This window comes from Papaver somniferum, chromosome 9 (assembly GCF_003573695.1).
Source record: "Papaver somniferum cultivar HN1 chromosome 9, ASM357369v1, whole genome shotgun sequence".
Classification (NCBI taxonomy): Eukaryota; Viridiplantae; Streptophyta; class Magnoliopsida; order Ranunculales; family Papaveraceae; genus Papaver; species Papaver somniferum.
This window is the reverse complement of record NC_039366.1, coordinates 21,617,991-21,690,079: the sequence shown is the minus strand read 5'-3', so window position 1 is coordinate 21,690,079 and position 72,089 is coordinate 21,617,991. Positions and strand designations below refer to the sequence as shown.

General features: G+C 37.5%; 3 protein-coding genes and 1 long non-coding RNA gene across 4 annotated transcripts; 1 reads left to right on the top strand and 3 right to left on the bottom strand.

Moving 5' to 3' along the window:
- The first annotated feature begins 39,374 nt into the window (after positions 1-39,374).
- LOC113309819 (homeobox-leucine zipper protein REVOLUTA-like) lies at positions 39,375-44,970 on the top strand. Its single transcript, XM_026558333.1, has 17 exons — positions 39,375-40,476; positions 40,592-40,751; positions 40,866-40,951; positions 41,071-41,161; positions 41,262-41,357; positions 41,464-41,661; positions 41,791-41,946; positions 42,027-42,101; positions 42,338-42,444; positions 42,569-42,752; positions 42,948-43,136; positions 43,302-43,382; positions 43,475-43,609; positions 43,700-44,037; positions 44,158-44,263; positions 44,440-44,589; positions 44,677-44,970. Exons 1-17 carry the CDS (start codon positions 40,190-40,192, stop codon positions 44,821-44,823), a joined length of 2,586 nt encoding a protein of 861 aa, XP_026414118.1. The 5' UTR covers positions 39,375-40,189; the 3' UTR covers positions 44,824-44,970.
- A 72-nt stretch (positions 44,971-45,042) lies between these two features.
- LOC113309820 lies at positions 45,043-46,263 on the bottom strand. The gene has a single exon (XM_026558334.1). It carries the CDS (start codon positions 45,950-45,952, stop codon positions 45,125-45,127), a length of 828 nt encoding a protein of 275 aa, XP_026414119.1. The 5' UTR covers positions 45,953-46,263; the 3' UTR covers positions 45,043-45,124.
- Positions 46,264-49,188: 2,925 nt separating this feature from the next.
- On the bottom strand, positions 49,189-49,712 carry LOC113310293. Its single transcript, XR_003341050.1, has 3 exons — positions 49,668-49,712; positions 49,469-49,564; positions 49,189-49,306 (listed from the first exon to the last, which is right to left on the bottom strand). It is a non-coding gene; the product is annotated as an uncharacterized LOC113310293 (long non-coding RNA).
- Positions 49,713-56,757: 7,045 nt separating this feature from the next.
- On the bottom strand, positions 56,758-59,801 carry LOC113308801 (CASP-like protein 5A2). The gene is made up of 4 exons (XM_026557253.1): positions 59,584-59,801; positions 59,133-59,463; positions 57,285-57,417; positions 56,758-57,138 (listed from the first exon to the last, which is right to left on the bottom strand). Exons 2-4 carry the CDS (start codon positions 59,372-59,374, stop codon positions 56,947-56,949), a joined length of 567 nt encoding a protein of 188 aa, XP_026413038.1. The 5' UTR covers positions 59,375-59,463; positions 59,584-59,801; the 3' UTR covers positions 56,758-56,946.
- Positions 59,802-72,089: the final 12,288 nt, after the last annotated feature.

Genomic DNA, 72,089 nt, shown 5'->3' with positions numbered 1-72,089 from the left:
TGGATCCATCCTTTTTGTATTACCGTGAGGCTCCGTAATGTGTCTTACGTTGAGCACGATACGACTAAGTTGATTAATTTTTTATTAGCTTGGTTGGTTGTTCCGTAAGATACTTTATGTTGAGCATTTGTGAACTAAACTAATCATCTTGTTTGGTTATTTAGTTATTGCTCCGTAAGTTCTCTTATGTCGAGCAAAACAAATTAAAATTAAATTGATTACATTTGTGATTAGTTTGATTGTGTATTTCAATTAGATTAATTATGGGATATCTTGTAATTAGTCTAGTTGAGTTTTCATATATTCCATGAGTTTTTCTTGTGTTGAGTATATGAACGGCTATCTTAATCATTTTCTAATGGTTATGTTAGTCGTTGCTCCGTAAGTTTACTTATGTTGACCACAATGAACTAAATTGATCATCTTTGTGGTTAATTTGATTATGTATTCCAATTAGATTATTCATGGGTTTACTTATGAATAATTTGATTGAGTTTTGGATATAAAAATCATTCTCATGATTTTGGTGTCCAATAAAATCCTTCGTTTCTCTTGAAATTAAGGTCGCTCGTTGTTGTTTCCTTGAGAATGACATCAAATGGGGGAGAGTTCTTTTGAACTTGTGCTTAATGGTCATATCTTGAGGGGTGTGCAGCTGTGGAATGTTATAGGGGTTATCTTGTATCTTTAAACTCTTTGATGAATGATGTTAGCTTCGGCTATATGATTGCATCTAAATAAGATGATGTGTGTTTCTTTCTCTCAGTCATGAAATGTCTCTTATGAAAATTTCATTATGATCTCGTTCTTGTACCTTTGCCAATTTTATTGACAAAAAGGGGGAGAATTAATATGTAGTTCACACTACAAATACATATGGTTTTCGGATCATTGTGTAAGGGGGAGTGGTTTTCATGTGAGATGGAGTATTGACTATGGGGGACTGATACATATCACCATAGTCTTATTGTTGAAGTTGCGATACAATTGGACTTTGACACTGTTTAATAATACTATGACACTGTATAACAATGATCGAGACCGATGCTTTCTCATTGTTATAGCTATGGATCTTCAACAACGGTGATGCTATACTTACAACCTTTGGGATCATTGGAGTACTTGGAAGTGACGAAGATTTCGAGGAATGTTGAAGATTAGACATGTGGAATAGGAGATACTAAAGTTTCATTATCTTTTTTGTATTCCATATGTATTGATAGTTTTGTCACTAAAATTGACAAAGGGGGAGATTGTTAGAGCACTGCTCGGTCAAACTCGCATGTGTTGCTATCTCAAGCATGTTTTTCAATGTTAGTGATCAAAACTATAAGTCTTGATTTCTAGTCTCTTATAGCTAAGTATCAGACTAAGATAGTAAGTGTAGTTGAGCTCAAAGAATTCATGGCGATTCATCATACAAGTAGAAGATCTACTCAAGGAACCGATGGAACTTCTCGAAAAAAAAGTATGTGGAGACTTGAACTTATCTGTCACTCAAAAGTCTATCTATTCTATCTCATATTCTTTGAGACAAAAGTCGTATGCTATATATATAGACTAGATCATACACATTTGGTATTTCGAGCCGAGTATACCTCGCCTATCTATATCTCGAAATATGTGTTGGTAAGCTTTTCGCTTCGACCAAGTTTATCTTTACCTAGTGACGAAAGTCATGAATATAACAATCACTTTGAAAATTGGTTTGACGAGAAATAGTGTAACAACTATATAACGTCCTCTAAGAATGTTTCAATGATTGGAATAAGAGTTTAGATTACATAACCAATGGATTCCTTGAACCGAAGTTTTCGAACTTTGTTGATCAAGAGAACCGGAAGTATGGCAAGTGCCAAGTCCGCGAACTCAGTCCGCGAACTGCCGAAGTTATCAAACCCGAGAATTCTGCTGGAGTTGACAAACTACTTGCGTGAGCCAAGTCCGAGAACCGGCGTAGTTCTCGAACCCGAGAATTTCTGCTGGAGTTTGTAAACTCTATCCAGTGTCTTAAGTCCGCGAACCTAGTCTACGAACTTGAGAAGGTTATATATCAGAAGATGATTTCTGAACTTAATCTTAAAAGACTAAGGAATGCATTTGCAAACTGTGGCTATCAAAGTTCATGAACCGATTCGAGTGAATCAAATCATCTTTGCTCCAATTGTGTCTTGTGTAGTTACATGAGATTTCCTTGCAATTGAACAACTCTCTTAACTAGTTCATTTGAGTCAATTGAACTAGTTATGGTGAAGAAGAACATGGTTGGTATGAAACGCTCATATGGTTAACCTCTTTGGGTAGACTATTGTTGAACCAACAATGTACACGTTTGGGTGCGGTTAACAAACCTAGAAGCGTACAGTCATTTGTGTATGACAAACTAAGTTTTCGATCTAACGGTTGAGAAATATTAGCTTGAATCTAAATCAGTTTTTCATCTAACGGTGAATATTGATTGCTTTGTAACTAAAGTAAAACCCTGATTTGAAAGGCTATATAAAGGAGACATCTAGTATTGTGCAAAACTAATCCCCACACCTTACGTGTGATACTAGTTTGCGTGCTAGAGTCGTTTCTCCTATAACCTTTGGTTTTATTCTTCTAAAACCAGTTTAACGACTTAAAGACTTCATTGGGATTGTGAAGTCAGACTGATACTACTTTTATCGTAGTTGTATGATCTGATGTTGCATCTTCTATCGTAACAGTACAATCATATTGATTGGCTTGAGATCGTGAGAGTTCTCCGATAGGCAAGATATAAAAAGTAATCACAAACACCTTCGTCTCATTGTTTGTGATTCCACGACATCTTGTTTTTCTACCATACGATTAAGATTGTTGTGAGATGATTGATTAATCTAGGATGTTCTTCGGGAATATAAGACCGGATTCTCAATTGGTTCCTGTTCACCTTGATTATTATCAAAAGACGAAACAAAAACTTTTAGGGTTTTTCTGTGGGAGACAGATTGATCCTTTGATAGACTTGTCTGTGTGAGACAGATTTGTTTGTTGTTAAAGCCTGCGATTTTGGGTCGTAGCAACTCTTAGTTTTGGGTGAGATCATCTAAGGGAATCAAGTGCGCAGTATCCTGCTGGGATCAGAGGCGTAGGGAGTACAACTGTACCTTGGATCAGTGGGAGACTGATTGGGGTTCAACTATAGTCCAGTCCGAAGTTACCTTGGAGTAGGCTAGTGTCTGTAGCGGCTTAATACAGTGTGTACTCAATCTGGACTAGGTTGCGGGGTTTTTCTGCATTTGCGGTTTCCTCGTTAACAAAATTCTGATGTCTGTGTTATTTCTATTTTCGCATTATATTTGTTTATATAATTGAAATAATACGGGTTGTGCGTTTGAATCAATCAGCAAATCCGACCTTTGGTTGTTGATTGATATTGATTGATCCTTGGACATTGGTCTTTGGTACCGTCCAAGTTATTCCTTGTGTTTGATTATAGACTCGCTGATTTCTATTAGCTTGAGTGAATCAAAACAAGAGAGAGATATTAACTCCTTGAGATACTTTTACCTAGATTGAGTCTGACTATCTAGTTGATTCTCTAGAAAGTGTTTCGGAGTTAGTCCATACAGATTGCTAAGCGAAATATTGGGTGGTATTGTTAGACCCCGCTTTTTCAATATACTTATAAAACATATACTTATTTAATAAAGTTATAAAACATATACTTATTTAAAAATATTCTTATGCGAAAAACAAAGTTCATATGAGGTGTATTTTATAATAAAATTAATATTAAATGTAGTAATTATATTAAGAATTTTTTTTGCTATAATAAGTTGAGTTATAATAGGAAGTTTGGGTTACAACAAAATTTTACTCTTTCTAATCAAGTTTATGTTAAGTTTAACCTTGAACTTCTCGAGAGATGAAATGACATATAAAATAAATCTCTTCACGAGATTGACACACCGCCTAGCTAGGTCACTTGGTTATTGGACTTCAAATAGACTCACTTATATAATTGTATTTCATATTCCAACAAGTTGTAGAAGTTTCCGTGTAAACTGCTTGCCAAATAGCACAAAAAAATCACCACAGACCAAGGTAGAATGGAATAAGTAAATGGGTCGCGTTACACCACTTGAATTAGCTCAGCATATCTCGCCAAACTTGTCAGTTCCTTGACGGACAAATTTGCTTCGTGGGTTTTCTCAAGGAAGACCAGACCAGTCCAGTCCGCTTTCTCTTTTTTTTTTTATTTTTCCTTTTCTTATACAACTTCTTTCCCTTTTCGTACAAAACCAAACCCTAGATTCTAGAAAAATTTATAAAACCAAAACATCTAGTTTAAGAACAAAATATATCTTGCAATTGTGTCCTAAAAACTCTCTCTTTCATCAATATTTTGAATTTTATATATGCTTAGTATATCTTTGGATTCCCTTAAATCATAATTGTCATGATCTCCTATTCTCACTTTCTGTCTCCGATTAGGTTTTGTGTTGTTTAAACGGAGTAAATTCCGTGTTTATAAGTAAATCAGTGAAATCTACCATTCCGTCGGTTCCGTACAAAATTTCAAATTAACATTATTATATGTGCAAAAAATTAGATTCGTCACACTCTTCACTATTTGTTTCTCCTTTTGACCTTTTAAAACATTACGTAACATATGGTCGTTCCATTGAACGAGAGGGGAGAAAATTCATTCACTAATTATGGTAAAATTTACAAAGTGGTGGAGGAAGATAATTCCACCTACAAGTTACATAGTTACACATAATAGCATGTTAGAGCATTGCTCGGTTGAACCCACCAAGCATTGCTCGGTTGAACCCACCAAGCATTGGTATGTCAAGTTTGGTTGTCATATTTTAGCTCCAAAACTCGAAGCCAGTTGATTAGATTATTAGAGTCAACTTTGTTAAGTTAGACTAGGAACAATAAAAAATTTTAGACTTGCTCATGTTACTCTGAAGAACCTGAAGATGTATCGGCATCAACAAACACATCATCCTTCTGTTCGAGGTTAGTAATACAAAAATGACTTGTTCCATTTTTATCTATATTTTTTTCAAGTAGTTTGGATTTAAAACATAACATACAAAGTATATTAATGAATCTCTAGTATTAGTGACTTGATCATTTCATTATGATTAAAATTTCAAGGAAGTATATACTAGTTATTTTACACAACTTTGATATATTTGTATTACGAAGTATAGATTATTTAATTGGATTTCGTAGATTCGACATAACGCTTATTGATAACTTGTTGTTAATTGGTGTGCTGAACTTTCGGGTTGATTGATGAGTGTGTAACCATGTCATTTTTAATGATTTTGTTTAGTTTTGTAGAATTTAATGAATAAAGCTCAATTGGACCGAAACGCGGACTTCGCCAACAAAATGAAGGAAAAATCAATTATCTCAAGATACCTATGAATGAACGTGGACAACCGGGAAATTGAGTAAAATTCATGCCGTACGAGTTAGTGGGTCGATCCCATTTGGTGCGCAGAAGATGCAAGTAGGCAAATGAGCTGATGTCATTTTGTAGTTAATGACTCAAATTTATAAAAACGCAAGTTTGAGAACTAATTACGTGAAAGATCCAGAGCTGGAAAAAATAAAATTATATTTCCATATTAATATGCATGGACGTGTTTAATGAAGGAATTTTATTTCATTTATGGGCACAAGGTAATAACGCCAGGTTTTTGAAGCAAAAAGGAAAGTCAATATTTTATATGCAAATGAGGAGTTGAAAATTGGGGTGTAGATCGTTTGTGCCAAAAGTTACATGTTCCTCTGTCCCTACCAATTATAGAGCGCCATGTGTACTTTGCTACTTAACCCCGTTAACTATCAAATTTTCCAAAAATAAAAAATAAAACCAAACTTTTTCTTTGTTCCTTATCAATGTACAGTTGTTATGGTTCTGCTGTTGGAACAATTACCGATTTCACACCTGCAAAACAAGGGTTAAACACAAAATCCAAGGTATCGGCTGAGTCACGACCAGGTCGCTCTCTTTAAGACGTTTCGTGGCTCTGCCTTGAGTTTTGTGCAAGCAGTCTCTCTTTGTCACAACGTCCCCAGGATAAAACAACCGAGAAAAAAAAACTCTCGTCGATCTCTCACGCACACAGTGAGAAATCGATCACTTTCACTCTTTTATTCTTGCTCAAAAAAAAACTTGGTCTCTTGATTCACAAAAATAGTATATGGAAAACTCTTCCCACTCTGCCTCTCAAAAATGGCTTATTATAGCCTTCTCAATTAAGAAAAAATTAATGGAAATAAATTTTGGTTTTAATTGTCTCCATAAAATCCTGTGTAACAGTCCAAAAACGGTCAAGTAATTTATGCCAAAATAAATACAATTGAATCTGTAATTAAAACCTATAAAAACATTTTGAATTTTAAAAAAAAAAACAGTAAAAAATAATTTCCAAATTCAAGAGACCTCCCAAGACCCCCAAGGCCCCGCTCCCGGACTATATATATATATAAATATATACCCAATCAGTAGGGGAGGGATTTGATCCTGAGACCTCACCCTCAAGGCCCAAAATACTTAACCACTGGGCCAAGCTTGAATTTTTGATATAAAATAATTCATTTAAAAAACCATATATCCCAACAATCCCCCACTTATATGTTTTTTAAAAAACACTGAGCAAGATCCGTATAGTTATGTACATAAGTAAAGGTATCTTTCGATTTTGAACCTTTACATAGTATTAAATTCTCTGAACTCTGATATAGAGTGAACACATGTCTTTGAACTCTATGGAGAAAACAGGTTACTTAATACACACGCAACTATACTAAGAGTAAATTCCTAAATGCCAGCACATTACAGCCTTGTGCTCATCCCAGTTTCAATGAATGTTCTAGAGAACTGCCCATGTTCTCATAGAAAGCGGCCACACTTTCTCGTTCACATAGGTGAGTCTATCAAAGGTACTCATGTAGCTTGGTACCCCACTCTATACAGAGCTATAGACTTCATTAAGAGTTAAAGAACTCAACCTTAACCCGCTTCAGGATATCATGCCATGGGAAAGATGCATGATTCTATCTCCATATCATTTGTGAATCTTTATTCCCTTTGAACCTATTTCTAGGTGGGTATCCATCACAAAATGACTCAACTTCTAATGGGAAAAAGTCCCAGCCTTTAGAGGTATATAATACCTTTTTCTCTAGCTAATCCTTTCGTCAAAGAATCCGCTAAGTTCTCTTCCGACCTAACATGATCAACACGTACAACACTAGTTGTGAGAAACTCTCTAACTGTCCTGTGCTTTCGACGCATTTGTCAATTCTTACCGTTATAAAAACAGTTATGTACTTTTTCAATAGCCGCGGTACTATCACAATGGATCATAATAGCTGGTATCGGTCTATCCCATACATGAATTTGAGAAAGCAAGTTTCTCAACCATCCTGCTTCTTCACTAGCTGCTGCTAGTGCTATCAATTCAGACTCCATCGTAGATTGAGCCAGAATTGTCTGTTTCTTTGACTTCCAAGACACAGCGCCGCCAACAATATTAAACAAATATCCACCAGTGGCCTTGGAGTCATCTGAAAGAGAGTTCCAATCAGGATCACAATATCCTTCAAGGACTGCAGTAAACCTCTTGTAGTGTAATCCTAGGTTAACGGTCTTTTTAAGATACCGCATAACCATCTGAACTGCATTCCAGTGTTCCAAACCAGGACAACTGGTAAACCTTCATAAAACCCCGACTGCATACGCAGTGTCTGGTCTAGTACAATCAGTTGCATAACGAAGACTACCAATTATACTAGCATATTCAGATTGTCTAATGCTATCACAAGTATTCTTAAACAGTTTAACACTAGCATCAAAAGGAGTACTCACAGGTTTACAATCAAAATAGTTGTACTTCTTTAAAATCTTTTCAATATAATGAGACTGATCCAAAGAAATACCATCATTAGTTCTAGTAATCTTAATTCCCAGAATTACACTAGCTTCACCCAAATCTTTCATTTCAAAGTTAGACTTAAGCATATCCTTAGTTTCTTCAACCACAGACAAGTTTGAACCAAAAATCAGCAAATCATCCACATACAAACAAATCATGGTGCATGCATTGTTTTCAAACTTATAGTATATGCATTTGTCACTTTCATTAATTCTGAAACCATGTGAAATCATCAAGTTATCAAATTTTTCATGCCATTGCTTAGGAGCTTGTTTCAGACCATACAATGACTTATCTAACTTACACACTTTATGCTCTTGACCAGGAACAACAAAACCTTCAGGTTGTTCCATGTAAATTTCTTCTTCTAATTCACCATTCAAAAAAGTTGTTTTAACATCCATTTGATGAACAAAAAGATTATGCACAGCAGCAACAACAATCAAAACACGAATAGAAGTCAATCTTGTAACAGGAGAATAAGTATCAAAGAAATCTACATCTTCTCTTTGCCTATATCCTTTAGCTACCAACCTAGCTTTGTGTTTGTCTATTGTACCATCAGGGTTCAACTTCCTTTTAAGTACCCATTTACAACCTATTGCTTTGCAACCAGGGGGTAAGTCTGCTAGGTGCCAAGTTCCATTAAGATTATGGGAGTCCATTTCATTATCTATGGATTCCTGCCAAAAACCAGATTCAGGAGAGTTAAGTGCCTCTTGAAGACTAGAAGGGTCTTCCTCTAGGGTATAAACTTCAAATCACAAACATAGTCTGTCGCAATCCTAGCCCTTTTTCTACGCCTAGGTTCAATTTCAGCATCTCTAGTTTCTGCAGTTTTAAGTTCTTCTATTCTAAGTTCAGAACTTGTATTAGGTAGAGAACCCCCACTAATTCTATATTTAAAAGGAAATTTATCTTCGAAGAAATCAACATCAATAAATTCAATAATAACTTTATTATTCAAATCAAAAAATTTATAAGCTTTACTGTTTTGAGCATACCCAACAAAAACACATTCATAAGCTTTACTAGCTAGATTTGATCTTTTAGGATCAGGAATACGAACATAAGCCAAACAACCCCATACTCGAAAATATGAAACATTAGGTTTTCTGTTTTTCCAAAGTTCATAAGGTGATATTTTTGTTTTTGAATTTGTAACACGATTCAAAACATAACAAACAGTCATCAAGATTTCTCCCCACCAATGAGGGCAGCACCAGAACTCAACAAACATGCAGTCACAAGAGTAGTAAAAGTACGATTCTTTCTTTCAGCTTTTCCATTCATTTCAGGGTTATAAGGAGCAGTTTTTTCATGTACAATTCCATAAGATTCATAAATTTCAGTGAATGGTTTAAAAACATATTTAGTTCATCTATCACTACGAAATCTCTTAATTTTCCTACCAAATTGATTTTCAACTTCAGCAATAAAAACCTTAAATTTTTCAATAGCTTCATTCTTATGACTTAGCAAGTAAACATAGGTATAATCAGAGTAATCATCAATAAAAGTCATGACATATCTTTTTCCATTTCTAGTTAGTATACCTTCATATTCACACAAATCAGAATGCACTAACTCTAAAGGCTCAGATTCTCTAACAACAGATTTATGGGAACTCTTGGTTATTTTTGCTTGACTACAAGATTCACACTTTTCAAAATCATGTATGGATATTTTTGGAATAAGACCTTGCTTGCTCATGGTATCTACTGATCTAATATTCACATGACAAAGTCTAGCATGCCAAACATTAAAAGTACACACCATATAAGAAGAAGATGCAATTTTATTCATTTCAACATTAAGCTTAAACATTCCATCAGCAGCATAACCTTTTGCTTCAAACACTCAGTTTTTAGTAATTATGTAAACATCAGATCCAATAGTTTAATACAACCCAGCCTTGTTGAGAAGATAGCCGGAAACAAGATTCTTTCTCATTTCTAGAGTGTGGAGGAAATCTTTCGGAATAATTGTCTTCCCAGAAGTAAACTTCAGTTCTACCGTACCAGAACCTTTCACAATAGTGGTATGGGAGTCTCCCAACAACACTTTCTTATCCTTGATTTCTGCATAGGTCTTAAATAGGGACCTATCAAAACAACAATGGCGCGAAGCATCACTGTCTATCCACCACCCATCGGTTCCACCAACCATGTGAATCTCTGGATCAAAAACCATGACAATTATAACGCTTTCAACAACATTAGCTTGAGCATTATTCTTTCCTTTGTTATTCCTGCAATCTCTAGCCATGTGGTTTGGTTTATCGCAGGCATAACAAAGGAACTCAGAATCAGAATTCTGAAATTTCCTTGATGGGTGTGGGTTCTTGTTTTGATTAGGTTTTCCTTTCCATTGGTTCTAGTCAGGTTTCATCGGTTTTTTCTTAGGTTTCAAACTCGGTTGAGTCTGATTCTTATTGTTGGAAACGATAAGAATATCTTCCTTTCTGTCTTATTTCCGTGCTTCCTCTTCAACCCTGAGCTTAGAAATCAAACTTTCAAGAGAAAATTCCTTAGTTTTATGACGCAAAGTATTACGAAAATCTTTCCAAGATGGGGGTAATTTATCAATCAGTACACATAAATTGACTTAAAAAAACTGGAAACAAATACTACGACATAATCGAAATAATTTAGGAGGATAAACGTGAGATAAAGTTACCAGTTAGAAACAGATTTTGGGCATAATTTGATTACAAATCCTTTAGGTTTAACATTTTATTTCTTTTCTAGCACGCACAAAGAAGGGATTTTGATTTTGATTATTTCTTTTTTCTTTTTAGATGCTGTTATCGAAACCCCTATACAAATTTAAAGGAAAAGACAAACAAAAACCCCACCACCACAAGTTTATTTTTACTTACTATAAAAGAGTAGGAAATTCTATAAGGGATTATTATTAAGGAAAACCCTACAAGTATATAATTTCTTAAACTTATGGAAGAGTAGGTGGTTTCTCAATTATAATCTCTCATGAGGTTTTCTGTTGGGAGTACTGGTTTTAATCATATGGATTGGATACATTTTTTGTAATGTTATCACATTAAGCATGAAATTTTCTTTCTTGGTTTGTATGTAATTTGACTATCGTTCTTCAATGCGTTAAATTTGTAGTTTCGAAAGAGAGACTAGTTTTTTTTTTCCAGCGAGTTGTTGTGTGCATAAGAGATGTTATAGAGGCTACTCGTTTCTTCATTAGGACGAATTCCTTGAGTATTTGGGAACCAAACATCGAAACACTTTAAAGAAGGCTACAATATTTATCGCGCTAGAAGCTCGAGATTTTGTTTCATGAACGATCAATAAAAATTTATACATTGCAAAAGAGATATTTAAGGGATACCTAAACTCAATAAACACAACCGCAAAACGAGATAAGGAAATTAAATTGTAGTATAGCTTCCCAGTATAAATTGTTATCTCCACTAAATTCATTCGTCTCATCAAAAATGACAATATCATTCCCTGTCATGTTTTGGGATGTACTCTTATAAATATATCTTGCAAATGTTTTGGTCGAGATCTTAAACCAAGAAACTTGATTCTTAATTCAAACTGTGACATGAAGATTTGTGATTTTGGGCTTGCAAGAATTACTTCGGACTTCGGAGACGGATTTCATTATGGAGTGTGCTATAATACCACACAAGCTTATTTTTCTTTTTTAACCGGAAAAAACTTAAATGTTTCTGCAGGAGTGTACAACTGATCAAGAGCTACAAAAACCCGTGGAAAATTGATACGAGAACATTGAGCAGCTGAAGGAGGAGATAAAGCCTTCGGCGATATGATTGCATTAGCAGGATCAACTGAAAATCAGCTGATAATGGAAATGAAAACTTGCTGAAGCAGCTGTAGGAGGAGATAATTCTGCGAATATGGAGGATAGATGTAAAAAAACTATGATTCGCCGACGTGCAACGCACGTGCACTTTACTTGTTTTCTTTAAAACTACTGTACTATGGACCTCCTGGTAGAGATTCTTAATGGGTGGACCTGACATTAAAGAGGCCCAGACGAATAGGGATAGTACCTGTTGGTGATTCCACAAACTTCAAAATTCAAATTCAAATTCAAAATTAGTTGTTATCCAGCTATCACGAAATAAAGAGTGAAACTCTCACACACAAAAAAAAAAAAAAGAAAAAAAAAACAAGTTTCCCACCGCCTCGAAAAAGAGAGCCCAAATGTATAGGCTTTCGTACCTCGAAATCAGACGCTGAAGTTCTCCTCAAATAAACCCAGGACAATTGAACAAAATCTTTCAATCACCTAGAACAAATTATCTTTTCGTTTCAATTAGTTGAACAAAAATACTAGAAATTATCTTTCAATCAGTTGCGCAAAAACCCTGGATAGATCAAAGCTCTTTCAAGGTAATCTAGGGTTTCTTCTTATTTTTTTTCTTATCTTTTAATTACTTTGATGCAGCAATTTTAACATCGATGATGCATTTTCATTAAATTGAAAAGTATGTTGCTTAGATTTAGTTCCTGATTATGCATTTTAATTGCACATTTTGCTAGTTTATACAGCCGCTTTGCTTGGAACTCCTATCACCAAAACCTCACTTTTGTCAGTGTGATTTTTATTACGAGAATATTTAATAACATGACTTTTACGAGAATTGAGAATGATAACAAAATCTGAATCACCTCTATTTTTTTAAAAAAAATTGGCTTTTCATATACTCCCTCCGTTACTTTTTAATAGGCCAGTATTTTTTTTGAGAAAATTAAGGAAATTAAGAGAACTAATTATTGAAAGTGGTCCTCTAGACACTTGTCAATAAAAGAAGTGAAGTGAAATGGTCCCCATGACACTTGTCAGCCAAAAAAATAAGTGAAATGGTCCACATAACACTTGTCATCAAAAGAAGTTAAAAGAAAAGTGGTCCCAGAAAATTAAAGTAACATTTGACTTTCCCAATTGGGAAACTTGCCTATTTTTTTGAAATATTTATTTATAGAAACTGACCTATTAAAAAATAACGGAGGAAGTATATTGTTTTTTTATTGATTTTGTTTCTGATGTAGTTTGGACTTTGGAGGTCTTCTAACGACTGGAATTTCCAGCTTTCTGAGGGATGTAAGAACGAAATCCTTGCAATCTCTCAATTTTTGATGTGTTCACTTCCAATATAGTTTCCCTGTAAGTTGTGAGTGTGGTACTTTTTGAGGTGGTTCACTAAGTTTTCTATGTTGTGATTCCGATATTAGGCTGCTCATGTCTTTTAATTAGAATTAGATATGCACCATTACCAACTTGTTACATCCACATAATAACCCTTGTAGCTTGCATTTGTTTATCATCTCTCCATATCTTAGTTTTTATATTTAAGGCAACATCATTATGCCACTGCCACAACCAGCACCTACTAATCCTCACTAGTCACTGCCATCACCATCATCAAATCTTGACCACCAGTCTGCCCCATCATTTACAGTAATACGATTTTGTGGATCTGCTAGTTTGATCACCTTAACTACTGCCAAACTGTCGTCTCCACCTAGCTATCACCACCGCAATACCGCAATTAGTATCGACCGTAACTGTTTTCCTTATTGGAATGATTGTTATAGAATACAACAGTTGAAAACTTACTTTGTTATTGTTTGACTTGTAATATACTGTTTTAACTATAACTTCAATCTTCTGCTTGTCCAAGTAGCTAACCTTCAAGTAGAATAATAAGATTGTTATAATCAATAGCCATAACATAGTCCACTACCAAATGAGTATCTAAATTTTTGATCTTCGCGTAGTTTTTTACCAGTTTGAGATGAGCTTAGTGATGGGAAAAGGGATATGAAAATAAGGAGGATTGAGAGAATCAGAGAAATGGAAGAAGACCTTGTAATGGAATTACCTATTAAGAAAGTTTATTTCATTAAATCTGAATCTCATTTGAAGTCTGAACCGGTATTTAAGTATGAAATCTTGCTTGACCCTGAAGTCCTGTTTAAGACTGAATCTATTGTTTAAGTCTGAATTCCTTAATCATAATTCTAACCCAATTTGCTTAAGCACTAATGTATGTACACCTTTCATCATCACCACGTGTACAGAAAGAGACACGTGGAAGGCATGCAAAACAAGATATCAACAAGCATCTCATCAGAAGATGCCACCGGTCAGCAGATCTGACGGTTAGGGACAGAGGATCACAGAGGTATGATGGCTTAGAGGAGCGTCAGATAATATCCCTTGGGTGTTAATACACTCAATCCCGAGGAAGATCCCAGATCAACGGCTGAGAGGAAATTTGACTGACACAGATGTGACCAGACAAAGAGACACTTGTCTGACACGAGCAGACATCCATCTACCCGCATTAAATACCGAAGAGATATACACGTGTCAATCATCTCGTGGAAGAGGCAAGGATAACCCTTCGTTTTCAAGCTCAGGCCGCAGCATATGTCGAAGACCTCTGCGTAATGGCCACAAAGCACAAGAAGATAGGATTACAACGGCACCTCAGAAGTAGGACCCACGTTCCAACCCTATAAATACCCCTCTCCACTAAGAGAGAAGGGGTCGACCAATCGAGAGCAATTATAGGAGAATATAGGAGAGAGAAATAGGAAGAGTAAATAATCCCCCTACTCCCGCAGACCTATGTATACTCTAAAGTCATTCGACTATCTTTGTAATCATTCAATACATAGTGAAACACCAGTCCCGTGGATGTAGGCCTTGGTGCCGAACCACGTAAATCTTTGTCTTATTTACATTTCAGCACTTTACATTCAGCGCTGAACTTCATGTGCTTTACATTTATACTTGATTCTCTGTTTATTCCTTCATACGAACATTATTTATGATAATACTCGACTAGACAATGACAAGATCGAAGGCTTTGAGTAGATGAATCGATATAATCATCCCCTTTACACTTACGACGTACAATTTTAGAATTAGAACGTGTGCGAATATTGTTTGTGAACACGTAGATGGCTTCGTGATTTATGTGTTCACAATCTGGCGCTAGAAACAGAGACTTTGTCCCGGTAAAAGATTTATCTTATCCTGTGATTTCACCTTAAACGCGCATTATGGTTATACCCTATTCTGGGTTCAGCGTGCTTTCCAAACCTTTTTTATTATGGGTTTAGCGTGCTTTCAAAACCTTTTTTATTCTGGGTTCATGGTCTTCATTTTCACAAACACCGTTTCAAAGCAGACAAATCCACGGCTATCTATCACAGATTTGCACGGGAGGCGTTTTTCTTTTAAAACTAAGACTTAATAATCCAGATTCATGAGTTCTCTCTACGGATCTGCCTTTTCAAGAGTTTTCCTTTTCAAAAGTAGTCTGAAAACAAGGTCCATGATTGTTTATTAGAGGATTTTTATTGAGAAAACTAGACCGACAGAGTCTTTATGTTTCTCTTTTATTAAGGCCCTTGGGCAGCTCATTTCCTTTTATTCCACAAATTCTGTGGATACGAATGGCACTAACCCGATCCTCGTGGATATCTTTGGTTCTCTTTATTTATTCCCCTATGCAGAAAAGGACTAAAAATGGAAAAGATACTAGAGGAAGGAAAAACCAAAGCCTCATGAAAAGAGACACCGAGGATTACCTCGGTCATGACCCGAAGAAAGCAGAACGGAGACAAAGCTAAAACAGCTACTCAGAGGCAGGATGCTGCGGAAATCACCTCACCTATGAACACTAACTCCATTGCAGCCGCGGCTCTCAAAGCAGCACAAAGAACAACGCAACTGTTGCGGCCCTCCAGGCTACAGAAGCTAACAAGACTTTGGTTTCAAACCAAATCCATCAACAAAGAGAAGGGGTGGCAGAATCTATGACACATCAGCCCGCACATCCACCAGTCTTCGGAATGCCGTCAACCAACGGTCAGAATCAAACCATACCAGTGGTTTTAGTACCGCGGGTGGAAGCTCAACCGAGGGGACCAAACTTGGAGATACCAACAATTGAAGCTGATCCTCTACCACCCTTAATACACACAGTAGACGAAGGGGGAACTATGGCCGTAGGGGTACAAGCCGGAACTCCCAATCAGGGATCAAACCAGTCCCACCGACTGATGGTAGAGCTCGAAGAATTGAAAAAGAGCCAGCAGGTCTACGCAGATGCCGTAGCTCTTCTGGCCAGGGAGAACCAAGACTTGAAAGATAGGATTGCCCAAAGCACGAAGACTAGCCAACAACTGGACGAAGCAAATTCTAAGCACCAGAGCCTAATCGAGACCGAAGAATCATCCTAGCAAACGCCGCTAGGGGAAGCAGTGCATCCGATCCGGAATATGCCGCCGAAGACTTAGACTATTATGACAGTGAAGTTCGAAGAAAGAAACGCTCAACTGAGCATGAGAACGTGGGATTACCGCGCAATGGAAGCTGCGTGATGAGATGATGGCTGAGATCAGGCAGTTAAAAGCCAGACAAGGCGGAGGAAGGCTTGAAGAGGTGATGAAAGAAGCTAACTCCACGCCCCTAACTCATCGCCTGGAAATACCCCCATTCCGTTAAAGTGCCCTGTCCCAACTTTTGAATGCTATGACGGATCCAGTGATCCCGCGGCACATATCCGGTATTATAATCGTATCTTAGCCCGATGGAGTCAAAACGACGCCGTCCTCTGTAGGTATTTCCCATCAAGTCTGAAGGGATCGGCTTTGTCTTGGTTTGACAACCTGCCACCTGATTCCATCAACTCCTACGATCAACTCGCAGAGAAATTCTTGAGAACCTACATGTACAACAAAGCTGTCAACACCGGAATGGATAAACTTTTTCTCTGGCAATTGGTTACAAGGAGAACACGAGGGAATACACCAACAGATGGCACAAGATCTGCCAAGCCATAGGGAGTGTGGATCCCGTAGTAAGCATCAACTGCTACAAGTGGGGATTAGACCGAATGAGTCCACTATTTGTTGAGATCCACGGAAGCGTACCTAAGACAGAAGGAGATCTTCGAATAATTATTGAGAAGTATGCTCGTCTTGAAGAAATCCAGCGTGAGAACCCGAGGGCACAACGCAGAGGTCTCACCGTACCAATTCCGCAGAACAAACCAGCGGGGCCAAAAGAAATAGCTCAGTGGAACGACCGCACGAAGATAGGAAGGAACGAAGAGATGAACGACGAAAAGACGATCGAAAATTCGAAGATCAGGTTTACACGAAGCTCAATGCTAGCTACGCTCGGATCTTGCGAGAGATCAAAGGAAGGGAAAATTTGGAGTGGCCGTGGTCTAAGGGAAAACACCCCCAAGGACCGAGAAGTCTAAAGATTACTGTGAGTATCATTGCTTCAATGGACACCAGACCGAGAAATGCAAAAACCTCAAAATAATGATCCAAAAATTGATTGATGCTGGCGAACTCAAGCAATACATACGAAAGGAGTCACCGAGGACAGATCCAAACGAACCAAGCAAGTCCAACTTCCAGAGGGAAACCGCACAATCAACACCATCTCGTGTTCCGAAGCCGCAGGGCCCTCACTTACAGCGCAGATAGGAAAGAGGCTACGAAAGCAATTCGAAGACCACTGCGAATTATATAAGATTGATGGCGTAGAGGTGGACGAGCACGAAGAGTGGATGGACGCACCTATCATCTTCGATACTGAAGATATCGAAGAAGATATGGAAGACCATAACGATCCCTTGGTCCTCACACTACCAGTGGCCGGATGTAACCTCAAAAAGATCCTCATCGACGGGGGAAGCTCAGTGAACGTTCTATTCTACGACGCCTTCAAACGGATGAAGCTCCATGATGAACAGCTATGACCTCTTATTACACCATCTACGGGTTCAACGGAGCGCCCACAAAGCCATTGGGAGACATCGTGTTGCAGGTGAACGCCGGGCCCATGAAAGTAGAAACACGATTCAGCGTGGTAGACGCCCCATCCCCCTATAACGCCATTATTGGACGAAAGTGGGTACATAAACTCAAGGGAGTGGCAGCAACTTACTACCAATATCTCAGGTTCCCTACACCCGAGGGAGTAATGGAAATCAAGGGAGATCGGGTCTCTGCAAAAGAGTGCCAGGCCACTCAGGATCGTATCAACAACGAACAGGAAGAGCAGCGAAAAACCCGAAGGATCAAAAATAAAGAAGCTGCGAAAGAAAAGGCCATAGACCTGTTCCTCAAGAAACCAGGGAAGGGCTTGACAAAAGATGATAATGTCCTTAACACAGAGGCAAGTACTTCAGCAGCCAACGAAGGACAGAAACATACCAAATAGCAATTAAAGAACGTCCCAGTCCTTGGGGACCCGAAGCCGGTGTTCACACCAGTGGAGCCCGTAAAAGAAATCAACATAGGAACGGAAGAAAACCCGAAGATGATCAAAGTAGGGACCATAATGGACGAAAAAAGAAAGATTCCTTAACCAAATTACTTAAAGAATACGCGGATGTATTCGCCTGGAAGTTAGGAGACATGCCGGGGATTGATCCAAAAATAATCCAACACGAGCTGCGCATCAAACCAGGCACGCCACCTTTCAGGCAGAAAATAAGAAAAGTTGCACCAGAGTATCATAAGGCAGTAGAAAAAGAACTTCGGAAACTACTAGAAGCAGGCTTCATCAAGGAAGTCAAATACCCTACATGGATCTCCAACATGGTCGTCTTCCTAAGAAAAATGGAGGGGTTAGGATATGCATCGACTTTACTAACCTCAACAAGGCATGTCCAAAAGACAGCTATCCCCTACCGAGCATAGATCAACTGGTTGAAGCAGTGGAAGGGTACGAAGAGCTGTCATTCATGGACGGATATTCTGGTTACAACCAAGTAGCCCTGGCAGAAGATCAACTACACACACATTCTACACCCCCGATGGCCTTTATTGCTACACTAGATGCCCTTTGGACTTCGAAACGCAGGGAAACTTACCAGAGAATGGTCGATGCTATCTTCAGGCCATGGATTGGTAGTACCCTAGAGTCTACGTTGATGACATGCTCGTCAAAAGTAGGCTGCGCAAAGATCACCACCAGGACCTGAGAGATATTTTCGAAGCAATGAGGAAACATCACATGAAAGTAAATCCAGAAAAATGCACCTTCGGTGTCACCTCAGGGAAATTCCTCGGATATCTGGTAACAAAAAGGGGTATTGAGGTAGACCCCGCGAAGATTCAGGCCATAGTGGAAATGCCATCTCCGAAGAATTTAAAAGAAGTGCAAAAGCTCAATGGGTCCTTAGCAGCCTTGGGCAGATTTATTGCCCGATCCTCGGACAAATGCAAACATTTTTTCAATATTCTCAAAAAAGGGAGTAAGTTTGAATGGACCGCAGAATGCGAAGAAGCCTTCCAAAGAATCAAGGAATACCTGGCTTCAATTCCAATCCTGCAGAAGCCTGATCCTGATGAGGTTTTGGCATTGTACATAGCAGCGACAGAAGACGCAGTTAGCGCAGTGTTGGTCAAAACCAATACGAAGATAGAACAACCTATCTATTATGTCAGCAAGACCCTCAATTCTGCGGAAAGGAATTACACGAAGATCGAACAACTCATCCTGGCATTAGTATGGGCTACTCAAAAGCTGAGAACCTATTTCCTAACTCACTTCATCCGCGTCCCATGCAAAGCACCACTGGAAGCAGTCCTCAAAAGCGCGGGAAAAGTAGGTAGAATAGCCAAGTGGAACACCCACCTGGACCAATTCAACATCATTCATGAAATTCAACATTCCCAAAAATCCCAAGTATTGGCGGATTTCTTAGCAGACCTCCCCCTGGACAACGATGAAGAGATTAGGGGAATACCAGAAGCCGACGAGGAAAGCAAGGATCCAGTTGATGTCCTCGAACCCGCGAGTCAAAGACAATGGGAAGTCTTCGTTGATGGTTCCAAAAATAAGGAAGGGGCAAATAGGCATTGTCATCACCACCCCCCACTGGAGAAAGGATCGTACAGGCACTCAGGTTAGAATTCAAAGAGCATACTAACAACATCGTCGAATACGAGGCAGTCGTACATGCCCTCCGCTTGATAATAGAGATGGGGGTAACTGATGTAAGACTGACAAGTGATTCGCAGCTTGTCATACGGCAAATAGGGCTCGAATACAATGTGTACGACGACACCCTCTCAGCTTACATGGCCTTGGTCCAAACATTGGCATCACAAATTCCGAACATCAAGTTCCGGCACTTATGCAGAAGGGATCTCAGGCACGCGCCCTAGCATATATATCATCCATGCTGAAGGACAAGAGTATCGAAGCTATCAAAATAACAAGGGTATACGAGCCTTCGATTGCATCACAATTTTCCTTTGCTACAAATCAAGATACAGTGGAAGAAAATATCGAAGATCAGGTGGGAGAAGACATCCGTACGATTTTGACGAAGAAGATATCCTGTCAAGAGCAAATCAAGACGAAGATTTCAACAACGAAGATGATTGGAGATGATGATCCATGCGTTTCTCAAGGATGGAACCTTACCCGCGGATCATAAACAAACCAGGAAAATACTCTCCAAAGTAGGAAGATATGATCTTCGGGATGGGGTCTGTACAAGAAATCTTTCCTCGGACCGTTACTACGTTGCTTATCCAGGAAAGAGGGGCATCGAATTCTAAACGACATCCATTATGGTGACGCAGGGAATCATAGCGGCATGAGATCACTAGCCGACAAAAAAAATGCAAGGATATTACTGGCCCACAATGATACAAGATGCTGCAAGAATGTCCCGACGATGTGAAGAATGTCAGCGTTTCGCCAAAAAGATACACGCACCAGCAACAACGTTGAATTCTGTGGATAGTCCGTGGCCATTTGCAAAATGGGGCATAGATATCGTTGGGCCTTTCATCGAAGGATCAGGGAAAAGAGATTTTTGATAGTAGCCACGGACTACTTCAGTAAATGGGTGGAAGCCAAAGCCTTAGCCAGGATCAGAGACGTGGACGTGTTTTACTTTCATATTCCAAAACATTATTTGCAGGTTCGGCATACCAGCGGAAATCGTGTCCGATAATGGTAAACAATTACAGGGGAAAAACATAGACATGCTCTTCGACACTTTCAAAATAAGGAAAAACAAGTCCACCCCATATACCCTCAAAGCAACGGACAAGCGGAAGCTACTAACAAACCCTCACCCTTATCCTCAAAAAATTAGACGACACAAGGGCGATGGTGTGAACAGCTACACAATGTATTATGGGCATACAGGACAACACGAAGATCGCCACTGGGAGTCCCTATTTCTCTCCTTACTATGGGCTGAAGCAGTCATCCCAACAGAGATCATGCCAACCACAAAGACCGAAGCATGGGAGAAAAATCTCACAACAGACATGATGTTAGAGAGACTGGACGAACCTGGAAGAAAGGAGGGAAGCAGCATTGCAAAAGATGGAAAATTATCAACGGAGATTAGCGAGAGAACAACAAAAGGTTAAGCTTCGAAATTTTGTAGAAGGGCTATGTGCTAAGAACAATCCCGCAGTATCAACGAGAGAAAATGGGGAAAGTTAGCACCTACATGGGGAGGACCTTTTATAATCACACATTGCGGTAAACGGTTCCTACTATCTTCGCAATGAAAGGCGAGGTCCTCCGGCACCCTTGGAATGCTAAATGGCTCAAACCATACTACCCATAGGAGCAGCGCAGCTTTGCATCCGCGTGAAGAATACCAGAAGAAAAAGGCAGCGTAACCGCTTTACATGTTTCTATCTCTGGACGAGGAGTAGCAGGCCTCAACCTATCAATCAAACAAACTTTTTGGGAAATCTTCAAGCAAACGAAATGGTCAAAAGGCCCGCTGGGTGAACGCATGTACATTACATAATAAATTAACAATATTGGGGAAAGTAGTTAATCTACAATCTCTCAGGGCTCCCCTATCAGTGTCTATGAGTGTAAGACCAGGGGGAAGGCACCCAGCAGAAAGAGATACCCAGCCAATTTTAAGGCAGCGGGTCGACGGAATGGGTGCGTGTAAATATTTCAAATAAGCATCCCATATCCTAGAACGCTGCCTCGGCCCCCACCGTTTGGGAATCCTCTGGCCCAGGATTCGCCAGCGGGGTGACAGGTCTCAAGACGATCACGAAGGTATTTACCTTCGGTGTCGCACCCAAACACTCTCACTTTTTACAAAGCAAGTTATTTCTAGTTTCACATTTCACAATACTTAAAATAAAAATGAATTGATAATGCAGGTATGCCAAAAGGATGATCCATTTCATAAAGAGTTGATTACAAGTTCAGCGAATAAGATAAAGCAGGAAACACATCAAAAAATGATTCGAAATTATAATCAACAAGGATCAAATTTCTATGACTAATAAAAGAAATCTACTTGGACGATACATCTCCATCAACAGGGTTGTCTCTGCGAGATGAAGGTACGCTACCACCTGAAGAAGGCCCAGAAGAACCAGGAAAGGGCGCGGGAAGGGGACGACGCGGATAATTCTTGACAAGACCATGTTCGACTTTAAGATCAAGGTCAATCTTATCTAGGACTTTGTTGGTCTCTTCAGCCAACTGACATCGAGTTTTATAAGTGATAACAGCGGCCCGCTGGTTGGTCTGAGACAACAATACAGATAGGCGTTCCGCCTCTTTGGAGGCAATCTCCGCTTATTCCTCACGAGACGCGGCTAACCCTTTGAAATAGTTGGTTTGTCCTTCCTGCTGCACTAAGGCAGATTGAGTTTTTTTAAGCTCATCATTTGTTGCGTGAAGCTGTCCCTCGTGTGCTGAAAACAAGAAATACCAAGGGGTTAAAACGAAGAAATAACAGAATCACACTCGATAAAACGAGGTTATACCTTCGACATTAGCCGAAGCCTCTTCATACTCATTAACAACTGCGTCCTGAGCCTCATGAAGAAAGTCATATTCGTCAGATAGTTTCTTATAATCCTTTTGAAGGTTCGAAAGATCAAATTGACTCGCGTCTAAGTCTACCTGCTTCATTGAATCCAAGTGACGAAGATGGTTGACTTCGTCATTCATCTCCCCGATCCTTTTATGGAGTCGATACACATCCACTTCAAGATATCTTTCAGATTCCACTTGGCGAGCAACATCAGCTCGAGACGCTGCTAGGGCTTTACTAAGAGCACCAACCTCAGCCCTAGCCTTATCTCTTTCCTCGGAAAGATGCATCATACTATCCCTAACCCCGGGGCCTAAGAAAGAACGAGCCTGTTGTAACTCTCCTTCCAAAAAGCGCACTCTAGCCTCTAAGTCCTTAGCATGTCCTCGAGCATCACGCAGGTTGTCATGCGTCCATAGCAGCGTACCATTAAACAGACAACGGTCATGATTGTACTTATTTTGCATATCAACCATCAGTGTTCGCTTTTAACGCCACTCAGCAGCTAAGGTGTTGTGTTCATCAGCACGAGCATTCCATTTTACGGCTTCGATTTTCAACTTACCCACCATCTCTGTAATGCGGGATTTCTGTCGTTCCCTTTCTTTCCGAAGCCATATGAGCTCGGGGACTCCACCCACTGAATATAGGGTGGGGAGACTGAGACAGAACACCAAAGTACAAATAGGGAATCACGAGGAGTAAAAGACCAATAAAAAATACGAACCTGTGAGGGACGATACATTTCTGCGAGCTTGCTCCAATTCGTTGCGGACTATAGAAAGTTCCGAACGGAGACTCTCCTCGGCATTACCCAGCCGCTCCTTTTCCTTCAGGCGACCCTTCAGTTCACTTATTTCCATCTCGGCCGCAGATAGTTCTTCTTCTCTATGACGAAGCTTAGACTCCAACTTTAAAGACTTTGCTTTAAAGAATTGGTATAGAACATGGTTACAATGTTCGCTCCTCATCATCTATGTCACAAACGACAAACATTATTATACCCAAGGGATCGGATATCGCGAAGAATACAATGTTCGTATATCATGAGGGAATCAGTACAAGGATTTACCTCTAAGACACGCTGCTGGGGAAAACCGTATTGGTACCCATCAGCTATGGCCATCATATCAGCAACAGAGGAAGGAGGGTCAACCACTAGGTTAGCTTCTGAATCTCTCAGATTCTTCTCCCACATCTCAGCAACGCGGACTTCAGAAGACACTTGCATCATCTGACGAGTATAAGCGTCAGAATTCTTCTCACCAGGGACCACTGGGGCAGGGTTGGAGAGAACATCAGATTTTTCTTCTTAAGCCAAGCCAAAATGACATCTCCGCCTTCAGGCATTAGCGACTAAGAGAAATCCTCGGAAGGAGATTCAACCGCAGACTTCCCTTTGGCTGTTCTCCCCTCACTCGCGCAAGTCTCGACATCACCAGCCTCAGTATGACCACCGGCGTTTTCAGCCTGCTGACAAGTGGCATTTTCTTTACCAATATCCCCAAGCACATCCCAATCATCATTTTGGGAAAGCAATGATAAGTCCTCGGCAAGACCCATGGCAGCATTCACATCAAAGGATTCCCCCGCGGAATATATCCTACCAAAAGAAAATTCAGGGGAAATAACGGGCAGAGTACCCACACCAACAATATTATCGCCAACAGGGGCAGATCCACCCCCGCCAGTACCACCAACGGTAATATTACCCTCAGACTCACCATCACCACCCGCGACAATTCCTTCTTCACCATCACCACCCGCGACAACTTCTTCTTCACCATTACCACCTTCTTCATCAGGGTGAGAAGTGTCGGTACGCTCTTCTCCATCGGACATTTCCTCATCCTCAGCATACCCTTCGTTTACAGGGCTCGTAACCTCCTCATAAACCTCAGCCTCACCGGTAACCACAGTAGAAGATTGTTTGGGTCCAAGTTTCTTCTTCTTCGACACCTACAAACCAGTACACATCCCCACAAAGGCTCATTTTTTCCCTCACTTCAAAAATGAAAATTATTTCAAGCGAGGAAAAAGGGGCAAATAGAATAGAGAATATAAGAAGAAACTATACATTGGCAGCAACAGCACTCTTCGGTGGATGGGTAGCACCAGAACCCTCCTCCTCATCTCCATCAACGACATCAAGAGCGTAAGGAAAATTCATGCCCGCGAAATTCGGACGCCAAGGACAGAAATCTCCATAACGAGCAGGAGGAGTTTCATGAGGCTTGCTGTTTTCAGAAAGACGCCAACCGCGCGGACCAGGAATCCAACCATAAGCCCAAGGACTAACTACCTCAATAACAGTAGCATGCCACTCATAATCATGGTCATGCTTAATCCTTTCACGAGTAGGAAAGAGTTTCCGTTTAGCAGATCCCTCAGTACCAGAAACATACTTCAGCTTGGCATCGCTCACCTCACTCAAAAGACGAATTTCACCACGGGGAGCAGCAATATTACGAAGACTAACACTCCACGGCTTACGGTTTCTACTGTTGAAATAATCCCCAAAGGAACTGTTAAAATTTTGAGGAGTGTACCACTCTCTCTCAGCAGGATTTGGAACATAGCAGGTCATCATAGTCTCTCCCTTGCTTCGCAGGTAACATTCCTTCAGTGAACGAAGATAATTCCCAGATAGTTGTGACACAGAACGATTATGAGTGTTTGTGGAAGAGCCTTCGCGACTAGCCAACACGTCATAATAAAAGGAGTCACCCGACTTATACAGGGGCAACATGAGACCCGCCTCGAAGGCTCCAACCGTAGTCGATAGATGAAACTCGTCAAATTGATACTTAACAAGGAGCTCGTAAGTGATATCATCGCCAGGGGCATAGAAGCGAACCTCAAAAGCTTGAAGCTCATGTTTTTCCTTGAACATCTCAAGATCAATATGCTTGAAAGTGACCTTCTTCTTACCAACTGAAATGATGCGTATCACGGGGACAGTTTCTTCTTCGTCTGCGGAATCAGAAGTAGGACTCAATTCCGAAGCTTTCGTTTTAGAAGGAAGATTTTTATACGGATCAGATCTCGACATAGTACCCTTGGAGTACTTCCCTTTGAAAGAAACCTTGGGAGGAGGAGGCAAAGATTTCTGCGGAGGAACTGAAAGAGGAGCCATAGAACGAAAGGGCGGAACATCCAATGCTTTATTACGAGGAGGGGGGGCGTACTACTAGAGTCATCACGAGGGGGAGCCTGCGCACTCCTCGAATCTTCACGAGGACGAGAAGGGGCACGGTTAACAGCATACCTAGACCCAGAAGGACCCTTCGGCACATCCCCTTTCTTAGTAGGAACAACCTTCGCACCAGAGGAAGATGAAACCCTATGACCCCGAGGATCTGATTGCGAAGATTTGTAAGGACCTTCCCCAAGTGAAGATTTGTCAGAATCTCGACGCGGAGGGGATCTTGGCGGACTAGACGACGGGGTTTGGTAAGGAGCCCGCGGACGATCAGACATATCTACAAGGAAACACAAAAACAGTTTAGAGAAGAATACGAGGAGATCACTAAAGATCAAAAAACCCATAATTGATGGTTCATCCGGATAAACATTAAAAACCCTAAGAACTAAAAATAACCAGAAATACTCCATCAAACTCCAGGGATAATACTTAGATACAGACTCACAGACTTTGTAACAAAGAACAAGGGGCAAGCATATATGCTTCGACATGTGTGTTCTTCATCACAAAGCCAAAAACACAGCAGCAGGAAACAAACGGGTAGATACATAGATAAATTAATGATGAGCAGCTAATGAAAAACCCCATACCTGTATAGAAGAGGACGACAAGCACCAACCATAGTCGAAGAAAGGAGGATCGGAGATATCAAAAGCTAGTTGATATCTTCCTCACAAGAATGACGATAATAAATGACTAAAGAACATGAAGAGGATGAAGACTGACAAGAAGAGAATAAAAGTTTTTTTTCACATTCTCTTTCTTATTTATGAAGCTAGAGAAGACAATAACTGTCCCTCGTACCAAGGAGCAGTTATGGGGAAAGTTAATGCAAAGTGGGAAACGTGCCCGTATCTATAGGGGAAGTTATTTCAGGAGAGATAAAACGTGTAGGACGACCTTTCTTCTTCTAAATTGAAAAATGCGCCCAAGTCAGAAGAAGAGGGGCAAATTGTATGTACACCTTCATCATCCACCACGTGTACAGAAAGAGACACGTGGAATGCATGCAAAACAAGATATCAACAAGCATCTCATTAGAAGATGCCACCGGTCAGCAGATCTGACGGTCAGGGACAGAGGATCACAGAGGTATGATGGCTTAGAGGAGCACCAGATAATACCCCTTGGGTGTTAATACACCCAATCCCTAGGAAGATCCCAGATCAACGGCTGAGAGGAAATTTGACTGACACGGATGTGACCAGACAAAGAGACAGTTGTCTGACACGAGCAGACATCCATCTACCCGCATTAAATACCGAAGAGATATACACGTGTCAATCAGCTCGTGGAAGAGGCGAGGATAACCCTTCGTATTCAAGCTCAGGCCGCAGCATATGCCGAAGACCTCTGCGTAATGGGCACAAAGCACAAGAAGATAGGATTACAACGGCACCTCAGAAGTAGGACCCACGTTCCAACCCTATAAATACCCCTCTCCACCAAGAGAGAAGGGGTCGACCAATCGAGAGCAATTATAGGAGAATATAGGAGAGAGAAATAGGAAGAGTAAGTAATCCCCCTACTCCCGCAGACCTATGTATACTCTAAAGTCATTCGACTATCTTTGTAATCATTCAATACATAGTGAAACACCAGTCCCGTGGATGTAGGCCTTGATGCCGAACCACGTAAATCTTTGTCTTATTTACATTTCAGCACTTTACATTCAGCGTTGAACTTCATGTGCTTTACATTTATACTTGATTCTCTGTTTATTCGTTCATACGAATATTATTTATGATAATACTCAACTAGACAATGACAAGCTCGAAGGCTTTGAGTTGATGAATCGATATAATCATCCCCTTTACACTTACGGCGTACAATTTTAGAATTAGAACGTGTGCGAATATTGTTTGTGAACACGTAGATGGCTTCGTGATTTATATGTTCACAACTAATCAGCTATTGATAAACCTCCATGAACATGTGTCGGATTCGCGTGTTTATTAGAATATACCTGTTTTAAGCCTATGTTCAGAATTTTAAATGAGTAAGAATTTGTCTTCTACATTTCCTGAAGATACATGGATAAATTGATGTTTTACTTGCTTGCAGTTTTGAAGACTGGTGCAGTGAATTCTGTATCACGATTTGCATACGTGGAGTTTGGGGATACCAAGTTCATTGTGTCTAGGTGAGTTGTGACTTGTGAGTATAACTTTTGCATCAGGTAGTTTATTTCATATCATGATTGGGTATTTAGCATGAGTTTTTGTTGCGCATAGTCGCATGTTTTCGGCTTATCTGCAATTAGCGATTGTTTTCTTGGGCACATTGAGATTTATCTTCCTCTGTGAAACCAAAATTAGATGTAGAGAGAAGTTGCACATTTTCCCTACTGAATCTGCTAAACACCTTTGTTGTTAGGCGTCTATCCTTTGTGCCATTGAACTGATTAGCATAACGCTGATATTATAGCCCGTAAGTACTTTGTTGTTTCTTTTCAGTTGTATATAAGGTTAGTTGGTTTGCAAGACATAAGAGGGGGTTGGGGTGGTCAGTGTAGGTGGTAGTGCTCTAGCCTTTCCCTTTGCTATGTCTACCAGCTAACCCATTTTGATACTCTGCCATGCACATACCTCGTAATGCAATTGTTTGCTCTACTCTTTCTAAACATTCATCATAAATTATTCCCTGGTTTTTGTTTGTGTGATCTAAATATGTGAATGCCTAGTCAGAGAATTTAAGTGGGATGAGAAGATGACGAAATCCTGTGGAAGAAAGAGGAAGAGAGCGGATAGTCATGCTGTAGGGGAAGTTTCATGTGGAAGAAAGAGGAAGAGAGAGGATAGTCACGTCAGAGTCAGAGGGGAAGTTAACAGAAGGATAGTCATATGGGAGGAAACTGAGGATGATTGGGAGCTGGATGAGATCGTGACCGAGGATGAGATCGAGGCAAAGAAATTGGCTGAAAGCTTTAAGGGTTTATGCGAAATTATCAAGGAAGTGCTCGGGGATAGGGTTACGGAAGTTATTGCTAACCCATATCCTGAATTCTTCGAGAAACAACATTTTATCTATTAATAGTAAGCTTCAGGTACTCAATTCCTTTTTTCTTTTCTATTTCTCTGATTCATTTACTTTGATATACTTTTGACTAATTATTATGCTTGAGTTTAATATACTTTGAGTGTTTTGATTGGCAGGTGATGCTTTTGATCGTGTATAAACCTCAAACAGTAGGCTTCTGGACATGGAGAATGACTCAAAACGTAATAGCTGAGTAGCTTGTCTTTGCTATAAAGTCTTCCGTATACTTTCTAACAATTACAAAGTAGTAATAGTTTTCACTCTTTGTTTTCCTGAATACTGGACTTGCAATTTAGCAAAAACTGCATCAGTGGGACAGAATGCATCACATAGCTTCAGTTGCATGCTTTTGTCTGTTCTTCCCTCTTGTTATGTGTTAGTATATATTTCTTTTAGAACACTTTGTTTTGCTTATTTTTGGTTGCGTTGAGATGTCTCAAGAGAGTGCCTTCAGAAGCTGCATTGAAGTATTAATCAAGTAAAGGCATAATGCATGTTGTGGGATCTAACAATATAAACCAAAGGCTGAACTCTACAAGCCATGATTTCTGGGATCAGGAGATATATAATGTGAACTCTCCTTGTTCTTGTAGAAAGTCCTGATAGGGTTAGTCGTAGATTGTGTACCTATGGGCTTTCTGTGTTCTTTTCCTTCTGTTTTTGTTTAGCCGTAGGATTGCACTCTTTAGTCTTTACCCTTTGTAACCAAAAAAAAGAAAGAATGGGTCCTCTTTTCTCTTAGGATTGCACTCTTTACCCTTTGTAACCAAAAATTGTCGATAATTTTTTGTTGATTCAGCAAGTTTTTTCTCTCCGTGTTTCACAGTTTGGTTTCAGTTCATTTTCATTGTCCTCTTTACATAGAACAAGAATAATTCCATACCCAACCACCAAACTGATGAGGGGTTCAGAAACTATTCTGGCAAAGCAACCATCCTGCAACCTAATATCCCATATGATTTCGAAATTTGCTCCGAAAGGCGAATGCTGTATATCATTTTAGAAAGTTGTTTCAATACAAGAAGAAAATTTTAGGCCCCTTAGTATGCTAGAGCCTAGAAAACATGGCCGTTTCTTGTTGAAACCAAAACTAAATAAATTGGTCTTTCGTTATTGTATTTGAGATCAAAATATTTGTGTGTTCTTTGGCTTGTTTTCCATGAAACCAATGAATCTGCATCGTAAGTTGATATACTGATATTCTTATTTAGTTTTTGCATTTTCGTTAGCGTGGAGTTTGCGGTGGTAACTAAGGCTTTGAATCTTGCGTTCTTCAGAGTCTTGGATCTTGGTGCTGCTGCCTCTTCGTGTTTTTGGGCTTGTTTTGCGTGTTACCATTTTTTTTCCGAACGAATTGTCGCTTCTTTTCTTGTGCATATCTTATGCATATCAATGTGACCACCCCTTAATTAAAAAATAAATCTCCCACAATTATAGATCAAAAAATGATATTTTAACAAGATCCACCACTAACTTATTCTTTATCTTATTCTATGATCAGCACTAATTCATTCTTTTTGTATAATTCTTTGTTGGCTTTTGCTTTTATATAATAAAATGTCATAAAGGCTCCATTTGTATATGTCCCAAGATTAAAAAAAAAATGGCTAAGTACACAAAAATGCTGTCTAATTAGACCTTTAATTCAGCTTTATACCCATACATGAATCTTACAAACAAAATACGTATATCTAAATACAATTTCTCTCTTTTTGCGAAAACAATTACAAACTTTTTAGATGACTGGTTGGTATCAAGAACAATTTTTAAAAAATTATTCAAATTTTTTTCTCAATAAAATAACATCATATCTTGGATGGGGTAATTTATTATTTAATTTTTTTTTTGCTATTTTCTTATCCTGCCCCATCTGAAAAAAGTGAAAATTTGTTGGAACCATGCCTCAATTTAGACCCACCAGTGAAAAGAAATAATAATAATACCCAAGTGTAAGACTTTCACGATGATGATCATGGATTTCTTTTCTTGTTCTTGGTTTTTATTTCTTTGCAAAACTGTGATTATTACAATGACATTTAATTTATATCTGAAAATGGAAAGAAATTCGTTGTTGGTTATAAATACCTATCTTGGGTGTGTTAAGGGTCATGAGAAGAGTGACATATTGTACTCTATGTTAGGACCCATTCTCTCATTATTACCCCATATCATGCTTCGTAACAATTTTGTGATGTCTAGCATTCTCAAAGTCAAATGTCGAGAAAATGAAATGACATGGTACCCGAACTGAACAGGTGTGTATTGAGCTGGATCAGCAGAATCATCACATTGTAGGCATAAGTTCTACAAAATGAAAGAAACGAGTGACAGCGCATTATGTACAAAATGAAAGAAACGAGTGGAAGCCTATGGAGATTGCCCTTACTCATTAGGATTGATCTGTTGGACAGGAATTCCAACTTTATGATTTGCAACTATAAGGACTTAGGATCTCTCATAAACAGGTTTGGAAAATGATAGATGTCGAAGAATAATTATATCTCTCAGGGTAATCGACCTGTTAATCATCTTGGAATCCAACTGCATTCACCCAAAAAAAATCCGGGACATACATATGGTGGAGCTTTTCTAAAACGTGATTCTTAATTTAAACAGTGAATGCCATTGATAATCCGACCCATCTTTTAACTTCTGATTTTAACTTGGACTGTGGCTTACCCAAGTAACTGTAGTCCAAAAAAACGGAATATCAACATATCAAAATCATGAAAGCACATGGGGTGGCATTAAAAGAGAGAGTCATGCATGCCTTGATTTTGTTCAATCAGTAGGTACTGAGGCTGAGACCACAAATTGACAAGTAAAAATTTTGCTTCAGCAACACCCTTAACTACCCCGAAGCATATCAAACCAAATCATGTTTTATCCAAAACCAAAACAAAACATCAATAAAGTCTTTTTAACAGCAATAATAATAGTAATGAAAACAACAAAGCATGAGACGAGCAATGATGTCAATAACTAGTGTTCTTGTAATCTCTTGTGTACTAAGTGTGCCAAACAAGCAAAGGTAGCAACAATCCTCTCCTCCTCTGGTTTGTTACAAAACAAAAGCGTACATTTACACCACAAAAGAGAGACATGCATGCGTGATTTTTAACATGGATTGAGGCATTCCCTCCCTTCCCTGCTAGCTACTTTCACCAGGGGTCGTGGGTGGCATTGTGGGGTCTCGTCTCCACTGCAACGACACCATTCTGCAAAGCTAGCTTATCCCCACCACCATCCTCACTAGCTAGTGCATGGCTGTTGCGTAAATTTTTAGTAACAGAGAGATATCGCATTATGGGACCGGACTGGTGAAAGGGGGATTGAAGAAGGTGATGAGGAGGGAGGGACCCAAAAGGGAGAGGTTAAGGAAGCATAAAAAAATGATTCGTTTCTTTCCTGTAAGAAAAGCAAAGGAAGGAGAAGCGAACAGTACTTGTAAATAGTAGCTGCTAGTAGAAGAAGAAGAAAGAAAGAACATGACGAGAAAAAACGAAGAAAGAAAAAAGATAAAGAAGAAAGAAAGAAAGGAGACAAAGTGGAAGGATGTTGTTGATGATCCGATCGATCACTAAAAAGAAAAAGCAAAAAGAAAAGAAAAAATTTTGACAAAATACCAAAAGAAAAAGAGAAAAAGAGAAAGAACAAGCATGTATATATCTATATCTATATACACAGTGTAGGCATAACTCATCATAAACCATTGATTGTGTGTGTGTATTAGTAAAAATTAACTAGAAAGAAGAAGAAGAAAAAGAGTAGTGTTGATATTCATGGGTCATGGTCATGAACATGCATGAGAGATCTAGCAGCTAGTGAGCTGAAAAAGGGTCATTATGTTGTTGTAGGTGGTGGTTATTAGAAACAAACATGCTACTATTGCCCAAAGTTGGCTAGCTAGATTTTCCCGACAAAACTATATATGGCGCATAACAAATGCCTTTTCAGTGTGTTTTTATTTTTTGATCATCAAAGTCAATTTATGCACTTTTCTTCTTCCTTAATTCAAATTGTGATCATGTTTTGGTTATTTGTTTCCGTATTCGGAGAGGAGTAAATCTAAAGTCAATCGTAAATTATAGTGCATCATTATTGGGTCTATGTGGTATACTATGGAATCTCTCTTTTTACCACTTCTAACAAAGTTTTGGAGGTTTCAGAAATAAGTTTCGTTGACTGTTTGTTGCAAAAACATGTAAGAAATAAAGTTCTGTAGCACAAAGTAGCTGAACTATATGAAGCTAATAAGGTGCAAGCTTCTTATTGATGCAGCTGATATTCTCTGGGTTGAATGCGGGTTAGCCATGCATCATGCATGACATAATAATTTCATGCAAAACCAAAGTAAACGGACTTTTTTGATACATAAGAGCAAATACTTTTTGTTTTACCAGGCTCAGTACAATAAGAGCAAGTAAAATATCCCATTTAGTCAGGGTTGAACTCCCATGTTATAGGTAAGGGATTGATTTTCGCACTGATCATGTCAACAACAACAGAGAAAAAGAATATAGAGTCTTCCAAAATTATGGACAAAAAAAATAACTTCACCAATTCTGAATCATCTTTCAAAGAACTCATTTTACAATATACTTAGGTCTTTATCGGTATAACGCAGCCCACCGTGGTATGGGATGTTGTTTCATGCTTCTGCCATGTAAACTTTTTTGAATATTCTTATGTTCGCTGAGGAAATAAAAAAAACTCATTTTACATAGTAATTCTTGTGTTGGAATTCAGAAGAAAACGATTTTTTTTTCTTCTTGTTTTCTAATGATTTCGGAAAACTATTTCTACTTGCCAAACAAACTATTATGGTCTTCCAAAATCACAGACAAAAAACTACAAAAAAAAACTAAAATATAATCACCTTGCGGAGAACTCATTTTCAGGCATTCCAACTTATGCAATGATATATAAACATCATTACAAACAAGTTTGGAGAAATGATGGAATTATATTTTTGGTATTATATCATACATAGTATTTGGTATAATTATGGAATATACGACGTGAAAAATACACTGAGTGATCATGATCATAAAAATACACAATAACACTTTTTATTTTTGTATTTATGCTTAAAAAACTCACTCACATAAAATAAACATCGTATCTCAATATTAAAATGTAAGCCAAAAACTTTGAAAAACACCTTTTTGATTTTTCAATTCTATTTGCCTTATCACTTGGGTTGGAAGTTTCATCCTTTCGGCTTCACAGGAATTTTTATAATTAAATAAAAAAAAAATAGTACAAATCCTAATTTAATTCTGATGTAATTTATTTTATTTTCATATTTACTTGGAACGTGTTTGGGGGGACTGACTGATAATCCAATCTTAACAGAATGGGAAGCACGTGAGTTTTTTACTTTTTTCGCATGCTCAAAAAGCAAATAAAATGAAAATCACTTTTAAATAAATTAAATAGTAAATAAATTGATTTTATGAAGGAAAAAAAACAGATTTATTTTTCAACCCAAATCCCTAAACGTCACGGATCGTTGCTAATCTGCGCCCTTTCGGTTGGCGCCGGTATTTCTTGTTCCGCTTTCTCGCGCTTTGCTTGCTTTTAAGCTGTTTTCCTTTTCTATCTTCTTCTGTGAGCTGTACTCCTACACTACCCACGTTACAAAATTACCCTTCTTTGTGTTTTATTTACGATGTTGCCATTTTTTATTTTATTTTATTGGTGATGAATTTGGGGCATGGAGGACGAAGGTGTCAATGTCTCGTCTACAAACATATCACACCAGACACAACAACAGAATTAGTATGTGCTTGCATTTTAGTGGACCTCGTCTAGAGAGAAGTGGTATAGATGGCGATATTTTGTCTCCTTTTCTTAGTTGTTTGGACTTGATTTCCTTGGTCATTTGTCATGTGTATGGTCCATGAAAACTATACATTGAATGTGCTTTCCTTCCTTTTGGCCAAGTAGGTTTGAGAGGAGTTTTGGGGATCCAATTGTTCGTATCACATAGTACCTGCCAGGGTAACTTGTTTTTACTAAACATCATGTGTGAGATTCTAGCAACACCCATTGAGATGAATGAAAAATATTAACAAAGACAGATCCAATTATATTGGAGTTTTTGACGCTAGAAATTAATTATCTGTTTACATAAAACACAAAAAATAAAAAAAATTTGATGTTGTGAAGAAAGAGTTACCCACTCGGTTCAACATGTCTTATTGAGATGTTGCACATGTCTTATTGAGATGTTGCGGTTTGGCAAAGCAGCAAAATCAAGCATGCACAAAATTATTTGTAGACTATTCCTATCGAAGGACTTAATCGGAAATTTGGGTCCAGACAATTTTATGTAGAGCTTCGCTACAGGCTTGGTACTCCGTTTTTTGAGGAGGGCGGGGTATGCTTCAGTTATGATAGGTGATGGACATTTATGGTGACCATATCCTGTACTGTGTTCATGAAGCCGGTCTTCAGTTCAGACATGATCTGGTGCGGGGTATCTTTGCGGACATGTGTTATCGTGCAGGCGTACCGGCTAGAAAAGAGGTAGATTTGGGATTCCTTTCCGATAATGGTCTGGCTTTGAGACCGGCAGATAATTTGGTTTACAACTAGGATAACGACCATGATATTTGTTTGGATGTAACTGGTGTCTCTCTTTTTACTGGAGGTTGGGTACGTATTTTTGTCCCTAGTCAGGCAACCAACAATAATGTGACTCGGAAACGCAATAAATATCTGGACAAGTGTACTGCTCAGGGGTTTGGGTTCGTAGTTCTTGCTTTCACTACTTTGGGGGAACGTGACAGCGATACGGTAGATTTTCTAAAAAGATTGCGGAACTACATGGTAGTCATGATGTGAATGTTAGAATTGGAGATTTCCTTTTCCATAGATTAGGGGTTCTCATTCAAAACGGGATTCGAGTGCAGCTTGTCGCTCGACTCCTATCTAATTTCTTGCGTAACCAAATTACATATGAATAATATATTGTTATAAATATAAGAAAATAATAAAATAATCTAGCTATATATGACATAAATTTTTCGACGTTTATCATGTTTCTGTTAATTTCCTTTTCTATTTATCGGTTTTAATTCTTGCTGACAAGATGATATCTGTATCTATTTTATTGGCGATTCATACGAGAATTTTCTATTAAAACTCAATCTCTGATGCCTAGTAAAATAAACGACAAAACATATTTAATTTGTAATCTATATTTGTCGGCATTTGAAGATACACCAATTTTTTTGTCAAACTTACACCTAGATTAACAAAATAACATTATCATATGTTCTAAATTTGAATCTCATTTTTTGGCGCCATTAAATAGTCTCACCGGTTTTCTTCTCTCTTTTTTTATTCACGATTTAATACTGACTCTGTGATTCACGAGGTTTATCGATGTGAAATTTGTATGTGATTATATATTAGATGGATACCACAATATAAATCCATTATTATTATAACGGTGTGCTCTCTCTTGACCATATACATGAAAAAAGGCAAACCTAAGAAAAAACCTATTGATTGTGAGAAACTGATTTATGTTGACAGAAGCTCAATTTGCGTAGAAAACAGTTTCATTGAAAGTTATATATGAAAATCTAGTAACACCACTAAAGGGGAAAAAATGAAGTAACAAAGATTAAAATTTAAATGGTTAAAAATGAAGTAACAAAGATAGAAATATATTGGAGTTAAAAAGTTAATAATTTGTTTATATAACAAAAACATAAATAGTTAACAAAAATAAAATGAAAAAATAAATACAACTTACTGGTATTTATTTTTTCGTTCTCAGCAAAACTACTTTGCTGACATAAATTTTCCGAGGTTTGTCATGTTTCAGCTATTTTTTTCTTCGGTTTCTGGGTTTTAATTCTTCTGACATGCCGATATCTGTATCTATTTTATTGGCGATTCGTACGAGATATTTATTCCAGCTCGATTACACTTCACAACAAAATTCCATCTCTGATGCCGAAACGACAAAACTTATTTAATGTGTGTCCTCTGCCTGTCGGCATTTGTAGATACGTCAAAAAAAATTTTCAAAACTTAAAGCTAGATTAACAAAATAATGTTACTAGTATTAAGATTGGGTCTCATTTTTCTCGCTCCATGAAATACTTTCACTAATTTTTTTCTTTCATTTTTATCCACGATTTAATACTGAATATGTGTTTCCGGTTCACGAAGTTTGCCAATATGATATATGTGACTGCAAATGAGATGGATACACCAAATATCCATTAAAAAGAAAATAGTTACAAAGACGGATTGAAATTTATTGGAGTTTTTAAGTTATAAATTGAAGTCTGATGACATAATAATAATAATAATAACGGGCCCTAGCTCAGCTGGTCATCCCCGTTTCCCAAAGATGATGCGCTCCAGGAGATCCCAGGTTCGAGTCTTCCATGGCGTAATATTTCAGGAATTATTATGGACGCTAGAGTTCGCTTGCCCCCCTTGTGACACAATCTCGCCCCCCAGTCCGCCGTTTCGGCTCCCCTTGGCAAGGTTACCCATGAGGCCCGCTGGTAGGCTAGCACAGCAACCTGTTAATTCATGTAGTAGTACGTCGTTGGAGCTTAGCTTGTTAGACTTCCAACTAGTTATGTAATCATCGTTATCCAATAATAATAATAATAATAATAATAATAATAATCTACCAATATTTCTTAGTAAAACTGCGTTTTTGAGGTGTATTTCCGAGGTTTGTCATGTTCCAAATAATTTTTCTGTTCTGGTTCTCGGTTTCAACTCTTGTTGACACGCTAATATGTGTGTCTATTTTATTGGCGATTCATACGAAATTTTCTCTCCCAACCGGATAATGAAAGCAACAACTAATCTTTGACGCTTAATAAAGTAGCGACAAAGTCAATTTAATTTTTATTCTCTACTTGTCGTCATTCGTAGATACGCCAATTTTTTTAACAAAGTGACAGCTAGATTAACAAAATAACGTCACCATATCTACTCAGATGAATTCTCATTTTTCTTGCTCCATTAAGTACTTTCATCATGTTTCTCCTGTCATTTTTTATCCACAATGTAACTCTGATTATGATTATGATTTTGATTCACGAGGTTTGTCAACAAAACACTTATCTGATCTTTGTATATGATGGACACACCAACTTCAAACAACTCCTGTACGAATTTTGATATTAAATTATAGATATCATCACGCAACGACTTTACAAACATCTACTTCACTTTTAAAAATGCAATCATAAAAAAACTATCCATTATGGGAACCTTGTTTATGGTGATAAAAGCTAAATTTACATATGAATCAGTTTTATTGAATATGTTATAGAGAATCTAGTAACACTTATTAATAAGGGAAAATATAGTAACATAGATATATCGAAGTATGTTGGAGTTTTCAAGCTAGAAATTAACAATCTGTTTAAATAAAATAAAAAAGAAATAATTTAACAAATAAAATGAAAATGAAAAAATAAGTATAATCTACCGACATTCTGGTTTCTGTTCACAGCAAAACTACCTTTGTGACATAAATTTTCCGAGGTTTGTCATGTTTCAACTAACTTCCGCTTTTGTTTCTCAGCTTTAACTCTTACTGACTCGTTGATATCTGTATCTATTTTATTGGCGATTCATACGAGATTTTCTCTCCGAGTTGGATAACAAGAGCAGCAATCAATCTCTGACGTCTAATAAAGTAGCGAAAACGCCAATTTAGTTTTTATTCTTCTTGTCGATATTTGTAGATACGCCAAAAACATATACAAACTGACAGCTAGATTAGCAATATAACGTTTCCTCACTCAGATGAGTCCTCATTTTTCTCGCTCCAAAACTACTTTCACCACGTTTTTTCTCTCCTTTTTTATCCATGATTTAATACTGACTATGGTTGTGATTCAGATTCACGAGGTTTATCAGTAAAAGTTTGTGTTCCGTAAATTAAGATGGATACACAAACTTCAAACAACTCATCATTGTCAATTACAGTGGTCTTTAATATCACATTAAGAATATCATCACCCAACTGCTTCACCATCTTGCCCCTTGAACATCTACCATCAAATCAATTACAATTTCACGCAAAAAATTGCAATCTTGAATAACAATATTTACTATGCTCTCATTTTCACTCGCATAGTCATAATATTACATGGCCGGTGATTGAAATGGGAAGAATAAAAGCTATGGGCAATATGGTAAACACGGCCAACAGAATTCTCCTATCAGTAGTACCTGCCATTTTGAAAAAAGACAGAGGTCATATAAGTAAAGTGGATTCTTTATATAGAAACAGATAGTGGTATTTCGATTTGCGGGTTAAATTGATTAGAAAAACAAAAAACAAAACCAGACTCTGTTTATTTCTTTCTTCTTCTTCTTCTTCTTCTTCTTCTCTCTAACTTTCAAAAAGGCAAACAGTGTTTCAGTTTTATCTCTCTTCTCTCTCTACTCACTACTCATCACACACTGTTTTTCTGTTCTCCTCTGCTTCTTCTGGTGCTGCTGGTGAGAAATGGTTATTAGGGTTTCAGTTTCACTTCACATTAATCTCATCTTCAGTTTTTGTTTTTCTCTTAATGCTTAAAGAAACAGAGGCTCGAGAGGGCCATTTCTTTGGTGTTCATTTCTCTATCATTTTTAGTAGTTGAAGGATTTTGGAAAGTGGGGTTGGTGTTAGATTTTGGAGTTTGAAGCTTGATTGTGATATTTTTAAGAAGCATTTATTGAAGCAGTAGTTTTTTCCTTTTCTTCTTCTTATCTTTAGTAGTTGAAGTTGATTGATTGATAGAGAAAGAAAGGGAAAGCAGAAGAAGAAGAATAATTAGATCTTTGATTGCAAATTTGGGTTTGAAAAGAGCAGAATTGTCTGTTTTTCTTCTACTGGAAGAAGAAAATTTCTTGTTTTGAAACCAAGATTTGGGTTTTGAAACTGAAAGCAGAAGATAAAAGGAGCTTCTTTTTTTGGTTTTTTTGGTTTTGTCTTCTGCAACTTTATCTATAACCCAAGGACAAACAAGATTTGATTGACAAAGAAAGAGATATTCCATCTGTATCCCCATACCCAGATTCTCTGTTTTTGAACCCTTTAATCCTAAATTTAGAATCTTTTTCACAACTTTTGGATTTTGAGATTGGTGAAAAATGGCGATGCTTGTGTCACAACAACAGCTACATAGAGAAAGTAGCAGTGGAAGTATTGGAAGTATGGGAGGAGGTGGTGGTGGTGGAAAACAGAATCATCATCATAATCATCATCTTGATTCTGGAAAATATGTTAGATATACTACTGAACAAGTTGAAGCATTAGAAAGAGTTTATGCTGAATGTCCTAAACCTTCTTCTATGCGTCGTCAACAACTCATTCGTGATTGCCCCATTCTCTCTAACATTGAACCTAAACAGATCAAAGTCTGGTTCCAAAATCGAAGGTAAAATTTTCTTTTCATCTTCTTCTTCTTCCATGCAAAAAAGATGATGGTTTTTTTATGAATCGGTATGAGTTTTTAGTCTTTGGAATCGGTCTAATTTCGGTTGATTTTGCAGGTGCCGAGAGAAGCAGAGGAAAGAAGCATCTAGACTACAGACAGTGAATAAGAAATTGACTGCAATGAATAAGTTGTTAATGGAAGAGAACGATCGGTTACAAAAACAAGTGTCTCAACTTGTTTATGAGAATAGTTACATGCGGCAGCAACTACAAAATGTAAATAACAATTTCATTTTTGTTTGTTTTTTTGTACAATCCGTTTTAGAATTTGGCTTCATTTGTTTATGATTTTGTGTCTTGATTTTATGTACTGGTTTTGGATTGATGCAGGCAGCTGCTACAACAACTGATACTAGTTGTGAGTCTGTTGTAACCACTCCTCAGCATTCTTTAAGGGATGCTAATAACCCCGCTGGGTAAACCTCTCTCTCTCTCTCTCTCTCTCTCTCTCGAACAAATCAACGAACGATTTTTCTTGATAATTTCCATGGCGATTGTTATTGATGTGTTGTTCTTGTTTTTTGGTTTTTGGCAGACTCCTTTCAATTGCGGAGGAGACATTGGCAGAGTTCCTTTCAAAGGCTACAGGAACTGCTGTCAATTGGGTCCAGATGCCTGGGATGAAGGTTTGTTTATCATCCCTCACTTTCGATTTGTAAACCTTTGATGCAGATTGATGTTGTTGTTTATTAAGTTTTCTAATTGTTATCGTTATTGCATGTCTAGCCTGGTCCGGATTCGGTAGGAATCGTTGCAATTTCACAAAGTTGTAGTGGAGTGGCATCACGAGCCTGCGGTTTAGTAAGTTTAGAACCTACTAAGGTAAGCTTTGGCGAAACTTATTTGAAGTGGAATTGGAGTCGGAAAGATCACTCTTAAGTGGTTTTCTTAAGGGACTACTAATTTATCAGGTTTTATTCCTTGACAGATTGCAGAGATTCTCAAAGATCGCCCATCCTGGTTTCGTGCTTGCCGAAGCCTCGAAGTATTCACCATGTTTCCTGCTGGAAATGGAGGATTGATTGAATTGATATACATGCAGATGTATGCCCCAACCACCTTGGCTCCTGCACGGGACTTTTGGACTTTGAGATACACAACTACTCTAGAAGACGGCAGTCTTGTGGTATGTTTTCTTGCTTGAACTAGAATAATTTCGGCATGTTTACTTCTCGATTTTATTAGCACGGAGAAAGCGGGATACCATCCTAATTTCTAATGTTCTTTGTTTTTCATTTGCCATCTTTAACTGAAGGTCTGCGAGAGATCACTCTCTGGAGCTGGTGCTGGCCCAAATGCATCTGCTGCTACCCAGTTCGTTAGAGGTGAGATGCTGCCAAGTGGTTTTCTGATTCGACCATGCGAGGGTGGAGGGTCTATCATTCACATAGTTGACCACCTTGATCTCGAGGTATGATTTCTCTTGCTAGTTTTGCATGTTTAACAGTCCATATATGTAGCTTGTACTAATTTCCTTTATTCTGCTTATAGGCATGGAGTGTACCCGAAGTGTTGCGGCCACTTTATCAGTCATCGAAGGTCTTAGCTCAGAAGATGACTGTTGCAGTAAGTAATTTAATGCTGATTGATTTTAAATACTTATACAGCATGTCATACTTCATTTCTCAACAACGGGATGATAAAACTATGAAACAAATGTTGTTGGTAATGATACAATTTCATTTTCTAAGTGAAGAACTTGTTCTATTAAATCTTAGTCAATTTTGATGTGTGCCAAATATTGCTAAAAGAAAGTAGTAATGTTGTTCAACAAAGGACCGACTGTAACCTCTCCTGTAAAGGCACTTCGCCATGTCAGGCAAATAGCTCAGGAGACTAGTGGAGAGGTGGTATACGGCTTGGGAAGGCAGCCGGCTGTCCTACGAAACTTTAGCCAAAGATTGAACAGGTGACTTCTGTTTCTATACATATTTCAGTTCTAGCCCACTGACTTGTTGTTATGCAGAGGTGAATTCACTGAATTGTATGTCAAGAAATTATAGTTATTAACTAATTTCCTTTATTTTATGTAGGGGATTCAACGATGCAGTCAATGGATTCAACGATGATGGCTGGTCATTGATGAGCAATGATGGTGCTGATGACGTAATAGTTACAGTTAACTCAGGCAAAAACTTGAGCACCATCTCTAACCCAGCTAATGCTCTTACATTATCTGGAGGTGTCCTTTGTGTGAAGGCATCCATGCTTCTACAAGTGAGTTCATCTATCACTTTATCTATTCAGTGCAGCCTCAAATGCAACTGTGCGATAATGATTTTTATAAATGGACTAGTGTATAGTATTCGATTTTAAATTGACTCCCTTTTTGTACCCCATCTATCTGAATTATTAATATGATCTGCTAGTTCAATAACTAACTAAGAAGGTCATGTTTCTTTGTATCATTAGAATGTTCATCCTGCGTTGCTGGTGCGCTTCTTGAGGGAGCACCGCTCTGAGTGGGCAGATTACAACTTTGATGCCTACTCAGCTGCTTCACTGAAATCCGGCTCTTATGCGTATGGAGGATTGAGATCGACTAGGTTCTCTGGCAGCCAAATCATCATGCCTCTTGGCCACACTGTGGAACGCGAAGAGGTTCTCTCTCTTTCTCTCATATTTTCCCCCTATATCTCATGTTTGCTGTACTGGCTCAAAGAAGTGTGATCCTATAGTTATTTAGGAAATCTAAGCACCCTAAAACATAATAGAATTATTTGATACCAAGTACTAACACTTCTTTGTGGTGCTGAACATCTTCAGTTGCTTGAGATTATTCGCCTGGAAGGCCATGCTCTTACCCAGGAAGAAGCTATGATGTCGCGGGATATCCATCTTCTACAGGTTGGTTTTGAATTTCTCTAAGGATTTTACCTTGGAATGTGAACTTTTTCATGCTTAACATCTCCTGATATCCTTAAAAATTTATGCTGCAGATTTGTAGTGGAGTGGATGAGAACGCAGTGGGAGCCTGCTCTGAGCTTGTATTCGCCCCTATTGACGAAATGTTTCCAGATGATGCTCCGCTTCTACCTTCTGGGTTCCGCATCATACCATTGGATACAAGAACAGTTGAGTTCTAAACTTCACATCCTACTCGTTTTTTGTTTTTGTTTTTACTGTGAGGATCTTTTTCACAACTAAGGCATACTAATGTACAGGGTGAAACACAAGATACATTAACTGCACATCGTACGTTAGATCTTGCGTCCAGTCTTGAAGTAGGTCCGTCCACGAACCGCGGTGCTGGTGATGCGTCTCCTAGTACTCACAACATGCGTTCGGTGTTGACCATTGCGTTCCAATTCCCTTTTGAGAGTCATCTCCAGGATAGTGTTGCAGCCATGGCCCGACAATATGTACGAAATGTGATCTCCTCTGTGCAGAGGGTTGCCATGGCCATAGCTCCATCTGGTCCAGGCCTCCAGGTGGGGCCAAAGGTATCTCCGGGCTCTCCCGAAGCTCTAACTCTTGCTCAATGGATCAGCCAGAGCTATAGGCAAGTCACCAACCTTGAAATGCTATTGTTGATCTACTACCTTACTTGGATTTTTTTTTCTAATTTAGTTGTTTTTGACATGTGCTTCAGCTAATAGAAACTGTGTTCGTGTTTTTGCAGTTACCACTTGGGGGCAGATTTACTCAGGTCAAATGGTGAAGGAGGCGACTCTATATTGAAGCTTCTGTGGCACCACCAGGATGCTATATTGTGTTGCTCCGTGAAGGTATGTCTACGTTTTTTAATTGCTCAATATAATTTAAGATCTGGCTTAATGGTGAACAAATTTGCATAAAGATGTTTAGAATGAGCACAAGTTTGTATCAGAACTCTGTCATCTTGCACAAAGATTGAGTTCGTATTAGGTGCTGTTTCTCATTCTTTTTTCTCGGTCCTTTACAGCAATTGCCTGTCTTCACATTTGCAAACCAAGCGGGGCTGGACATGCTAGAGACCACACTGGTAGCTCTTCAGGACATAACACTTGATAAGATATTTGACGAGTCCGGTCGGAAAGCTTTATGCTCCGACTTCGCCAAGTTAATGGAACAGGTAATATTACATCTCTAAGGATTTCCACATTTTTCAGTGTAGGCCAAAATCAATACAGTGTCTAACTTCTTTTACTTTTGTGTTCAGGGTTCTGCTTATTTACCAGCTGGATTATGCATGTCAACCATGGGTCGTCATATATCGTACGAACAAGTCATTGCTTGGAAAGTACTCGCCGAGGACAATTCTGTTCACTGCTTAGCCTTTGCATTCGTCAACTGGTCTTTTGTTTGAACACTTTGTTTATTTATGATTTCCCCCAAACCACTGTTAGCAGCACCACTAGATAATCAATCAAAAGAAAGCAAGAAAAGCAGGAAGTTTTTGTACCAGAAAATCTTCTCTGTTTGCATATATTTAATTTATTTTACTTTTAATGAAGTCATTAGTGTTTTAGCATAAATCATCGTCTCTTCTTTTAATTAAATTTTAGCAAATAAAAAAAAAAGTTACATCTTTGAAATAGAAAAAATGCTAAATCCCCAAAATCCTAACATAATTCTGGGGTTGAAGGACTCAACACAACCTTAAAAACCTAGTATTGCTTTGCATTTGAAGGTGTACCACCAGGCATTAGATTTGGAATATACGTCGTCGTTGTCATTGGCTGTGCGAATGCCTGTGGCATAAAATATGCAACTTGCCCTTGATGATTTCCGTAGTCCTCCTGGTTACTGTCTCCACTTGGTCGGACTACCATCATCGGATACTGCATTACCATCGGATACGCCCCATTCGCGGCCACACTGCCGTTTATCATCCCCATTGGTAGCATTGCAGAACCATTGTTAACAAGATTCTGGTTAAAGGGCTGAAGAACATAAATCGGTTGCATCTGCATAAAAGTATTGCCTCCTGTAGGTATAGTAGCAGTAGCCCCAAGCTCAGGAACTTTCGCAGTGATATCGCTACGATGACGTTCAGCACCTTCAATGGACTGAATTTTCTCATCAATCGTTCCAATCTTGGGCTCCACCGAGTCGATAAGTTGTTGTATCTGATCGGCACTTAACTTATCGAACCGATCATCCCATTCCAATCCATCAACAGTATCATCTTCCATGCTAACTGATTCATTCAAATTATCATCTTCGATTGTACTCTTTCCATCATCTTCAGATAATTGCTTGTGTCTTTCAGTACGTTTTTGTTTCGGCAAACTGAGATATCTCTGAACGATTCGAATCACATCGCCTAAATTCTCAGGGTACGTATCAGGCCGTACCGGACGATGATTACCACCACCGCGACTGGGTCCGCCGTAGACGATCATACAAGCATCAACATCAACTAATGTAGAGAATTCACGGATTTTCTTTTGTAATCCTTTAATTCTCGTGGCATATGACTTGAGAGTATCCATCTTCTTCTTTGATATTTTTCTGGTGTGTTTTGCGTTAGCGCCTCTCTTAAACCGAACAGATTTGTGAGATTTGATACAAAATTAGGGCTTTTATATTTATAGAGGCTTGTGATATTGGGAGAGGCGGTTTAAATAAGAGATTAGGAAACTTGCCGATCAAAAAAAGATACGGGGAAACTTGCGGAAGGAGTTTCTATTCTTTGTTGGATTTATATTCTGCTACTTTATAATCGGGGGTATCAATGGAGGATCTAAAAGTAGTAGGATATATGATAGGGTTTGCTGTTTCTAATACCCCTCTTAAAACTGGAAATATCTTCTTAATACGGTATAATATAATGCAATGGAAATTCCAAATTTCCTAATAAAAGAGAGGAACCATAATATTGGGCATACCAAAATCTTTCAAGGCATATCACATGAAGACAAAAAAGGTTGTGAAATAGCAAAATCAGATTACTCCTTAACCCAATTTTTTTTTAATGACAAATCTGCCCTTTACGATTAGTGTTAGTAATATTGATTAGTGATTAAATATTTTGTTTAGTGATTAAGATAATTTTCAGAATTATAAAAGGTTGTTTAGTGATTTTTTTGATCATGGTTCGGCGAAACATGTTGAGGTTCGGCTCACATCTATGAGCCGAATCTACCAATTGATGAACGGTTCGGCTCACATCTATGAGCCGAACAACATCCTGAATAGCCCAGAAAAATAATAATTACTGGTTCGGCTTATATTTCGAAAATCGTATGAGCCGAACATCAATTTGTTATTTTTTGGGTTAAAATATTGTTATTGGTTCGACACATATTGAGAATATCGTAATAGCCGAACCTCATAAATCTGCTAGGTTCGGCACATATTATGATTATCGAATATGCCGAACCCCCATGCATCTCTATCTGTGACTAGGTTCGGCTTGAAATTTCATGAAATTTTAAGCCGAATTGTTCATATACACTTACAGGAAGCTTTTGTGATGAACAATTCGGCTAAAAATGCAACTCAATTTTGAGCCGAACCCAACACTGTAACCGTCATTTAATCGATGAAAAACAACAAATAAGAGATTGGGTTTGTAAAACTTACTTTCTTATCCTTATTTCCGGAGTTGGAGATGCAGTTGGTTCAGTTTCTGGTTCAATTAGTGGTTGATTTTCAGTTTCTACACCTTCATCTTCAATTGGTTCTTCTTCTTCAATTGATGGATTAGAAGACGATTTGGTTTGCCTAGTCCCTAGTTTTCTTTGTACGAGTCATTATGTGGTTGAGTTTAATCGACGATCAAATTTTTACGAATCGACATTTAATCACGATGATAAAAAAAAATTTCGCAGGAGGGGGAAGAGTTCGGCTAGAGGAGGAAGAAGAAGAGATGTTAAGGGAAACTGATTTTGATTAGAAAACTGATTTTAAATTTTTATATTAAGGGTATATAGGTAATTGAACTACCCATAAGGTACCCCTTATAAGGTCACCCAAGATGGGACTATTGTTTTGTATGCCTTGAAAGATTTTGGTATGCCCAAAATCAGGGTTCAAATAGAGTTTGGCAACTAGAAGCATTTCCGCAAAAGTAGCGATAGGGCGTCTGGATACCAGAAGCCGAACTTGTTTTGAATTTTATACCTAAATTAATTCCTTGATTTTTGATTTTTAGAAGTTGAAAAATTATTTTCCGGATGTGTATACCAAACAGACTCTTATAACGCGTTTGGATACCAGAAGCAGAAGTCAGAAACAAAACTATTTTGCTTCACAAAAAATTGACTTTTTTGCTTCAAGAAGTCGTTCTAAATTTTTATATCCAAACTAACTCTTGTTTTTTGACTTCTAGAAGAAAAAAGTTACTTTTTCTGAAGCAAAATATTTCTGCTTTTGACTTCTAGAAAAAAAAATTTATTTTTTCTGAACAAAACGTTTTTGCTTTTGATTTCTGAGATTGAGGAGGAACAATTTTACTATTTCTGGTACCCAAACACGTTTTTTTCTTCATAAAGAAAAATCTTTTATTGCTTCTACAAGTCCTAATGATATTTTCTTTCCAAATTAACTTTCGACTTTATAAATTAATTAAGTTGAAAACCTACTTCCCATTTATATTTTGTCTTGATAACAACAAAGAAATCACATCCTTGGAAAATTTGGTTCCCTTCTTAAGTTTTGACTAAAAGGAATTAATTACGTCCAAAAACTACTTCTTATTTTAAAAAATTACATTTTGACTTAATTAATTCAAAAAGACATAAGTTAGTTTGGTAATAAAATCTCAATATGACTTCTCGAAACACACAAGGAAAAAAAAAAAAAAACAGCTTTTCTTAATGCAAATTGCTTTTGCTTGTGACTTTGAGATTTTTTTATTGTGCTCTAAGATTAGCGTTGATCTTGAGCCATGTTGCATGAATAGGTCCTATAGGGTCCAAGATGCAGGCACCACTAACCAGTCTGTATAGTCTTTTCCAACGGTTCAATAAGAATTTTTGATTTTTCAAACTTTCTGGCACAAGTTTATAATGCTCGGATTTAGTGAGTAATGAAGTTTGATTATTACATAATCTGAAATGCAGGTAGGGTACTACTCTTTCTGCCCATACTAAATGCATTATAGGTCTTCAAATGGATGTCATATAGATGATGATGACATTACAGTATCCAGAGAGTAATGTTAGAGTTGTACTTTTAAGTTGTGTAGACAACACAGAAACACAGAGTCATGTAGAGACAGTGGAGTTAATGACGTCTTTTCTGTTAGAACTACTTGGAAAGAAAAGAATGGAGGTTTCATCATGATGCAGACTCTCTGCCATCTTTTGTTTTTTTGTTTGTAAATTCATTCAGTAAGACCCCCTGAGTCAGTTTAGATTAGAGAGGTAGTTGTACTGCAGACTGAAATAATGTCGACCCAGACCAAAAATAAATCTTCACAGTAACAAAAAAAAAAACACACTCCATATATGAAATGTACCAAATTGACCTCTAACTGTTTCATCTAAATCAAGGACTAATTACATGATCATTAGTCGTAGTCGTTAAGCTAAGACAGCCTCACACATGTATAATGTGGGCTGGATTAACTGATAGGAAATAATCTTTTGATTAATTAGGTGCTATAATGATGAGGTTTACGTCGGTTATCGTTAATCATGTAATTAACTCATGATTAATACTCAAGTTAGCTAAGCTTGATTAGTAGAATTTGATGCACTTGTATCATGCTGCTGCGATGTGGAAGTAGTTGTATTTAGCTCATCGAGAAATCTTGTTATTGTCTGCACAAATAAGTCGTCCATGCCAGGTTGAACCGGCGTAGGTGCAGCAGTGGTGGCACTACCACTCCCTCGCGAACTCTGTGCAATGTGCATTATTACAGTTACATAGAGAGACTCGACTGATTGGAAACTATGGAGAAATTCAACAAATAAATGCGGAAAACCAAAATGAATGCATCTCTAGTTTACATATACTTGCATGTACTGCATAAGTAAATGTATAATGATGGCACAACTTACCGAAGAGGAGGAGACCCTACGACGCTTCGGCGGTCTTGTTCTAGCATTCATCATGTCGATCAGCTCATCAAACCGAAAAACAGATGATCCACAAACCTAATCAGCTTTTAATTAATACTAATTAAACAACTCATTATTATACAGAAGAAAATGCAACTTGCATCTTTATTTGTGCAATGTGGCTTATATAAAAGCTTACCTGTTTTACTATAGCTTCGTATTTCCGTAAGCATTGGTATTGCCTTTTATCATCTTCTTCCCTAGACATTTCCATAAAACACTTTGTTTGTTCTTGAACTAGCCAAGTTCCTGGTGATGAATGTGTATGGTAAAGAAAAGTGAAGGTGTACTACTGAAGAATTTGGATGTAAAGGGGTGGCTGCAAAAGATATATACGCATGCATGCGCATGAAAAGTTATCGGTGCCAAGGGGCTTTTTATAGGAGAAATGGTGGCGCAATCAACGCGTGTTAACGTAGCTTGAAAAGATGTGTGACCGTTACACAGGAAGAAGACCCTCCCAACCCCAAGTAAGAAAAGAAGAATGACAGGAAAACGTTATTATTTCTTTCTATCTACAGCTACCATTTCCTTCTTTTGTCCCATGGACTCAAAATGAAAACCTCGTGAGGGCATAACCGTAGTGACTTTGAATGTCAAAGCTTTCAGAGAATATATATAACGGAAAATTGGTCATTTGTCCAAATATTTTTAAATCACGGTTCAAATGGACGAGTAAAAAATAGTTTGGGTGAAATGGCCAAGAAAAAATAGTAAGGATGAAACTGGTTTCATCTTAGCTTAAATTTGAAAAATAGCAAGGATGAAACTGGATACATCCTGTGTAAATTAAAAATAAGAAAAAATATTTGAAAATGGGCACGATGAAACTGGTTACATCCTGCCTATTTTTACATTTTTGTCCATTTAAACAGTATCAAAATCTAACTATCCATTTCACCCAGGAATTATTGATTTTGGTCTTTTTAACCAATTTTGTGTATATATAAATAGTCACAAATCTCCATAGAGGAATAGAATGAGAATTGGAACAATAACGGTAACGGTAACTCAATTGATGCAGAGAAATGCCAGCAAAGAATAACAGAAACAAAGAGAAATAAGACTACGTGTGACCAAGATTATGATTCTCATTCCAGTACCTGTAACTGCATTCGCGGATGGAGTATGGATAGACCGGCCAGAAGGAAAGGAAGATGGATGAAACAATGGACTTGAAACACAGTTCAGCTGCACTTGAACGGACTTGAAGCCCAGATTTAATATTTTCCTCCTGCTGCACTTGAACATACTTGGTCCACAGACTAGACCAAGGGTACCGGCTGTTGGCTTCTTCTTTTTTCCAAACGATTTTTTAGGGACGATGGTTATTTTGGGGACCATGGTCTTATTAGGCCAACCTCCCTATACTTATAAGGGGTGTCCCAAAGTTAGGTAAATACCCATTTACTCTTTACTTTAATTTAAATTAAAACTAACTTAATAATTATATAAATCTAATCATATACTCCTACATCTAATCTAAATGAATTTATTAACCAAAATCAAAATCAAATCAAAATCAAGAGAGCAATCGAAAAATTTTAGTTTTGAAAAAAAGTTTATTCTCTTCTTCTTATCTCTTTCCTTGACGTTCCTCGTTCGGTTGAAAAACCCATCAATCTTTTTAATTCGTTTTTGGATAGGAAAATTGAGTAGAAATCATCAAAATATGGTTTAAATGGATGTTAAAGTGGCATGTTCGGTTATGAATAGTTTTAAAAAAACTAGTTTTGTAACCGAACATTCTGAAACCAAGAACACGAAGAACACTTCGGTTATCACGAATTTAATTTTTCATAACCGAACTCCGAGTTCAGTTGGTCTGCAAAAAATTCTAAAACTGGTTAGTAACCGAACTCTACCCATAATACAAAAAAAAAAAAAAGTAACCGAACTGTGTTAGTTTTCCTACTATGTTGAATTATGATATAACCGAACTTTACCTACCTTGTTCGGTTGGTTCGCAAAAATTTCTAAAACTATCTAGTAACCGAACTCTACTTATATTCCAGAAAGAAATTTTTTTTCCAATGTAACCGAACTGTGTTATTTTTCCTATAATGTTGAGTTTCAATTTAACCGAACTTGTTCCACTATGTTCGGTTTGTTCGCAAAAAATCTTGACAAACCGAACTCTTCACTAATTGCATACATGTGGAGTTCGGTTAGATATGTTGTTGGGTTAAAGTTTGCGAGCCAACCGAACATTATTCTGTAAGTCCTATAAACAAAGTTCGGTAACCTGCGTGTAATGAAAAGGTAACTGAACAACTAAAAACCTCCATTAAAGAACGAGTTCGGTAACCTGCGTATAGAGGTGTAAATTGGGTCGGGCTAGCACGTTTACGGCACAGCACAACACGTTTATATTTGAGCACAGCACCGCACAGCACGTGACCGGCACAGCACGGGCACAACACGTTTGTTTAATATGTTGTGCTGTGCCCGACAAATAGGCACATCAGCACAGCACAACACGCGGCACGTGTAAGCACGCGGCACAGCACAACACGGTTAAAAGCACAGCACAGCACGACACAACACGGGTAAAAACACAGCAGGTGTAAAGCACGCGAAAAGCACGTGAAGCACGGCCTACTAGTCAAACCCCTTATTATTTAACGGTCCATTACCTATAAGTCTATAATCAAACCACGTGCATAGCTAGAAGTACTAATACGTTATCATGCCGTTACCTAGACACGACCTATGTTTGACTAGTATTATAAGCGAAAAGAAAATTTTGAGTTCTCATTTCTCTTTCTCGCAAACCCTTGGGAAGAAAAAAAACCAGACAGCCGTCGCAGCCGCTGGTAAATCTTCTAACAAAACCCCTAATGTCTTTATCTTTACTCTCTGATAGCACTCTTTCTCTCTATTTTCATTCCGTCTAATTAATCTGTTTATATTTTCTTGACAAGATTTGGTCTCGGTGGGATTTTTTCAGCAATTTGAAGCTCAAGGTACGTTTTGTTTTTCTTAAGTTAGTTTTTTGAGTTCTGGTTTGGTAATTTACTCAATCGGACTTTGTATTGTTTAGATCTGTGATTTTTCAAGAGGTTTCCTGCATTTTTTGGTGACGAAGTGTTTGTGATTTTAATTTTAGAATATGAACATGAAGTGTTTGTTAAAATGTTTGATTTGCATTTTTGTTTTTGTTTTAATCGATCTGTGTTGGGGTTCCTACTTGTTAATTTCTGGTTTTTATTTGCAATTCATATTTACCAAATGCTTCATTTAACCTGTATGGTGTTCCATCTAAACATATTATGTTTATGTTTGGCCTTCCAGATATGGTGTTCTTCAAACAAGATGAAGCCTTCAATGCAGATTAATCAATTCCTATTATTATGTTCCTGTTTAGGTTACTGATCTAAACTTATATATTTTTTTTTATTTTCCTAACATATTACCTGGTTAGGTTGTTGATCTGCATGTGCTTGGTTTAACACCATTTATTTTTGACATTTTCAGGTGTACTTGGTGAAGAAAGCTATTAAATCAAGTCCCACAGATTGAAATCTTGCTTATCTCTCTAGTTTGACTCCCTTTTATTTTATAAATTTTCTGTTTTTCTCCAATTTATATTAGGTTTGTTTATAAGATATGGAATCTGGTGCTGGTGAATCTACTAACCCGTTGAGTACTATAGATTTAGATAGCTCTAGCTGGAGATGAGGATTTTGAGGAGTTTATTCAACTTTTTCTTCAACCTGCTTATAAAAAAGTTAGTACAAATACATCTAGAACTGATATTGTGAAGAAATTTGATGGAAGGAAAAACTTTTTGATTGCTGAATTTGCTTCACATGCTACTGGTATATCTTTTACTTCGGATATGTGGAAAGGATGAGAATGGATTTCCTTATATTTGTGTTACATCTCATTATATTGATGCTAAATCTTGGATGCTAATCAAAAAGGTAATTGCTTTTCGTACTATTCCTTATCCTCATACCGGTCGCCATATTCATGAAGTTATCTTAAATATTTTGAAAGAGTATGGTGCTGAAAGTAAATTTTTCAGTCTTGGTTTGGATAATGCTGCTGCGAATGTTAGTGCTATTGACTGTTTTCAGCATTCTGTTGTGCCTCCATATCCTGATTTTGCGAAATTGTTTCATGTTAGATGTGCATGTCATATCATTCATTTGATAGTTTATGATGCTATTAAGGTGATTGACGAAACTGATAACTTGGACTTTATTAGAAAAATTAGAAGTGCAATCCTTTACATTACTCATGCTCCTTCTAGGTTACAAGAATTTAAGAAGTCTTGCCAAAATTTTGCTCTTAAACCTAGATCATTTGGATTAGATGTGCATAATAGATGGAACTCTACTTACATGATGTTGAAAGCAATTGAAGGTTATGAAACCGTAATATTGGATGCCCTTATTGATTCTGACTATGAACTGGACATGATTGACTTTGACAATTGTAAGGTGTTTACCAAGTTTTTAGGTGTATTTTATACAGCTACTAAGAAGTTATCTGGAGTTTACTATTCCACCACTTGCATTGCTTTGAATCAATTGTATAACATTGCAGTATCATTTAGACAATGTAGGGATAATAGGATTTATGGCAGAGTTATTAAGTTGATGGAAGAAAAATATCTGAAATATTGGGAGGCTATTCCACCTCTATTTATCTTGGCGTCTGTTATGGATCCAAGGAAGAAAATTATTGGAACAGTTATACTCATAGAAGGAATTGCTAATGCCTTTGATAGAGAACCTCTTGATAGTTTTGCATCTGTGCATCAAATGCTTTTGAAACTGTTTAATCATTATTCCAGTACTCATGGTAGTAATGTGCAAACTACTGTGGCCCAATCTCAATCCGATTTTGGTGAACTAGATCCATCAGAAAGATTGTTATCAACTTGTTCTACCACTGTTCAAGTGGCACATCTAATACCAATTCAATTTCTGAACTTGTTAGGTATTTAGAGTTGGATGTCACTGTTTTCCTTGGAAGTAAGGAATTGGGGAGTAATTTTGATATTTTGCAATTTTGGAATACTCATGGAAATAGTTTTCCAATTTTGCAGATTATGGCTCGTGATTTACTGACTCCGCCTGCATCAACAGTGGCTTCGGAGTCTTGTTTTAGTTTGAGTGGGAGAATTTTGAGCAAAAAAAGGAGCCGACTTGCCCCTGATATTTTGGATGCTTTAGTGTGCTCAAAGGATTGGAATGACGCTCGGAAGAGAAGACAGGAGTTTAATGATGAATATGAGGAAGTCTTCTCAAGGTTCGATGGTTAAATTGTCACTGGAAGGTATGTAAAAATAGTATCCTCTTGTTTTGTTTTAGTTCTTGCAACTGTTACCCCTTTTTAAGATACACTAGCTTAAAGCAACAAACACTTTGTAGAGTACTGGAATTGGAAAAATGTGAACAATTCTTTCCATCAACATTATAAATCATTGTTCACTTTATTTTGTGATTAAATTCATTCTAAATGTTCCTTCACAGGTGATTCCACTTTTTTGACATGGATCTCGCAGAGCCATGAAAGCTTACAAATACTTTTTGTGCTGCTGATTAGCTATGCTTGGAATGTGCAGTTATGTAAAGCTATATTTTGGATGCAGTTAGTTTGTAAAGCTATATTTTGGATGTACATTTATCAGATGTTTTCTCTTACCCCACAACTACAAGGTTTTGTTCAGTCTGGTGAAATGACATATTTTGGATGTATAGAGCTTGTTCTCTGCTGAATATTTGCTCTGTTTTTTTTCTTTCTTTTTTTTCCTGTTTAGTTAATGGGGTATACCCCATTTCCTTTTTAACTTGTAAGCTGGACTGGTGGTTCACCAATCAGACTTGTGGGTTGCCTATGTTTTTTATCTTAATATATATAATCTTTTTGGTATATTACGTATAGCACGTGTGCCGACACAGCACAGCACGACACAGCACGTGAATAAATGGGATGTGCCCGTGGGCTGTGTTGTGCCGAGCTTTTGACTAATAAAGCACAGCCCAGCACAGCACGTTTAAATTGTTGGCACAACCCAGCACAGCGCGTAGCACGCCAAGCACGTGACTTTGTGGGCTGGGTTGTGCCGGGCTGGCACGTTTTAGTAACAGAACTCCGAGTTCGGTTGGTTTGCAAAAAATTCTAAAACTAGTTAGTAACCGAACTTTACCCATAATACAAAAAAAAAAAAAAAAGTAACTGAACTGTGTTAGTTTTCCTACTAGGTTGAGTTATGATATAACCGAACTTTACCTACCTTGTTCAGTTGGTTCGCAAAAATTTCTAAAACTATCTAGTAACCGAACTCTACTTATATTCCAGAAAGAAAATGTTTTTCCAATGTAACCGAACTGTGTTATTTTGCCTACAATGTTGAGTTTCAATTTAACCGAACTTGTTCCACTATGTTCGGTTTGTTCGCAAAAAATCTTGACAAACCGAACTCTTCACTAATTGCATACATATGGAGTTCGGTTAGATATGTTGTTGGGTTAAAGTTTGCGAACCAACCGAACATTATTCTGTAAGTCCTATAAACAAAGTTCGGTAACCTGCGTGTATGGAAAAGGTAACTGAACAACTAAAAACCTCCATTAAAGAACGAGTTCGGTAACCTGCGTATATGGAAAAGGTAACCGAACTACACTTTCAGATGAGTTCGGTAACCTGTTCTTCACATAAGGTAACCGAACAAGCCCAAATTTACCCTAAAAATTTACAGTTTTTTGAAAATTTGGAGCAATTCAACCAACATTATCTAAGTTTGAAACATATCTGGGTACCCAAATACTCTTCCTTCGGTTGTGGTTGGTAAAATCCTTTGTTTTTCATGTTTTCCTTCTTCATCTTCTCCAACTTTACTCTTTCAATAATTCAGCTTCTTTTTAAAAGAAAAACCATCTGATTTTTTAATCTCATTAATTATCTTTAACTTAATCATTTTACTAGTCCCTACGTTAACTATTATTAACACTAACTAATCATTATCAAAAAATTAATCAAGAGGGTAATTTGGGTATTAATATAAATATCTAGATAAAGGGTGACCTAGATTTACTTCTAATGTCTTTACCCAAAATAAAACCATGGTCCCCCAAATAACCATGGTCCCCAAAAAACCGTTCTTTTTTTTCTTATAATCGAGCCGCGTCAAGCTCGAAACTACTAAAGAACACATAATCTTATATCCAGCTTGAATGTGGCTGATATGTTAGAAAATGTTTGTATACAGTTCAGGGAAAATTTATACTTGCGTTTTAGTAATTATGCACAGCCAATTATCGTTTTTTTTTTGAGAAATTGTATCCACAAATGGAAATATTTATCTATCATTACAAAAAGGAGAAACCTCAACAACAAATCCAAAACTAGATTGTTTCTAGAAAATACTCGGCTTCTTTTTCTAGCGTTCTAATTTTTCGTCGTCATCTTGATGCCAATGACCAGAAGTTCAACATAAATGATGGGGTGACTAGAAACCAGCTGAGGTAGGCCATGGCTGTTGCCAACTCAAACCTCGCACAGTGGTTCTGTGCACATAAACCAAGATCGTTACTGATAAGCACCGTAATACCTGCTGATGCAGAGGCTGCAGCAAATATTAACGTTGATGTGAGCTGCAACCAGAAACAAGTCCATTAGATAAAGCCACGCAGTTGATGAACAAAACCAGAAATGATAATGAGGGAACATGAATCAGAAACACCTGAACCACGAGAAAGTTCTGTGTATTCATGATAACAACAAGCACAGAATTTCTTACCCCATCTCCAATGGCGAACAAACTGACAATCCTATAATTGCGCAAGCAGCGCTTCACAAGAATGGAGTATATATCAACTATTGCCAAGGATAAACTCCACAAGCTTTGTAATCCCGCTGCTGCAACAAGGTAGCTGGCATAGACAAAGCAACATATTATGAGATAGCAGACAGCAAAAAGACCAACTCTTTGCGAGCTCACAAACAATAAGACATCAATTATGACTTAAATTAATTGAAAAGCAGAAAGCATCAAGTGAGGAAATGTTAAATTCAAAGACAAAATACACGACTGAATTGGACCAAGATGAGCACACTTAGGCAACTTAATTCATAATTATGTCACACTCTTTTCATTCTGGTGAGGAAGGAACCCACGATTCTTAAGACCTATTCATATAAAAGGAAAGTAAATCACAAACTTCCTAAGACATTCTTCTAAGGTCTCGTCATTAGTCCATGAGCCAAAAATGTCCTCGTGATCATAACATAGTCAAGGTCCTTCTCTCTCTACGGATTTAGAGAGGCCTTCCCATTAGATGGCAGACAGTACCCCATTCTCGCAGTGTGGGTAATGAAACACATTCATTAAGTGTATGTGTAAACTATAAAGCTCGAGTATAATTTCTGAGATACTGCCCCAACTACAATGACTTGAGGTTATCTCCAGCCAATATGGGTCTTCAGTCCTATCCTTCATTACCCGACACTAGAGATGCGTTTCTCGAGCACTGCTTCAGTGCTAACTCAAGGCTGAACAGATAAATCATGTTTAGCAAAGAAAAAAATCAGATGTGTGACGTCTTATCTTATAAAAAAATGTGGTTCTCCTTATACACCTTTTACAACCAGTATACAATTCAGAAACAAAATGCATTCCACTAGTGAACAAGTTACCACCAACTCTTTAGCTTCGGGGGACGTAAGCGTAAAACTTGTAATGCTGCTAATGGTTCACTTTCAGATGTGAACATTCTCAGAGCCAAAGGTATGGGCATTTTAATTTATATGCCTCAGGCATATTTTCAAAGTTCAACTAAGAAGATTCCACAGGAATAAATGCTATTATAACTCTTAGTTGGAAACATTGAGTATTAGTTATAATTATGACTTACAAAACATGCTTCTGACAACATCAACAGCTCACCTAACAAATGCAAAAACTAAAATGAAAATCCAATAATAACACAAATACTTTCCCAAGAAGCGCATATGCTAGATTAGCAAGTCATCCTCCTTTTGGTCGAGTGACTTAAAGCAATTTATCAAGAGAAATTCTCAACCTAGACAGAATTAAATCTAATAGTATCTATAAAAGGAAATATTACATGGAGTGTCTCTTCTAGTTTGTTAGTTCATATATCATTTCGTATCATCATGAGAAACTCTCTTTGAACACCACTAGTTGAAAGGCACCAATAGGGAAAGAAAAAAAAAGATACACACCATCCAATTATAATTCATAACGCAGTGACTGGCACACTTGGCAGAACCTAAGTTTTCATCTTAGTCATATCTTATGATATTCAAGATTTAGAAGTGAACCCAATTATCAACCTAAATTGGAGTTAAGAAATCATTTCAGCATGTCAAATAAGTGTGATAACAATCTAGTTGTTTCATAAAAGCATCTATCCCTAACCAAATGGTACCCAACTTGTTTCAATTTTACACAATAGCTTGTTGCTTTGTAAAAGCATCTATCCCTAACCAAATAGTACCCAAGTTGTCTCAATTTTACAAAATAGCTTTACGAACAAGTGAATAACATGCCCCAGTTAACTGATATATTAGACATACAATGATTATCAAATTCTAAATGAAACATAAATGAGTGATATATAGTTACCAGAAGGCTGTGACTGAAATGAAATCACTTGTGGAAGCCATAATACAGACAGATACAACAGCAAACGCAAACTGACATAGACGCAACGAAAGGCCGAGTAGAGTACCGGGCATCCCTTGTATATCTTTCATCCTTACTCTAGGTCCAGCATTTTCATCACCACCACCACCAACACCACCACCACCACCCCCAGTATCTGGACGAATTTCTATTGGATGCACAGAAGGATGACTTACATTCATCTCTCCCTAATAACCACAATTATTCAATTCATTGGTCCACTGATTTGACTTCTCAATATACAGTTGTTGACCTAATAACTTCACAATTACTGAAACAAGAAGAAAAGTAAATATTCGAATTACATAAACCCTAATTTAGCAATTTGGGGATTTAAATCTTTCGTCTATTTTAGAGCAAAAAGTTAAAAGAGAAGAAGTTAAGGGCTAACCTTTATAGTTTTTTCTACTGATTTTGGATTTCACCGGATTTACCGGTGATGGATGTAATAATCTGATCGGATTCTTACGCCGGTTTTACATGCAGAAACTGTAATTCCGACCGAGTTGTGGACTGAAATCCGGCCTTCTTTTTCTCGAGAGAGAGAGACTGAGAGAGAGAGGGCGAAGAGGAAAATTTGTTTCAAGAATGTTTGGGGTTCGGTGATGTCCAGGGGATATGTGTGTATACGTGGATATAGTCCATGTGGCGGAATAATTGACTAGTGTTGGTGAGTGAGATTGATTTTTGAAAATTTTGGAAAGAAAAGTAGTATGGTACTATGGTGAAGGTTGTCATCATCATTGTACGTTTCCCACGAGGTGCCTTAAAAGAATTTGAAAATAAAAATGTAAGAGGAAGTGGTTGTCCAAATTCAACTTCCAAAGTTAAGTTCTACGTCACCTTGAATAGGAAGATCATAGGCTATTTGGTTACGCATCCCGAAGTTACTTTTGGTTTCTGGAACAAAAAAAATCAGAAATTAATTCGATACGTAATTTTATAATGATTTCTAAAAACAGAAAAGTTAACCTTTTACGAATCAAAATGTTTTTATTTCTGATTTTGCTTCTGGAGAAGCAGAAACACTTTTACTTCTGGTATCCAAATGTGTTTTAAGACTTTGTTTTATGGATATCCAAGATTCAACTTTCAGCGCCAAAATCGTGGCCTAAATTCCACATTCAAAGTAACGTTCAAGCTATTGCTCTCAATGGTTTGACGCTGGAAAATCCACATTTTACGCCAAACCATTTGGCGCTTTAAACCATAGCCATCATATTTTGTGTTAGATATTAAAATCTAACGGCTATTTTTGGTGCCAAACCATTTGGCGCTTTTAATCTCAGTCATCATATCTTCTTTCAATTTCAAAATCTAACTGCTCTAATCTTTTAGCGCCATATCGGTGGGCGCTTCCTTGATTCAACTTTGAATCACTATAATGCTCGGACATTGATTCAAGATGACGTGTCGATCGCTGAAAGCTGAGTCTTGGGTGTCCATAACACTAAGCCTAAGTGTTATTGCTTTCTTAAATCAACTTTCAAGAAATGCACAATAGTTGGACACAAAAAATAGAGTTGTTGGATTTTAATTTATAAAAATAAATTTGATGGTTTAGATTTGATGCGACAAATGGTCCGATGTAAAAAGTAAAATTTATCAGCTACTGACCATTGGGTGCATCAAACATGATTCAATTTCACGTTTAAGCAGGCTTGAACCGCGACACAAATCAAGTAAAAAAGAAATTTTTGACTACTCTTTTCCACCATGAATTTTAAAGTTGGAGAACCATAACACCTAGCCTAATTTAAACTACCATCTCAAACTCTCAACAATGGTAAAGATTAGAGCATGTCATTTGATTGAATAATGGAGTCATTGTGAATACTAATGACTTCTTTAGGGCCTTCAACCTGAGTTTGATGATTCTTCAAATCAAGATCCTTGTTGGACAGGGCTATGATTCAAATGGTTCTCAAGATTTTAAGAACAAAGCGTAAAACAGTTTTGCGCTATTATGTGGACTGGGTTACCGTAGTAAGTTTAGTCGTTGGCAGAGACGACCCTGAGGCAAGTTTGGCAAGACTTTGTCTTGAACAACACCATATATGAGGGTAACAAATTAGGGTATTTCAGAAGGAGCTTTTACCTTCGTAAAAAGAAAAGATGGTCTAAATAATAATTAAAAGAATAAAATGGGACAAAAATCATAAGAGAATAAAGGGGCAGAAGAAATAAGTTGTTAGCTTAATGGTTAAACTTTAATAAGAAAGAGCTGCCCTTATTGTTTTCTCTCTAAGTCATTCTTTTTCTCTCGTATCTTGTTGTTGTGAGTCAGGATAATCACTACCGATGGAATGGTGAGCGAAATTTTCATTGGAGAAACATAAATATGATTGATTCATATCAAAATTTTCCAAGTCTTTCAATCAAAGTTTTAGGACAAAATCATCAAATCCCAACAAGTTTTCTATTGTTTTTTATTTACTGATTTTGTGTTTTTTTTTACTTCAAATCCCTAAATTAACCTAAAAAGTTCCAATTTGAGAGTTTCACTGGCAAGTTAAAATTAATCACTATATTACTGTAGATGGTGAAATTTGGATAACGGGAAAAAGTGTCATTTCAAGACCATAGACAAAATTCAACTCTCACGTAGGGGTGTCAATGGATGAATATCCGTTGGATATTTGGAAATCCATATCTTATAGGTTAAGCGCTATCGGATATTCGATATCTGATAATATCCTATAGGATATCAAAATCAGATATCGATTCGTATAGGCTAAGCTATCAGATATTTATCCGATAATATGCGGCTCTGATAAAACATGTTCATAATTGAAATTTAAGTTCAATTTTTATCAAACATTTCATATCGGATATTTTTTCTTACTCATTTACTCAACTCTAATATGGTTAGGGTAAATCAATAATAAGTCCTTGTTCTAACGGATATCAGATATTAATAATTCGGATGGAGCCTAATCCGATTCTGGTATATTAAGAAATAAATATCCGATATCCGATAAAATGGATAAAATCCTATAGGATCTCGAATACCCATATCTGACAGTTATTGACAGGCCCGCTCTCATGGGAGAGAGCCCTTGGTCTTCAAGGCACTCATAGCCACGATTTCTAGTATACATCCCCGCGAGAAACCGCTGGTCGTGATGCCGCGACTCCTAGCGTACATCCTCGACGATATACTGCTGGTCACGTAGGTTATGTAAAGTATAAAACGGCCCCTTCAGACTTATGAACCAGAATAGCCACAATTCCAGCATGTCTTCGCGAGACGCAGCTGATTGTGATGCCATGATTCCTAGTACACATCATCGAAGAGATACTGCTGGTCATGTAGGCTCTGTAGATGCGTAAAAATGTCCCCGCCGGACTTATGACCCAGAGCGGAGACATACATCTCTCCTGTAAGCACCACTCACCCTATTTTGAATCAAGGACTGATTCCTAGTACATCATCGCGGGATACATTGTTCATGTCTACTCTAAGCTCTGACTCGACTTACCGAGGCTTCTGAATAATTCTTAGTACATCCCCGCGAGATATACTGGTTATTGTGCCTCTGGGTCCTTCCGACAAACTCCTAGAACATCCTTTTGAGATACACTGGTCTTGTCGGCCACATCATATAGACAAAGTTGATTCTTAGAACATCTCTGCATGATACGTTGGTCAAATACAAGTCATCCAAAGTCTCGCAGAGATATTAATCGGGTGCACAAAGACCTTTCTTTCGCTTCAGGACGAATCCTAGCTGACCACAGAGTGATTCAGATCCGTCAATAAAATCTTCATAGAGATTTGAATCTGTCTGCAAAATCTTGGAGAGATTCACATCTTTCCTCAAAATCCAGGAGAGATTCACATCTCTCCGCAAAATATTTGAGAGATTCATGTCTCTCCTCAAAAACTCGTAGAGATTCACATCTCTTCTAAAAATCCCGGAGAGATTCACATCTCTACGCAAAATCTCGGAGAGATTCATATCTCTTTGCAAAAACTCGGAGAGATTCACATCTCTCCATAAAATCCCTGAGAGATTCACATCTCTCCTCAAAATCCCTGAGAGATTCACATCTCTCCACAAAATCTCAAAGAGATTCACATCTCTTTTCAAAATCCCGGAGAGATTCACATCTCTCCTTAAAATCACAATGAGATTCAGATCTCTCGGGAAATATCATACATGGTCGAATATTCCCCATGATAGGCACACGCCTTACCTAGAGATCAAACCTATTTCTCAGTCTCTCAAACATACTCACGGCTAGTAAATTGAGCCTGAATTATACATGTTTATCCAAGAACGTGAATAAGCTCTTTTGAGCTCCGCATTCTCAACAAAGGGACCCACAAGCAATAATACGGTCTTCACATGACATATGGAACCGACCATGGAGAGGTAACTCAACCTAAGCTCCTCTCACACTCTGCACATGATTCCTGAGGCATTCCATGCCTTTTCACGTGACTCATCCTAGTCATTCTCACAAATCAGAGAATATCTCTCTATCTTGGCCAACTCGGCTAAAGAGAATATTTCTCTCTCAACACATCATCACAAATGCTGACTCAGCTTCACACAAATTGGGGGATATCAATTAGGGTTTTGATCTGGCGGTCTACGATATGTGTGAGAAATACCTGGCCTATTTCTCACCGCAGAAGCGAGTAAAGGCGGTGGAATAATGAGATAAACTCAACTTAGTTTATCTTTATCTATTCCTGAAGAGACGGGAGAATTGTTCCGCACGGCACGACAAGCAATCCTTATCTTCATCGACCTGAGATTAGAAAATTAAACTATAAATAAGTCATTTATTTCTCCAAGCTAACAAATAACTTTTCTCTCAACAACTCAGGGTAATTCTTATTCAAACCCTAGAATTCTCCGATCTCTCTCTTCATCTGCTTCCCTCCCTAAGACCATCCCTAAGCTTCTTCCTTGTGATTGGAGAAACCTTTGAACGACCACTGTAACTCAGTTTCAGAAACCCTATAATCCCACTTCTAACCTCTCTCGGTTTTTAGGTAACTATAATTACTAATTTGCTTGAGCGGGTATAAAAACAGCAGTGCTGCACTTCTTTATTCTTTCTTTATGAAAAAAAGAAAAAATAAGGAGAGTTATACAAGCAAAGATTTTTATAATCATACTTTTAAATAACCATACATTACTTAGTGGAGACGATCTACCAATGGGTAACACCTGAGATTTTGCCTCGGGACACCAAAATTTCAGGGTCGGCCCTGGTGGATCTCCAATGATGGACCAGCCACTCAAAACAATAAATGAATGTAATCCATGCTAAATTTTTTATCTCAAAAGAAAAAAATCGCGTTAAACAATCAACCAGCCAACCCAAGGAAAGCCTAACAAAGCCTTATCTCGGGGCAGTAAGGTCAGTAGGGCTTATGTGGAAAAGAGGGTATATGCGGTTTCATGATATTTTAATTTTGGAGAGTGAGCATTTCTCCTATTCACTAGCTTTGAGCTTGCTCATTCCCCAATCTCGTAAAATGAACGTCATTTTGTAGTCCGTAGTTAGCGGAAGGTGTTTTCATTCCCTAATCTTGTAAAAAAGACGTAATTTTGTAGCGCCGATATTAGTGCACATTCTGAAAATAGATAATTCTTTTTTACTTCATAACTGCATTTGTGGAGCACAATAATGAATATGAGACAAAGTGGGAACACACCAGAATAATTCCTGCCGTTTCCTTGTAAAATCCTTTTTCTTATGTTCCGCTAAGGACGGGAATACTGTCTCATTAAAATGACAATCCGCAGATCTAGCGGTTAAGATATCGCATGGAAAATGTTTCAAAATGCAAACAACTATTGGGAATTCATATATAACATAAATTTTAATCATTTTATTCACCCATTATGGTACGATGCGGAGTCGTAATGTCATATATATAGCACAACCAAAAAGATGCATAAGAATACAAATTCCAAGCTCATATCCAGTTAACGAAAATAGTTGACGATTGTGGGTTCTAAACCTATAAGTGAAATTACATGTAAGAAATTATAGGAAGGTTGGTATGCATTGTTAGAGCAATGCTCAATTGAACCCACAAGTTTTGTTATCTCAAGCTTGTTGTCAATGTTAGATGATCAAAACTAATTATTGATTTCTAGTCTTCTAAGTCAAGTCTCAGACTATGTTAGAATTTGGTAGTTGAGTATCAGACATCACCCTCGAAGATTGAAGATCGACGAAGACATTTGGAGAACTTCTGTATCATGTATTGAAGACTGAACCGTTTTATTTTATTCACATCTTACCATTCAATCTGTTGGGACGATATCGTATGACTTTTACTAGATTTACAAAGAAGAAGTTTTGAGTCAAGCTTGTCTTATTAAAAATCTCGAATTATTATTTTAGCAAAGATGTTCAACGGTCCTTGACAATATAAGTTCTAAGCAATTTATTTTATAAATTAATTCGTGGATCAATTGAAATTTGCTCATGCAAATGATTTTATCACTTGGGAATGTCTCAAACATCATAAGAGAGAAATTCAGAAGTACTGATATTTCTGCTCAGGATAGGTTGGCAAACCAGTTCACAAACCATAGATATAGGAGTTTCAGAAATACAGGAAGGTTGGCGAACCAGTTCGCAAATCGTGAGTTCGGTTGGGAACAATTCACAAACCATAGATATATGTAGTACATGCTCAACTTGAGGTTGGCAACTCCGAAGGAACCCTCAAGGAAAATCGTGAAAGCTCAAGAAAACAACAAAGAAAATATTGTTCTTTGGGTCTCTCTAAAAATATAGAGAGACCCTTTTCCCTAGATTACTCAAAAAGCTTAATAACAAGCTTATGAGAAAAGCTTGTTTATATAATACAACTAAAGAAGTAATATGGGACCAAAAACTTTATATAATCTCCTTAAAACAACTTAATAAGTGGAAACTTCCCATTGTAAGACTAATAAGGTTTTCATTTACAGGAGAAAACAACACCTTATTTATTTTCTTAAAAACTTTAAAATTTATTTTTTATTTATTGTTTTCCAACAGGATTTTGACCAAACTTTTCCATTTGGAGTGTTAGTTTTAAATGACCATATGTTTAAGGGTATATTTCGCATTTGGTTACATAAAAAATTCTTTTTTTGCAACTTTTTGGTGCCGTCCACGAGAGCTATGTACAAAAAAAACATTAAAAAAATTATGAAAAGAAAAATCATAAATAGTGTCATAAAAAATATTGTTAATTAAATTTTGCATAGATATTAAAAATTTGGGTATAGTTTGGAGAAATCAACATATATTAATCAGGATATATGAATTTCGGAATTCAGATATAAAAGTCAAATCCCAGAAAACCGAAATAACTTGAAGAATGATTGCACATATGACATGGAATATCTCGGATATTATTCCATAAAAGGATCTAACAGCCGTTAAGGGAGCTTAATAACATTAAATAGTAAAAGGCTAAAGCGCCTCTCTCCCCACCCACAAATTATAGTTAATTGTTTCTCGCTCTAAAATAAAAATGCTGGAAAAAATTCCGAAATTTCTCCCAACTCTCTTTATTATTGGGACCCACCGACCGAAAATACAGACACAATTTATCCTCTAGTTTTGAAATCTATGAGAGTCGGCAGGTATATCGTTATTGTTTCCAAAATGGTGTCTCTTGTTTTTTATTTTTCGGAACAGTCATATTTCACTCTTAAAATTGCTTTCCAAAAGGGTGTCTCTTGTTTTCTATTTGGATTATAATCCCAAAATCATTCTCTCAATTTTAGGATTGCTTGGTAGTTTGTTACTTCTCTTGACAAATTACTCTTTGTTAGTAACTTTTAATTGTAGTTTGATCTTTGATCTTGATGTACTTGAAATTCATGTAATCTCTAATTTATCATGAATGAAATTTATGAGATTTATCAGAAATATATATATATATATATATGTTGGAAACAAAGCACTATAATCAAATTACACAAAGAAACCGCTGAGTCGCGTACTAGGTCGCTATCTTTAAGGTGTTTCGCGACTCTGCCTCTTGATTGTGCTAGCAGTCAGTTTTTTTTTGTCGAAACCCTATGGGATAAAACAGCTTATCTCTTTCGATTTCTCTGCACTGAGAAATCGAATCAATAATAACTCTTTCAACAACACTTGCTCAGAAAAACTTGACGAAATAAAAATAACGTTCTATATCTTTTCTTCCAGAAACCAGTTTTTTTTTTTTTTTATAATCAAAAAGAATCAATGGAATTAATGGAAAATTAATTTTCGATTAAATGCCAATTAAATTTCTTTGTAACAGCAAAAAAACGGCCGTATTAAAATTTCAACATTAACTGTAATTAATCATGATATAATTATCTTAATACGTTTTGAAAATTTAAGTTAAAAACAGCAAAAAAAATTGTTTCTGGATCAGCAGACCTCCCAAGGCCCCGCTCCCGGACTAATGTAATATAATATATAATATAAATAGTATATACCCTAGTGAAATTGTGTGGGGTGGGAATTGAACCCATGCCTATAGTGTGGGAGCTCAAAACAATGCCACCATACTATCTCTCTAACTTTGGCATATTATTACAAAACTATGTTTTTAAATATATACCCCAACAATCCCCCACTTATATTTTAAAACATTGAGCAAGTGCTATACAGTTGTGCATAAGCAAAGGTGCCTTTCGACTTGAACCTCTACATAGTGTTGAACTTTCTAAGTATCAGGTAACTAGAGTGACTCTCGTCTTGAACTCTAACTAATAATAGATTATACAACACACACAACTATATCTTAGAGTAAAGTTCTTAATTTTGCACATTAGGGCCATGTGCTTATCCCTTTCTTAACGAACGATCTAGAGAAATGCCCAAGTTCTCATAGAAAGCGGCCACACCTTCACATTCGTATAGGTGAGTCTATCAAGGATACTCCTGTATATCCCACTCTTAACTTAAGAGCTATAGACATCATTAAGAGTTTAAACACTCAACTTGTTTCCCACTTCAGGATATCATGCTATGGGAATGCATGACTCTATCATATTATTTGTAACTTCGTCTAGTCCCTTTGAACCTATTTCTAGGTTGGGTATCCATTACAAATGACTCAACTTCTCACGGGCAAAAGTCCCATACTTTTAGAGATATTCCATACCTTTTCTCTTGCTAATCCTTTCGTCAAAGTATCAGCTATATTTCCTTCAGACCTTACATGATCTACTCTAACAACACCAGTTGTGAGAAATTCTCTAACTGTGTCGTGCTTTCGACGTATCTGTCGATTCTTACTGTTATTATAACAGTTCTCTACTACTCCGATAGCCGCGGTACTATCGCCGTGGATCAAAGTGGCTGGTATCGGTTTTTCCCATACTGGAATGTCTGATAACAGACTCTTCAGCCATCCTGCTTCTTCACTAGCTGCTGCTAGTGCCATCAATTCAGCCTCCATCGTAGATTGGGCTATAATTGTCTGTTTCTTTGATCTCCAAGATACAGCGCCCCCAGCAATAGTAAAAACATATCCACTGGTGGCCTTGGAATCATCTGAAAGAGTATTCCAATTAGCATCGCTAAATCCTTCAAGGACTGCGGGATGCCTCTTATAGTGTAATCCTAGGTTTGTGGTTCTTTTCAGATACCGCATAACCCTCTCAATAGCATCCCAGTGTTCCAAACTAGGATTACTGGTAAACCTGCACAGAACTCCCACTGCATATGCAATGTCTGGTCTTGTACAATCAGTTGCATAACGCAGACTTCCAATTATACTAGCATATTCAGATTGTCTAACACTTTCTCCAGTGTTCTTAAACAATTTCACATTAGGATCAAACGGAGTACAAGCAGGCTTACAATCAAAATATTCATACTTTCTCAGAATTTTTTCAATGTAGTGAGATTGATCCAAACAAATACCACTACTAGTTCTAGTTATTTTGATTCCCAAGATTACACTAGCTTCACCCAAATCTTTCATGTCAAAATTCGAACTAAGCATACCTTTAGTTTCATTGACAACAGATAAATTGGAACCAAATATCAGCAAATCATCCACATACAAGCAAACAATCACACACACATCATTCTCAAATTTATAATAGATGCATTTGTCACCCTCGTTTATTCTGAAGTTATGTGAAATCATTAAATTATCAAATTTCTCATGCCACTGTTTAGGAGCTTGTTTTAAACCATAAAGGGATTTTTCTAGCTTACATACTTTCTGTTCTTGTCCAGGAATTACAAAACCTTCAGGTTGTTCCATATAAATTTCCTCTTCTAGTTCACCATTCAAAAAGGCAGTTTTAACATCCATTTGGTGAATAACAAGATTATGAGCAGCGGCAACAGCAATCAAAACACGTATAGATGTTAATCTAGTAACAGGAGAATAAGTATCAAAGAAGTCTACGTTCTCTCGTTGCCTAAATCCTTTAGCAACCAGTCTAGCTTTGTGCTTCTCTATTGTTCCATCAGGTTTTAGTTTCCTTTTCAAAACCCATTTACAACCTATAGGCTTACAACCAGGAGGTAAATCTACTATACGCCAAGTTCCATTAGACATATGAGAATCCCATTCATTATCTACAGCTTCTTGCCAGAAACTAGACTCTGCAGAACTGAACGCCTCTTGTAAATTAGAAGGTTCTTCCTCTACGGCATAAAATTCAAAATCAGGATCTCTTGTGTCAGTCCTAGCTCTTTTACTTCTTCTAGGTTCAACTTCAGTGATCCTAGTTTCTGCACTTCTAGGTTCTTCTAATCTATGTTCAGAATCAGCACTAGGTAAAACACTAGATAAAGAACCCCCACTATTACCCCCACTATTTCTAGATTTAAAAGGAAATCTCTCTTCAAAGAAATCAACATCAATAGATTCAATAATAACCTTATTATTAATATCAAAGAACCTATAAGCTTTACTGTTTTGAGCATAACCAATAAAAACACATTCATAAGCTCTACTTTCTAACTTATGTCTTTTAGGATCAGGTTTTCTAACAAAAGCTAAGCAACCCCAAACTCTAAAATAAGAGACATTAGGTTTTCTATTTCTCCAAAGTTCATAAGGAGATATCATGGTTTTATTATTAGGAATGCGGTTCAAAACATGGCAAACAGTCAGCAAACATTCACCCCACCAATGAGAAGCAGCACCAGAGCTAAGCAAACAAGCAACAGTCAATTCAGTAAGAGTACGATTCTTTCTTTCAGCTTTCCCATTCATTTGAGGATTATATGGTGCAGTTCTTTCATGTATAATGCCATTAGTTTGATAAATTTCAGTAAAAGGAGAAGAATCATATTCAGTGCCTCTATCACTACGAAATCTCTTAATTTTCCTACCAAATTGATTTTCAATTTCAGCAATAAAAATCTTAAACTTTTCAATAGCTTCGTTCTTATGGCTCAACAAATAAACATAAGTATAATTAGAACAATCATCAATGAACGTCATGATATACCTCTTGCCATTTCTAGTTAGGATACCTTCATATTCACACAAATCAGAATGTATTAAGTCTAGTGGTTTCGATTCTCTTACAACAGATTTATGTGAAGTCTTGGTTATTTTTGCTTGACTACAGTATTCACATTTTTCAAAATCATTTTCAGAAAATTCAGGGAGGACACCTAACTTACTCATGTTATTTACTAACTTTTTACCCACATGACAAAGCCTTCCATGCCAAACATTAAAATTGCAAACCATATAAGCAGAAGAATCAATTTTATTCATAGCATCAACATTAAGCTTAAACATTCCATCAGTAGCATAACCCTTTCCTACAAAATTCTTATTCTTAGTTATAGTGTAAATATCAGACCCAATAGTTTGATACAACCCAGCCTTGTTGAGAAGATAGCCGGAAACAAGGTTCTTTCTCATTTCTGGAGTGTGAAGGACATCTTTCAGCATGAGTGTCTTCCCAGAAGTAAACTTCAACTCTACCGTACCAGAACCTTTCACCATAGTGCTGTGGGAGTCTCCCAATAACACTTTCTTGTCCTTGGTTTCAGCATAAGTCTTAAACATGGACCTATCAAAACAACAATGACGCGAAGCACCACTGTCTATCCACCACCCATCAGATCCACCAACCATGTAGAACTCTGGATCAGAGACCATGGCAATTATAACGTCACCCACAGCATTAGCTTGTGCGTTATTCTTTTCCTTGTTAAATCTGCAATTCCTAGCCATGTGGTTTGGTTTATTACAGATATAACAAAGAAATTCAGAATTGGAATTCTGTCCATTTTTCGATGGGTGTTGGTTCTTGTTTTGATTAGGCCTTCCTCCTTTCTTCTGGTTCGGGTTAGGTTTCATATCCCTTTTCTTAGGTTTTAAATTCGGATGAGTCTTATTGTTAGAAACAATGAGAATCTCTTCCTTCTTATCTTGTTTCCGAGCTTCTTCCTCAACCCTGAGCTTAACAATCAAACTTTCAAGAGAAAATTCTTTAGTCTTGTGACGCAAAGTATTACGAAAATCTTTCCAGCTAGGTGGTAACTTGTCAATCATTACAGAAACTTGAAATTGTTCATCAGTTTTCATACCTTCGGCCACAATTTCGTGGTAAATTTTTTGAAGTTCATGAGCCTGTGCAACAACTGATCTATCATCCACCATTTGGTATCTCACATACCGGCTCACAGCATATTTCTTTGAACCCGCTTCCTCGGTGTCATATTTTTTCTGTAATGCATCCCATACATCTTTAGCAGTTTCAAAAGTTGAATAATACTCATATAAATCGTCAGATAATGCATTAAGAATGTAGTTTTTGCAATCAAAGTCATTATCGATCCATTTGTCGATGGCCTTTTGTTTTTCCTCGGGAGTTTGAGAAACAACTTCTTCAACACCACCGGTAGGAGGTGGATCTGTAGCAGCACCACCGCCAGCAGCAA

Excerpts from the sequence above, each read along its gene's own strand:
- LOC113309819 (XM_026558333.1), top strand. The coding sequence starts at position 40,190 with ATGGCGATGCTTGTGTCACAACAACAGCTACATAGAGAAAGTAGCAGT. Across the intron at positions 42,102-42,337 it reads CTCAGAAGATGACTGTTGCA|GCACTTCGCCATGTCAGGCA; the intron begins GTAAGTAATTTA and ends TCTCCTGTAAAG. Across the intron at positions 43,610-43,699 it reads TACCATTGGATACAAGAACA|GGTGAAACACAAGATACATT; the intron begins GTTGAGTTCTAA and ends ACTAATGTACAG.
- LOC113309820 (XM_026558334.1), bottom strand. The coding sequence starts at position 45,952 with ATGGATACTCTCAAGTCATATGCCACGAGAATTAAAGGATTACAAAAG.
- LOC113308801 (XM_026557253.1), bottom strand. The coding sequence starts at position 59,374 with ATGAATGTAAGTCATCCTTCTGTGCATCCAATAGAAATTCGTCCAGAT. Across the intron at positions 57,418-59,132 it reads ATTTCAGTCACAGCCTTCTG|CTACCTTGTTGCAGCAGCGG; the intron begins GTAACTATATAT and ends TGTCTATGCCAG. Across the intron at positions 57,139-57,284 it reads TGTTCGCCATTGGAGATGGG|CTCACATCAACGTTAATATT; the intron begins GTAAGAAATTCT and ends TTCTGGTTGCAG.